Below are 72,089 nucleotides of genomic sequence, written 5' to 3' on the forward strand. Positions count from 1 at the left end.
TCTTAAAGGGACAGGACAGACTATTACAGTAGGCCTCTTAGGAATTGCCAAAGCAGGACTTTACTGCTTGCCATGGGAAAGGAGAACAATGATGAAACCCAGGGGAGAACAGTAGGTAGAATGTGAGAATCAAAAGCTAGACTTCATCAACCCTGGCAAGTCATTTAACCTCTCTATGCCTTAGTTTCCTTGTTGGAGAACAGATAATGCTATCATTGCCTATTTAAGCTTTGGTGAGACAAACAGCTAAACAGCATACCTAGGAAATGGCTTGGTCCACTGCAGGGATCCCCCAAGGGTCTTGAGTTCCCAGGGAACATCCTCTGTGATAGTACTGTTCTTGAGAAGCCCAAAGCCCTCCCAAACCTGCTCAGTTACAGCTCAGTTGCCTTCCTCCCCATGGTCCCATGGTGTCAGAGGTGTAAAAACACGACCACTACAAAGAGGGAGTGATGTCATGGAAGGAAGTAATCATGCAGGGTGTGCCCCCCTCACTTTCACAGCTTCTCCCCCAGGGATCATCTTTCCCCACCAGCAACAGCAGCAGGCCTGCGCCAGACCACAGAGAATAAAATAAAATGCAACAAAATGGTCCATAATTAGAATGGCAATAAAAGCTGGGGGGCAGAGGAAAGCAGTGAACTCTAGCAATAGTGCTAACAAACGTTACTGGATAATACCACTGTGTTCTGAACCTGCCTGTGGGAGGTGTTGCTTACGCTCATTTGCATATTAATTTGAAAGGAAAATGCTGGGTTCTTTCTGCCTGGATAAATCAATTCCAGTGGAAGTTCTCAGACGGGAAGCTGCTAATTCTTCTTCCCCTTTCTTCCCAGCAGGAAGACACCCATTTGCTGCTAGGAAAATATTTTTTAAGAGCCACCATGGTGTGAAAAAAACTAGGCCAGAAAACTACCAGCAAGTGCATACCTCACAGATGGCAAGAGCCATGCTATGAAGTGTAAGGAGCTGGGGGAACCAGATGGACCCCTAGCTTCTCAGAGCAAGAATGGTTGGAACACTCACTTTGAATCCTGGCATTTATTGATTAGTACTACCTGGTAATGGAGGAAGATCTGAAATCTAGGAGCAGACTCAGCCATGGGAGGCAATGCAGTCAGAGGTATGTATGCTACCCTGAAGATCTACAGTTCATAATCTGGAGCATGGATTTACAGGCTGTATGGAGAGAATACAGAATAGGAATGCGACCCAAGGGCAGTCAGTCAGGTTAAGAGACAAACCAAAGAATGTAGTAAAAGTGTACACTGGTACCTAGTCATATTTTTTGAGCATGTACTGTGCTTTGAATGCTGTCAGGTCTGAAGAACAGAGGAGACTGAGAAAAAGTGTTCTACTTCAAGAGCTCCATCTAATCACAGAGACAGGAGTGTAAATAAGGAGCCACTTATGCTGCTCAATCCAGCTCCACCACCCACAAACCCCCACTCCAGGCTCCTATTTCTCCAGCTGCTAAAGAGCTCTACTCCTCCTGTCCCCACCCCCATCCACCTTCCATCATGGTGCAGCCCAGGAGAAAATCTTCACACCTGGGATTCCTACTTCCTCCTTTGCACCAGTCTTCACTGTTAATCTCAAAGCACGGTTTTCCTCCCCACGTCATTCTCAGATGCACATCACGGACTCACCGCTAATACAACCCATAATCTAGAGGGAAAAACTGAGGTTCAGCAAGATTCAGTGACTTCACTAAAACCACACAGCTAGCAGGTGATAGAATTGACTGTTGTTCAAGAGTTTATGCCTTCAGATCCCAGGAAGCCATTCTCCTGACTAGTTGGCATTGCCCATAACTATTCCACGATGAGCTCCAGAAAGCCCTCTCTCAGGCAAGACTCCTGCAGACACACAAAGAATATTTGCTCCTCCCAGACATCAGAATCAAAGCCTATAAGCTTTGGTAGGGTGGAAGCTATCATGGTGGCTGATAGAATAAGTGGAGTGGGAAGTTCCACATGCAGAAAGGGTCAGGGTCTCTGTGACTTTATGTGAAGGTAGGCTCTTCTGAGTGGTGATTTGTACTGATGTGACATCACCTAGTCCATATGCCATAAAGTTAGCAAAGGCACCTTTCTTTCCCAGTGGACCAGACTGAAAACTTTCTGCACCCAAATAAGCCTCTCTGCTGATGCAATAATCTGTATCAGACCAAATTAAACTGAATTAGAAAAAGCCCAGGTTTAATGGATACAAACACTGCCAGATGGCTTTTCAGCCCCTCAGAAAGGAGATGGAAAAGGAAGACCAGAAAACCATGTGCTTGTTCTCTGTGGCTGGGGGGGGGGGCAATTTAAATACTCTGTGGGAGTGGTCTTGAGCATCTCTGGGGAGGAGTCATTGTTTGGTGGACTTTCTCAGGGGTGGAGTCTGCACTGAGGCAACTCCCATGGGAGAGGGCTTGGCATGGAACTTCCACCCAAACATTCCAGACTCTTTGGGTATATGGATGCCAGGGTTGGACTGAGACTTTAACCCAAACACAGATAATTAAAGATAGGTCATAGAGATAGGTCATAGAGGATTCCCTCCTTTCAGAACAGAAGGCAATCCTGGGAGAAGACAATATCTATCCCAGAAATTTGCAGGCAATAGCAGAGCTGGGTACAAATTCAGGGCTCTCAGAGTCCCAACCCCAGGTGTTTGCTTTAAAAGTCAACATTCTCTTGATAGCACAAATGAAAGGTAATTTGGGGTAGGCTTGATTAAAAATAGAAGAGGAAGAGATATTAACAAAAAAGAATTTGCCTTTTTAATAAATTGCCAGATATGGTGGCTGATGCCTGTAATCTAACACTTGGGAGACTAAGACAAGAGGACTGTTGCAAATTTGAGGTGCCTGAGCTACAAAGGCAATTCTAAGCTTGCCTGGGCTGCAGAGTTTAAGGACTTGCTCTTGAAGCTCAGTGCTGACATCCTGAATCCAATGCTCTGGAGAGAAAAAGGCAATGAATACTGGGTACCATGGACCACGGTCTCCAGAAAAGAAGCAGTACGGTGTAGTACCCACAAGAATCCCCACTCTGACTGCACTCCAGGTCCCCAGAAGCTGCCCCGTCTATGCCCTCAGTGTCCTTCCAGTACTTCCAATGTGTCATTAGCAAAGGCAATGGTTCTGTGTCCAAGTACCTCATAATCCAACTGCAACTGTTTCTTGGAGCAAATTTCCTCCTTGCTTTTCATTATATACCCTCATCCCTAACATGGAGAACAAAGTATTCTATCCCCCAACAAAGCAAAAATGAGGAATCAGATGATGTAAAGACAGAACACTAGCCAAGTGTGGCGGCTCACACTTTTAATCCCAGCTCTTGGGAGGCAGGGGCAGGGCAGATCTCTGTGAGTTCAACAGCAGCCTGGTCTACATAGTGAGTTCCAAGTCAGCACTACATATTGAAACCTGTATCCAGATAGATAGATAGATAGATAGATAGATAGATAGATAGATAGATAGATAGATAGATAGATAGATAGATAGATGAAGATGATAGATAGATAGATAGATGATAGATAGATAGATAGATAGATAGATAGATAGATAGATAGATAGATGATAGATAGATAGATAGATGATAGATAGATAGATAGATAGATAGATAGATAGATAGATAGATAGATAGATAGATAGATATCAACTTAGGACATTCCTCTCGGCACAGAAAAAAAGTCACACTATCCTATCTAATGCCTTCTATCATCCCTCTAACAAGGGAACTGTATTCATGTAGGGTTATTCTGTTCAATATATTTAGAACGTGTGTGTGTGTGTGTGTGTGTGTGTGTGTGTGTGTGTGTGTGTGTGTCCCAGCACAGACTACAGGTCAAGCCATAGAATATTTGATCAACATAAGCTATCTCAAGCACAAGACAAAGTCAAGGTAAAAAGAATTTGGAGGGTACGGAGAAGAGGCCACAAGAAAGAACATGAGCAGATTGTCATGATACAGAAATGCAGAGATCAGTGACCTGAAGATGTCAGATTTCAGAGCAGACGAGTCTGGAAGTGGCCCTTGGTGGTGCCCTTGTCAGGGACAGGTTGTGAGCAGGCTGACTCCCCACCTGAGAACATGAGGTCCCAGCCAGCAGGTGACCAATGGTTAAGCAGGACTGAAATCACAGCTGCCTTCATGGCTAGTCTGTAGGGATCAGTGGACACTGATGTCTGTCTCCACCATGGGCCTCCTGTGGCCACCTCTCTCAGCAAGGCCTTGTGTTTACTGGTCGGATGTCACCTCCACTCCTCAGCTGCAGAGGCAGCTGACACTCCTGGGGAGGGAAGTGATTAAGTTCTGCCTTTTGTTTTTACAATGCAAAATTTGTCAACTTGGCACAGTTGACAGGCTGTCTCTGTCACTACACTGGTTCCTTTAATTGCTCTCACTGCGTGTGAGCGTGTGTGTGAGAGAGAGAGTGAGAGAGCGAGAGAGGGAGAGGGAGAGAGAGAGAGAAAGAGAGAGAGAGAGAGAGGGAGGGAGGGAGGGAGGGAGGGAGAGAGAGAGAGAGAGAGAGAGAGAGAGAGAGAGAGAGAGAGAGTATGTGTGTGTTTAATCTGCTGGCTTTGACAGGAATGAAAGTGATTCTAGACTAAGATCCACAGCCTGGAATGGCTGCCCCTCATGCCAACCCCTGAGTGACAATGTGGGTGTGGGTGGGGAAGGCCACCCCTCTGAGGATGAGGAAATAGGAATTCTGGTCCACACTCTTCCCCTGGCATAAAATCAGCAGCAGCAAAGTGAATAACAGCAGCAAGCCAGCTGTGGAAAAAGGCTTTGTCCATTAATGTCAAAGTCACTGTGTAAAGGAACAATGTAATGTGACTGCTAGGCCGCTCTCCAGAACAGAGGCAGACAGGACTAAACGTTCATTCTTCAAGTGACTGTTCTTGTCTGACTGCCTATCAACTATTAAATGCGCGCCAGCCTCGGGAGCATTTAGATATTAGAGAGGTTACCCTTAATCAGGATGATAAAAGGGGGCTAATGATAGCTCCTTCCTTCCTTCTTCACACCCAGAAAGGTGGCCTTTTCTATATGGACTACATAGTGTTAATGCCATGTCATTCAGGCCTGGTGAATCCAATGGCAAGAGGCTGTGCCTAAGGGCCTCAGGCAGTGAGAAAAGGAGGGAGCTTCACTGTCAGGACCTAGCTATGCATGTGCCCAAGTAGAGAGACTGAGGCATGGTAACGTCATGAGAGGACAGACCGGCCATCAGATTTACGGTTGTAGATGAGGTCATAATTGTAATGGTCTGCCTTGTCCCTTTAAGAGACAAACCCCACCCACTCCCTCCCCCATCAACTGAGGTAAACAGATCTTCCTTCACTTCCACCCAAAGAGGCAGCTTCTGCAACAATGGGGCAAGAGGAAAACCAAAGTGGGGAGAGAAATCCCATCTCAGCCCTCCAGCTCCAGGACATTATCAATAAGGTACCACACTGTGCTCACTGCTCAAGGCATCTGAGTTTTCTGTTTTTTAAGAGGAAGCCAACATGAATGACTTTCCTATTGGTGTTCATTAACCCCTGAGGAGGAGAGATCTGAAGGACTCTGAGCTCAGTGTTGACCACAGACACTGGGATGTTTGCACTCTTGCACAAAAGATGCTGGGAACATAGAGCTGAGGCACAGGCAGGGTGAGGATGGAGGACAGTGACATTAGAGGTGTTAGGGAGTAAAATAGGAGCCCAAGCAAGCATTAGAATAAGGCAAGTGCGCTCTCTCTCTCTCTCTCTCTCTCTCTCTCTCTCTCTCTCAGTTTTCAAGACAGGGTTTCTCTGTAGCTTTTGAGCCTGTCCTGGAATTAGCTCTTGTAAAACAGGCTGACCTCAAACTCACAGATTCACCTGCTGCTTCCCCCTGTGTGCTGGGATTAAAGATGTGTGCCTCCACTGGCCAGCTAAGGCAAGTACTCTCAAGGACATTCTAGGGAATATTGTAGACCAGAGATGATATGTGACAACTAAATACAATATGGTTCCCGGATGGGGCCCGCAGCAGAAAGAGGCCATGAGTGGCAAGCTAAGGAACTGTTCATGAAGTCTACTAGTGTACCAAAGTCACCCTCTTACTACTGACTGCAGTACAGGCAGGGGGACGTGCGTGACTCCAATAACCCCAGCATCATGTAGAATTAAATTAGGGTCCTGTTAGGAAAGAAAAAACCATTGTCTTCTCTCTGTGACCTCACTAGGCTTCAGTCACTCAGTAGCATGATGAAGAAAACATAAAAGCAAGGAAAGGTACCCTCTCTACGCACCTGAAATTAGCCCTACAAGTCTTAACTCTAAAGCTGAACGAATATGACTCCATCATCACAAAACAGTCACCTTGGACATGGGGTAGCTAAAAAATAAGTTCATTTGATGGGCTCCCTTACCTTCTCCTCACCAAGCTATGATTGGCCCCGTCCTTCCCTCCAGAAGGACCACCTGTCCTGATGGCAAAAATTCTGACAGAAGAATCCAAAAATAAATGGGAGTAAGAGAGCACAGAAATGAAACTGGCCAACAATATCCCCTGTCCCATCTCATCTCTAGATTTGTCAGTCCCTAACCATGTCACCCTCACGTGTATCCTTCCATCTAGGGTTGGGCAGGGCCTTATTGAAAACCTACTCTTTTTAATAATTTATTTTATTTAAAAAAGAAAACAAATTATTTCTTTTATTTTACATACCAATCCCAGTTCCCACTCCCTTCCCTCCTCCCATTCCTTCCACTAACCTTCTCCATCCACCCCCATCCACTCCAAGCACCTACTCTTAGCTATTTGATAGTCTAAGATGGACCAGAACCAGCAGTAACAACAAAACCATATCTTACCAAGCTCCAGTTCCATGGACTCCTAGTGGTAAGTAAAGCCCAGATTCTGGAGGTGTGGCTCTCGAGTCTTCTCCCGCACTGATCCCCAAGTTTTGTAATATGTCCTGAGAGCATAAAGATATGGTTATTGCTGTGGTTAGATATGAACTGTCTCCTAAAGGCTCATGTGCTGATGTTATGGGCTCCCAGAAATGTTCAAAGATGGGCCTTTAGGGAAATGATTGGATTATAGGGGTGCTATCCTCATTGAATTGACCCACTGATGAATTCAAAGCTAAGCTGGCTATTAGGAGGTAAAGTTTAGTGGAGGAAGTCACTTGAAGGCTCGCCCCTGAGGTCTTGTCCCCCTTCGCCTGGCCCAATAGTTCCAGCCTCTTAATGGCTAATTCTCACATCTTGATTAGCCCATTTTTAATAATGTGTGTAGCACCACGAAGTGGTGTCTTACCGGGAAAGATGCAGCGTGTCTGACTTGCGTCCATCTTGGGCCAGAGCTTCATCACATCTGACCCAGAGAGGAGAGGCATGGCGATTGCCTCACTTCCTGCCAGCATTCTGTTCTGTCTACTCTACCCACCTAAGGGCAGGCCTATCAAATGGGACAAGGCAGTTTCTTTATTAACCAATGAAATCAACACAAACAGAAGACCCTTCCACATCATACCTTCTATGACCATCTGGATCTGTGAAGGGCATGACTAGGGGAAACATCACAATATTCAAGAGTAGTTTCAGGGAGGATTAGGTATTGATGGTATACCAAAAGTCAGAGACCTTGAACCAAACTGTAGCTAGAAGCTTTTCGTGTCTCACCAAGTCCCACCTGCTGGTCCCCACAACTGCTTATAAAATTCAGAACCTTAATATTAATTATACTTGCTCAGTATGCTTATTAATTATAGTAAGCTCAGGCTTATTACTGGCTACCTCTTACATTTAAATTAATCAATTTCTAATAATATGTGTATCTCCATGTGGCTTCATGGCATTACCTATTCTCTAGTATATTTTGCTGCTCCAGCGACTCACTAGTATCTCTCTCAAACCTGCCATTCTTCACCTGTATCTCTGTTGAAGAAGAAAGTCACTTGTTGGCTCCCAGTTGCTTAGCCCCAAAATCATCACACAGATACTGTATTAATTAAATCACTGCCTGGCCCATTATCTTTAGCTTATTATTGGCTAACACATATCTTAACTTAACCCATCTCCATTAATCTGTGCATTGCCATGAGGCTGTGGCTTACCAGCAGAGTTTGAGCTCCTCTGTCTCCGGCAGCTCCATGGCTACTCCCTGACTCTGCCCTTCTTTCTCCCAGCATTCAGTTTAATTTTCCCCACCTACCTCTATTCCCTGTGCAGGCCAAGACAGTTTATTTATTAGCCAATGGTATTTACAGAATACAAAGGGAATCCCACATCATATCTCTGCTTGAATTTCTCACCTAGTTTTATGGCCATGCCATAGGCCAAAGCAGCTTTATTCATGAACTAATAAAAGCAATACATATCTGCAGCATACAAATAAACATCCTACATTACCAGACCAAGAACTCATTACAATGAACAATTGCAAGTAAAACTGTACAACTCCCAACGCCACCAAGATAAACGAGGAAGTGATGGAAAGGTGCGAAAACAGAGGAGTGAAGGGCAGTTTTTTTTCTTAGTGTGGCTTTACTTTGTTTTTAATTAATAGTTTTTTTATTTTCTTCTTTGGGGATACTATAATGGTGAAAGACAGATCTGGAGGGAATAGACAATGAGTAGGATTAGGGTACATGATGTGAAATTCCAAAAATAAAAAATTATGTTTTAAAAAATAGGATACAGATCTAAACACTGAACACTCAATAGAGGAATCTCAAATGACTGGGAAATTCTTAAAGAAATGTTTAGCATCCTTAGCCATCAGAGAAATGCAAATAAAAACTAGTTTGAGATTCCATCTTATACTTGCCAGAATAGCTAAGATCAATAACACAAGTGACAGCTCACATTGATGAGGATGTAGAGCAAGGGGAACACTCCTGCATTGCTGGTGGGAGTGCAAACTAGTACAGCTGCTTTGGAAATCAATATGGCAGTTCCTCAGAAAACTGAGATTCAATCCACCTCAAGACCCAGCTATACCTCTCTTGGGCATGTACCAAAAGGATGCTCCATCCTACCACAAATACACTTGCTAAACTATATTCATAGTGGCTTCATTCATAATAGCCAGAAACTGGAAAAAAAACTAATTTGTTTCTGGAAATATCCCTCAACTGAAGAATGGATAAAGCAAGAGGGACACAGGAGTTATGGCTGCTACTTCTCAAAGCAAGTGCATGGGAATTTTGGATGTTAGGTTGAAAATAAAATGTGTCAAAATTCCTCTCTAGTTATAGTGCTTCACAGTCTTCATGCAGTGTTAGCCTTTTCCCACCTCTACCCCAGTAAGTGATGTAATTTGACTATGTTCCTTCCAAAACTCAAGTGTTGAAACCTACTGACCGAGGTAGGAAGAGATAAGCCTTCAAAGCTGGTCAGGTCAGACCATGGGGGCTCCTCTTTCATAAATGGGGTCAAGGCCCGTAGAGAAGAGGCTCCAAGCAATGTTAGCCATCCTGACCATGATTTTTCTGTCATGTGGAAGCATGATTCCTCCATTCACCACCAGACAACTTAACCTGCTGGCATCTTTATGCCACAGGCACATATCTGTGTGGCCAGAGCAGAATGGCCACCAACACCCTACTAGAGCACATCTAGGAATAGCATTGCCCTACTTTGTTAAATCCAGTGTCCAGAGAGCATCAGAGTTCCAGAAGGTTCTGACTCAGCAAGGGCTTAAGCTCACCTCTCCTAAGTTTCAGTGGCTTTCACAGCCACAATGATCAAATCCACCTGCCACTCAAGGGCCGTCCCTGTCTCCATCTTCTCTTTAACACAACCTCAGTGTGGATATCATGCCCTCAGCCTTCATGTGTGGTCTCGATATGAAGGCTGGGGTTCAGCATCTTGCAGCCCATGTCCAGCTGGGCCTGGCTCCTCAGAAATGTTTCCAAGGAGGGAGCATTTGGCCATGTCTTCTGTACACACACTCTAACCTTCCACACAACACTGCCAAGTTCCTGTTTGGTCGGGTGAAGCAGGCTGCAGCTTACTTCCAGGATGCCCTCAAGGAAACCCAGGCACATGCTTTTTCCAGGTCTTATAATGCACAGTGTTTACATGGACGCAGAAGAAAGTGCTGCCCAGCTGGACTCTGCCCAGCCATTGGGCAGTCAGGGTCCAGGACTTGTGTGGAACCATCCAGCCTGGGCTCTGACATCTCTGCTCCACAGAGTTATCCTGAGTATACTCGTATGCTCCCCATGTTTGTTCCAAGGTTCTGACCCCTTATGTATAGCATCTTAACCCACATATGTCCCGAGGCAGGATAGGAACAGAACAGTAACCATCAGTATCCTCTGCAGATTATCAGATGGTAGGAGACTGAGAGAAAGTAGATTCCATGGCCAGGTAAGATTGAGGGACCCTGGGTGAGACTGAGCCGTGCTGGCTTCTTTACCATCAGACATGTGGGAGCCTTGAGTGCGTCCACACATTCTAGACATCCATTGAGTTAGCACTGTTGGAACTGACGAACACATGGAACCTTGAGTGTGCCCACACAGTCTAGACACCCACATATCAAGAACAAGTAGTACATTTGCCATGAGTCATACATCAGTGAATAAAAGACACCAAAGGAAAGAATTGTTTGTTGATGACAGACACAAAACAGAAACATGAGAAAAAAGCCATATGGGACTGGAGAGATGACTCAGCTCTTAAAAGTACTGGCTTCTTTTCCAGAGGCCTAGGGTTCAACTCCCAGCACGCATGTTGGCTCACAATCATCCATGACTGTGGTCTCTGGAGATATGATGCTCTCTCCTAGACTCCATAGGCACCAGTCATGCATGTGATGCACAGACACACATTTATACAATAAATAAATCTTTTTAAAAGAAATAAATAATATGGTACTAGAGAGATGGCTTAGATGTTAAAAGCTCATATTGCTCTTATAGAGGACCCAACTTGGTTCCCAAGGGCCTACAGTGAGCAGCCCACAAACACTTGTAACTCCAGCCCCAGGGGGCCTGATTCCTTTTTATGACCTCCATTGCCACCTGCTCTTATGTGCACATACCCATACAGACACATACACAATTTAAAACAAATTAAATCTTTTAATGAATGAGAGAAAGAACATGTGGGAGATGTTAGAAAGTAGGACATTCTACTGATTTTTATTTTAAAGAGTTTTTTTTAGCCAAAAATAGTATAAGCACACCTGTATTCCCAGCACTTGAGAAGCTGAGGCAAATAGATCATACTTTTGTTATATGTAATTCTGCTATGTTAAAGTTAAAGCCTTCCCTTTTTTTTTTGTTTAAACAGAAAAAGGGGAAGTGATGTGGGAGTGTCATATCAATCTGTTGATTTCATTGGTTAAGCAATAAGGAAACTGCTTGGCTGGCCCTCATAGGTTAAAACATAGGTGGGAGGAGTAAGCAGAACAGAATGCTGGGAAGAAGAGGAAGTGAGCTCAGACTCGACAGCTCTCCTCTCGGGGGAAGACGCCTCAGAGGGACACCATGCTCCGCTCTCCCGGGCAGACGCGATTCAGCTCCTACCCAGGATGGACGTAGGCTAGAATCTTCCTGGTAAGCACACCTTGGGGTGCAACACAGATGATTAGAAATGGGCTAAATTAATATGTGAGAATTAGTCTAGAAGAGGCTAGATAGAAATGGGCCAAGCAGTGTTTAAAAGAATACAGTTTGTGTGTTGTTATTTCGGGCATAAGATAGCCAGGCAGCTGGGGTGCTGGGGACGCAGCCCGCTGCTCCTATTACTACACAAACAAAAACAAACAAAAAACCTTTTAAAAGCAAAGTAAGAAGAGGGATTGGATAAGCTCAGAAAAGGCATGGGATCGCAATTTCAAACAAGGTGGTATAAGGAGCCTTGTGGGGAGGCATTCGATGAAAGTGTGGCAGACTGTGCCAGATCCTGGCATCAGCCAGGGAAAATGCTGTGTCTCAGAGACCACAGAGGTGAGAGGAGGAAAGCAGGTAACAGGAGAGTGGCCAGGGATGAGGAGGAGAGGTGACTGGCTATGTCCAAGGTGTTCAGGTGGAAGCTCCACACCAAGCCCCCACCCCATCTCTCTCCAAACCCTGCTGCATCTCAGAAAACCCACCAAATGATGCCCCCCCCCTGCCCCAGAGACATGTGGCTTCCCGGTCTTTCTTTCCCGTCTCCTCTCTGGGGAGGCTAGAAAATCATCCAAGAGTGCTGTATCCATTAAACATGGGCTTTTTCTAATTCAATTTGATTTTGGTCTGATTTGAATTATTGCATTGGCAGAGAGGCTTATTGGGCTGGAGAAACATTTCCCAACTGTCTCCTGAGGTCTAAATCTCCTCACTGAGAAAAGAAGTTGCTCACTCAAGATCACTTCGATGCACATGGTTTCATACCATGTTAACTCAAATGCAGACACTGCCACAAACACAGGGTCTTGAAGTTCTGTGTGTAAGACTGGGCTGTACCAAAGTGTACTCCTATTCAGAAAGTAAGTATCCTCAGATCCTGTCTGAGCCCACCGACCAAACCTACTCATATTCGTCATATCTTTAGTCAAGAAGAGATCTCAGGACTACAGGACAGTAGACATTAAACAGACAGATTGAGCAGTAGCTGTGAAACTTAGCCAAACTCTCCCCAAGCGTCGGTGCTAATCTAGTCTGTTACCCTGGCTGTTGTAAGATTTCATTAGGAGACACTAGAGAATGCATCTCACAAAGAGCCTGGCGGAGTCACACAGTCTACATGTAGCTTTCCTTCTAGCTTAACCTTACCTCGGCTTTCTGTAACAAGCAGGGTGGCTTGCAGCTGCAAACCTGAGTTTCTCAGGCTCTGTAGGGTAGACAGAGAAGATCTGCTGTCCTAGGTGCCAGCCTCTGTCTTGTCCTGACCTAGCCTTTTCTATACATGTTCCTTTCTGTGTCCATGCCTCTTACAAGGTTGCCAGTCACAGGATTTAGGAATCTCCCTTGCCCTTCCAAGCTAGGCTATTAGGACGGCTTTCCTTTCATAGAGTCTGCCTGTTTCCCTTCTGCTAGCAAGCCATTCAGTACCTGGGCCCAAAGAGAATGACTTAGAGCAAAGGAAAGATGTTTGTTTCTCTGACATTTCCTATTCTGGATTATCCCAGGGCATCTCTAGAGCCTGAGAGTGTGTGGAGTGGCCATGCAGACAAAAGCAAAAGGTAGGTACCTAGCACCCAACTGGGTGACCCAGTTAAGAGCACAGTCCATCAAAGCTGAGGCCACAGTACCCCTCAGCCACCTGTCGAAGCCTATTCCACAGCTCCCTTGTGTTCCCACAGCTGAGCACAACAGAGGTGGCTGTAAATGAATTTAGCATCAGCACAGTTATTTTAATTGTTTTAATTAATCACAGATTGAGCAGTAAATGAACCACTAAGTGGAGAGAGAGTGCTTGGGAGCACACAAGAGAGGACAGGGGAGGAAAGCAGAGACTAGGTGATAGCTGGAAGCAGGGAGCGCTTCATGGACAGGAGGAGAAGGCTGCAGGCAGATGGCTGAGCTCTCCTGGCTCCAGGTTGGGCTCCTAGCACCAGCCCAGACAAGACTTGTGGAGGCAGCAGGTGTTCCCACCAAGTGGGGAGTACAGAGTTTGATGACTCAGGGATATCCTTTCCCCAGCATGAAAGAGCGTCAGCTCTAAGGAAAACAGCAAGCATGGAGGAAGGACAAACTTAGCATGAACTCATGCTTAGCCTGTTCACGCTCATTGCCCATAATTTCTTTTTCCTTTTTTTCTTTTCTTTCTGACAGAGTATCATCTATCCCAGGTGGCTCCCTGATGGAGGAAGGTCATTGGTTAATTATAATAAAGAAACTGCTTGGCCCTGATAGGTAGAAAATTAGGTAGGCGGAGTAAACAGAACAGAATGCTGGGAGGAAGAGGAAGTGAGGTAAGACGCCTCAGATAGAGGCTATGCTCCCCTCTCCTGGGCAGATGCCATGAAGCAAGCTGCCAGGTTAGATATGCTGAATCTTTCCCGGTAAGACTGATGCTACACAGATTATTAGAGATGGGTTGATCAGGACATAAGAAGTAGCCTGTAAGGGCTAGAGTTAATGGGCCAAGCACTGTTTAAAAGTATACAGTTTGTGTGTTGTTATTTCAGGGCATAAGCTAGCCAGGCGGCCGGGGTGCTGGGGACACAGCCCTGCCGCTCCTAGTACAACAGCTCCCAAACTCCCTATGTAGCCTAAGATGACCTTGAATTTCTGATTCTCCTGCCTCCAAACACAGAGTACTAAAACAACAGATAAACACCACCTTTTTTTATCCTGTGCTGGAGACTAAACCCAGGGCTTCCTGCATACTGAGCACACCCACTACCAACTGAACTACTTTCCTAGTTCTATCGATGCTTCATGTGTGGTCCCCTGGTAGTTGGTACTCCAATGGGCAGTCACAAAACCAAGGGCCTGTGGGCAGCCCAGGTTGTACTTGTTTGCTTGCTTCTTTGTTTTTATTTATTATGTACACAACATGTATGCTTGCATGCCAGAAGAGGGCACCAGATCTCATTATATATAGCTGTGAGCCACCATGTGGTTGCTGGGAATTGGACCTTTGGAAGAGCAGGCAGTGCTCTTAACCTCTGAGCCATCTCTCCAGCCCAGCTTCTTTGTTTTTAATGAAGGCACAAAGTTAAGCAAGTAAGGAAAAAATGGATATTGGAGGAGTAAGGGAGGGGTGAATATAATTGAAAAACACTGTATTACATTCGCAAATAATTAATGAAAATCCAATTAAAAGTCTAGTTGAAGCACCAAGCATCCTGCAACCAAGGCCAAGAGCTCATGGCCATCCCTTATTATTGTATTAGTATTGTCGAGTTACCTGTACCAGCTTCCTATCTGGAGTACCTGAGAGCCCTGGAGACGGGCAAAAGCTGTTGTTTCTTGGAGCCTCCCAGATGCAGAATTCTGTTTTCTCAGTAGAAGACATTTCCACAACTCTCTAGACATGACTTTGTAATTTGCAAAATAGGTTTCTCACATTGTACTGAATTTCACACAGGACCCAGCACACTGTAGCCCAAAGGCCTGTTTCTACACACAGCCACAGGCTAGGAATATTCTGCCACATTTCCAAACTGTCAGAAGAAGAAGAAGATTTCATGGCACTTGAAAATTATGAAATGCAAATTCCATAAATAAAATGTGATGGGAACGTAGCCAGACTCCTTTAAACATTGCCAATGGCTCTTTGAGGTTCAGGGCAGAACTCAGCGGCTGCAACAGACTGGGAGCCTACAAACCCTGAAATACTTGTTTTCTGACGTTGTGGAAGGTTTGCCTGCTCAGTTCCACATATCACATGTGAGGGACATGGGACGTTTATATGACACCACTAATGAACACTAACTCAACCACAATGCTCTTGTGTTACATAAAGGATTTGGCTTTTAATTTATTAAAAGCTACTCTAGGAGCTCAGAATATGACTCAATAGCAAGCATTAGGATCTGAGTTCAAATCCCCAGCATACATGTAAAAACCAAGTTTGGCTGAGTGTGCATGTTACCCCAGCACTGGGGGACAAAGACAGGCAAATCCCAAAACTAGAGAAAAGGGAGAATTTCTGGTACAGTAAGACAGCCTATGTAAGGAAATATGGTAGAGACTGATGGGAGAAGGCAACCAACATCCCTGATCTCTACGTGTATGAGCACAGGCTCGTACACCTGTACACTTATGTACAAACACCACACACACACCAAACATGATACCACAAGATGTGATAGTGAGTGCCTGTGTCCTCTCCAGCACAGGCTCTCACAGTTGCAATCACCTCCCGTACTCTACAGTCTGCTCCTGGAACTAAAGGAGCAGCCAGCAGCAGGAAAGTCTAATGCTTGGGCCTCTGGAGTTGGTTTTATTCTGGAAGCAGAGAGGACACACGGGAACATGCATAGAAATAGAATACAGGGCAGCATCAGTTCAAGCTAAGGAGTTTGGAGGAAACTAGAGAGGATGGTGGCACACGGCAGGGTGCGGCACTTTAAAGTGAGTGGAGTAGCACACAGGGCAGAGAATGGGCACTTTAATGAGGTACTCGGTGTGTCCCGGCAGCAAGATGTCTCTGTCATTTCTAGAGTTTTGAAAGTTGCTTACAATGTACTTCCTGTTTACTTAGGTAATATTATATTCTTCTGAAGTCTTTGATGGAGTTGAAGAATTTATAGTTATAGTTTTCTTAATTATGATAAAAGATTAAGTAGATATGAATATTATAACTATAATTCTTGTTTGACAACTGTTTTGTTGTATGAAATTTTACTATGTTAAAGCCTTCCTTTTTGTTTAAACAGAAAAAGGAAAATGATGTAGGAGGTTTTCTGTCTTTGTTGTTGCTTTCATTGGTTAATACAGAAACTGCTTTGGGCCCTTGATAGGTAGGCATGGAAAATTAAACAAAATGCTAGGAGGAAGAAAGCAGAGTCAGAGAGCCATAAATCCTCCACCCGAGATGGACACCACTGGTTAGAATCTTTCCCAGTAAGCCACTGCCACATGGCGATATACCCATTAATATAAATGGGTTAAATCAAGATATGAGAGTTAGCCAATAAGAGGCTAGAGCTATTGGGTCAAGCAGTGATTTAATTAATACAATTTCTGTGTGGTTATTTCAGATGTAAGCTAGCTGGGCAGCTGGGACAAACAAATAGGCCCTCACCCTGCAATAGGAGGAGGTCACATGACAACGGAGGCTGGAATGGGAGTGACACTCACAAGCCAAGGAGAATCAAGGCTTGTGCTGACAACATCAGAGTCTATGAGATGGGGCGGTAGCAGATGCTTCCTAGGGACCTGCTGTGCTTTGACCACCTGTGCCCAAATGCATTGAAATTTAGTTCCCTAGGGATCAGCATTGTGACCCTGGCTAGGAGATTAGCACTACTCTAGAAAGGACCTTTGGGAGTGAATTCATTCTCTCTTTTGTTCCTGTACCAGGCAAGAACTGTAAGGGATAAAGTTATGTTTAAGGTTTAATTACTGAGCTTAAAAGAGCTGTAAAACAAACAAACAAAAAGCCTCTAACCTATAAGCCCCACTTGTCCAAGGACAGATAACTTCCTGGAATGATGGGGGCTGTTGTTCATAGAAGAACAAACCACATGAGCCACATGCTTTCGCTGCTATAAAGGTTGGTTGCCCCAACTGCACAGGATGTGTTTGATCACACATAGGTGGGAAGTACATAGACAGGAAGTACACCAGGATGTAAACTTGCCCCCAATTGGACAAAAGCAGGAAGTGGGTTTTGCTTTGTGGGTTTTGCCTTTATAACCCTCTGACTAACAAAATTTGGTACCATTCTGTGAAAATTCAAGGTATGGACATGGTCTATCTTCTTGACAAGTATTTAATAAAGCTTGCTTCAAATTTGGCTCAGAAATTGTGATGGTAGTCTTTTTCTAGCCTGGTGGGATTAACAGGACCCAGAGTCTAATCAATTAAGTTTTCCACCATACATATTACAAGCACAGAAAAGGTCCTCACCAGATGCTGCCACCCTGATCTGGGTTTCCAGACTCCAGGACCGTGAGAAATGAATGTCTGTCCTATGTGGACTGCCCAGGCTGTGGTGTTCTATGCCAGTACCATGAAAAGACCAAGATGGGCCTCTGAAATAGTGCAGCCTTGAGGACACCTAGATTTTAGACTGCCAGCTGCCAAAACTGACAGAATTCGTTGCTGTGATTCAAGACAGAACTCTTGGTGGCTATCTGGCACGACAGCCTCTGGGAGTTAACAGTTGACAAAGAAGAGAGTCAGGCCACCCTGGGCAGGGGGTAACGTACTAATGGAACAAAGCTGCTAAGTTTTGGCTGGAGTTTGACCCAAAATGTGCTAATACATGTGCACTGTCACATCGCTGGGCCTCCCACAGTACTCACGGTTTAGATTTCCTACCTTACAGCACCATCAAGGTGTGACAAGACTGTTTCCCCACTTTACACAGGGACACAGAAGCTCAGAGCAAGGCCAGCTCTGCCTCAACAGCAGGAAATCTGAGGTCTGGGAACATCCACAATCTACAGAACGAAGTCACACAGCTCCTGAGAGGCAGCACCCTGGACAGTGCCTCCCTGGCCTCTGAAGTAGATCAAAGACTGATCAGCAGTCTTCAGAGCTCAGTGTTTCCACAGCCAGAGGGAAACACGAAGACCCCACACTCGAGGAAACTTGAGTCTCCAAGTTCCATAGATCTCTGCGGGCCGTCAGCTGTTACCTCAGAGGCAGAGTCAGACCAAGACTTGGGCCCTGTGACTTCAGACTAGTGCACTTGGACTGGTGCCTTTACACCTCAGCAATGAAGGCCCCTGAGCCTGCCACCCCCACCCCCAGATTGCCCTCCCCAACTGCCAGAAAAGCAATCCACAATAGCAGCATCTGAGCCAAGCTGGAGGGAGGAACTAGAATCACTCAGCATAGACCCTTCAGTTGAAATCTGAGTTCCCGAGACAGAGAGTGACTTAAGCAATACCACAGAACCTGAAAAGCCAGAGTCTCACTCCAGAGGATCTGATGGTCTTCCCTTGAAACCACAGCGGATGCTGTGGGTGTCTGGTCCTGTCAGAAGATTAAACTAGGAGGAGTTTAACACTGGGAATTGACAACTAACTAGCAGCAAGAAGAGGATTAACAACTAAGAATAAAGAAGAGAAGCACCGCTTCTATCAGTAGTGCTGAGGTTGAGAAGGATGGCATGCATTTCAAAGAAGCCCTATTCCACAGCAAAGCCAGAGGACAGGCCGGGTGATCTGTGCTGGGTACACAGAGGACAGGCCGGGTGATCTGTGCTGGGTACACAGAGGACAGGCCGGGTGATCTGTGCTGGGTACACAGAGGACAGGCCGGGTGATCTGTGCTGGGTACACAGAGGACAGGCCGGGTGATCTGTGCTGGGTACACAGAGGACAGGCCGGGTGATCTGTGCTGGGTACACAGAGGACAGGCCGGGTGATCTGTGCTGGGTACACAGAGGACAGGCCGGGTGATCTGTGCTGGGTACACAGAGGACAGGCCGGGTGATCTGTGCTGGGTACACAGAGGACAGGCCGGGTGATCTGTGCTGGGTACACAGAGGGCAGGCCGGGTGATCTGTGCTGGGTACACAGAGGGCAGGCCGGGTGATCTGTGCTCGGTACACAGAGGGCAGGCCGGGCGATCTGTGCTGGGTACACAGAGGACAGGCCGGGTGATCTGTGCTGGGTACACAGAGGACAGGCCGGGTGATCTGTGCTGGGTACACAGAGGACAGGCCGGGTGATCTGTGCTGGGTACACAGAGGACAGGCCGGGTGATCTGTGCTGGGTACACAGAAGACAGGCCGGGGGATCTGTGCTGGGTACACAGAGGGCAGGCCGGGTGATCTGTGCTGGGTACACAGAGGACAGGCCGGGGGATCTGTGCTGGGTACACAGAGGGCAGGCCGGGTGATCTGTGCTCGGTACACAGAGGACAGGCCGGGTGATCTGTGCTGGGTACACAGAGGACAGGCCGGGTGATCTGTGCTGGGTACACAGAGGACAGGCCGGGTGATCTGTGCTGGGTACACAGAGGACAGGCCGGGTGATCTGTGCTGGGTACACAGAGGACAGGCCGGGTGATCTGTGCTGGGTACACAGAAGACAGGCCGGGGGATCTGTGCTGGGTACACAGAGGGCAGGCCGGGTGATCTGTGCTGGGTACACAGAGGACAGGCCGGGGGATCTGTGCTGGGTACACAGAGGGCAGGCCGGGTGATCTGTGCTCGGTACACAGAGGACAGGCCGGGTGACTGACGCACATCGAGAGCCACAGTTCTGGAATCTGGGAAGTCCAAGATGAAGATGACATTGGGTTCAGTGTCTGAGTGCTGCCCTCTCTTCCTAAGAAGGCACCTTAACTGCTGGGCCCTGTGACCTGTTAGAATGCTTCTTGGAGTCTGTTAGAGGGACTGAAGGGATGACTCAGCAGTTAAGAGCATTGGCTGCTCTTTCAGAAGACCCACATGTGGTTGCCAGAAATCACACGGAGGCGCACAACTTTCTACACCTCTACCTCGTGTGGCCTCTGCAGGCACCAGGCATGCATGTAGTGCAGACATACAATATAAGCAAAACACTCTGTATAAAATCAATTTAAATTTAAAAAAAATGAAAGACACATGATTGTGCATTAGGGGAGGGATGGGAGAGCGGAGGGCCTACCTAGCTCCCTTGAGACCCATCACAAGCTTGCTGACCTTATAACATAATCTCCTCCAAATTATTATATTGTCAATTAAGTTTCAACACGAATATGGGGGACACGTTCAGATCTCAGTAGGAGGGAATACACTGACTAGTTGCTTCTCCCTGGAACACGAGTCTCCCCCACATCTCTAGCAGGGAAACACAGGCTAGTGTACAGGAGCCCCTGCTCACAGCCAGCCTGCCGAGAAGCAAGAAACCACAGCATTATCCCGGGAGAAACTCTTTTCCTACAGTGCCACCTTCAGGTCATATTTAGCATTGCATCCACTGGTGAAGAAATATTTACTGCCCTGAGCAGGGAAAGGATGAATGAATTCACACCCCTACCCTGATCAGAGAAAACAGAAGACTCCCAGCATGATAGTCAGAGCCATCCATTGCTCAGGTCCTATGTCCTCAGTAGGCCGTTCCATAAACACTGTAGAAGCTCCCAATGGGACAAGTCACTTGGAACTGCTTCTCACTCGTCTGTGCATAGAATTGTGTTCTTTCCTCATCTGAAGGCACAGTTTTGACTCCTGATCTGTTTTGTCTCTGTGCTTAGACCATGGCATGTGTTTATTTAACTAATCATGGACAGTGACCCAGCAGAGGAAGCACAAATATAATCATTTCACAGGTGTGGAGGCTGAGATTCCCAGGGCTGAGGCAATCCATGATCTCTGCCCTTTCCCTTTTGGAGACGTCATTCTGTGGCTAAACTCAGTATCCACAAGGTCAGGGAGGGTCATTCCATGTATGTCTGCCTACAAAATGCTGCCCGTGACCACTTTGCTCCAGTCTTTTGGTTTCCATGTACATCCATGATCCCAATTGCAATCTGCACACTTCTAGCTCCAGGGCAATGTGGCTCCAAGTAGGCATCTGGGAAACATCCTCTCTGAAGCCCCATTTGTATTTTAGAGTGTTTTAGGAAGGGGTTAAAAGACAAAATTTGAATCATTTACATCCTAAGATTTCCCAAAAAGACATTCCTACAGAGTTACATATCAAATAAAAAACTCAAAGTGAGCAAAGATGTGTGCTGCCTGCATTCTGACTGCACTGCTCCCTTCTGTAAGGCTGCCTGGGCATCTTTAGCTTGTTGGTTTTCTCTTCCTGGGTTCTGGAGGACACGGTGTTTCATTGAAAGCTGATAAGCATTTTCATATCCTCCAGAGTCCATTTGGACCCCATCACCATTTTCACAACCTCTGTGGGGTAGGATATAGGGAAGAGGGGACCAGAGAGAACAGGGAGGGCAAAGGGGACGCAGGCAGATCAGGAGTCTGAGAAGAGAGGACAGAAGTGAGACAAGGTAGGTGCCGTGCCAAGGCCTGTCCCCTGAGACCTGGCCATGTACTTGCCTCTGGGCTCTGTTCTGAGCCTAGAGGCCACTTGGTCGTTCCTGCTGCCTAGCAGCTCAGACCCATCTCCACATCTCTCGCTTGCCCAGCCTTTCTTCATCTGGTCAGTCTGACTTTTCTGGGCCTAGCAGGACAGAGACTTTGTTGGAACTCAATCAGGGGGTGACACAGTCTCAGGGTTTTGAAAGTAACATGGATGGAATCGCCTGAAGAATCAACCTTCTTTAGTCCCTGGGAAGCAATCTCTTTCTAAAAATAATGGTTTACAGGGTCCAAGCATTGGCTCGTGGGAAGATGGCTGGGAACATCCTGAAAACTTCCTCACCATGGGACCCATCTCACGCTCTTCCACCTGACTGTCTTCCCCTACAACCCTCCTACACCCGCACACTCTTGAGAGTGCATCTTCCCACCCTAGGGAGGAGGACCTGCAGGATAGCACAATGAGACCCACACACGAAATTCCATCTTGATCTGGCTGCCAAGGCTACCAAACTCCACACCATGCCTCAGCTTCTTTGTCTGAAAAAGGGACTTGCCAATGTCTTTCTCCCTGGTGTATGGCAGAAACTCCTTAATTCTCGCCCTAGAAACATGACCTAGGGTGGGTGTGGACTGGGGGCTAAACTGATGCCTTGGTATATCATTCTCTCAAATTCTTCTGGACTTCAACCCTGGCCCTGCCATGCCCAATCTGCAAGACTGACTTTCCATTCTGTCAAAAAAAGAACTCAGGCTACAAACTGGGCACTTAGCTCCCCAGCCAATTCTGAATCCTCCTGTCCCTGGAGGAGCTGTCAGGAAATGCTCTCCATTACTAACAAAGTTCCAAAGGGGCAGAACCCAGGGACACTCGCTTGGTATAGCACTTGTCTTGAAAACACAAAGACCCAGGTCCAAACCCTGAAATCTATTTAAAAAAAATAAGAATCAGTCATAGCTGCCATGCTATCAATGCCAGTGCTGGTAGGCAGAGACAGTGGACCCCTTGGGCTCCGTGACTGGCAGCATAGCCTACTCAGTGAACAAAAGTAGATGCCACCTGAGGATGACACCCAACATTGTCCTCTGGCCTTCACATGTGCCTAAACACACATACGTCACATGGAGGTGCCAGCTCACCCAGGTGTCCCAGACCCCAGTTAGCTCCACCTTCTGCGTGGCTTATGATGTCCCTGGATCACTTGCAAGTCAGATGCATTCACGGCGAAGCACAGAGCTCCCAGGATGCCATGCACGTGAAATGTAGGTGCAGGTGCTTATGACACATGTGGCAATAGAGGGCCTCAGTGCACAGATCTTTGCCACAGTAGGGACTGAGCAACCATCCTGTGATTCCAGGCCTGAACTTCAAAGCTTATGACACAAATACATAAATATTTTTGTGCCAGAGAGATTGCCCACACCATGGAAAGTTCATGCAACCTCTTCAGGTTTCATGTATGTGAGTGCGTGTGCCATAGGTTGTAGCCCTCAATCATTGTGCACTTTTTTTTAAGACAGGCTTTCTCACTAAACTTAGAATCAATCAGGCTGGGCTGACTGGCCAGCAAGACTCCAGGATCCTCCTGTCTCTGCCTCCTAGTACTGGGACTGCAGGTCCATGCCCACCACGCCTGGATTTTAAATAGGTTCTGGGACTCTATTTCATGGACCTATCTACACAGCCCAAATTCCTTTATTTGATGAGTAAGTATTTATTGGGAAGAACAATGGACTGAAGGTACAAGAACAAGTAAACAGACATAAAAAGAAAAAAATCCCTGACACTTATTGGCCCAAAGTCCAAATTGGGGAGAGAAGGCAAGGCACGAGTGTTAAGCCGCAGGCATGCTCAGTAAATAGGTGAGCGAGTCAGTGGGGAAGAAAACGGAGACATCTGGGTTCCAGAGCAGGACTGAGCCTGGATATCTGCCTGAGAAAGTGGAAGCGGGAAAAACTGGAAGGAATGAATCTTGAGAGTACATCAGGACACACATTCTGGGCAGATGGACCATCACGAGCAGAAAAGAACAGCCAAGAAGATATCGCAACAGGATCTTGCAGCTGCTTGAGGAGAGAGGGTTCCCAAAACCTGGCATGCTGTCGGTTAACATCCGGGCTCATGGCAGCAGGGTGGCTGGAGCAGAAGCAGTCAGTGTTGCCTGCTGGGAAGAACGGGTGGGGACCCAAGGACACTGGTATACAGGGTCCACTGTGGTGGAAGGGGGTGACGTCCGACAGGTTACCTGGCAGGATTTGTGTGATGTGTGCATATGACAAGAAAGGAAGCTGAGTTGTGGGATGTAATGAAAATCTCAGAACCAGCAAGTGACAGGATCAGAGAGAAAGCCGGAAGTGTCCCACGCGAAAGCAGGCGTCTTCCCTCTGTGTGTCTGTTCTATAGGGCTGGTGGCTGCAGTCTGTGTGGCAGAATCAAGGCTGAGAGACCCATTGCCACGAATCTCTGCCTTTCCACAGCTGATCTAGACATCGGGAAACTTCCTTGTGAGGCCGACTATTCCTGGATAGCTTAGAACAGCTCGCCAGATCATGTTACTCAAAACGCCTGTGAATGCTACCATTTCGAGAACTATTGTGGGATATTTGTTCCCTCTGTCCCCTGAAACTGGCAATAAACCGAACCTTTTTCAGATGATGGAGTCCACACTCAGCTGCCCAGAATAAAACAGTCTTTTGGCAAACTCAGAGAGGAACACAGGGAAAAGGGGGGAGGGGCTTAGGACTTTAGCTGGCCCTTTTGGATCTTGGAAAAACAGAGAGGAGGGTCATCTGGGCTTTTCTTCATCTCTTTGTAGATCTACCAGGTTCTTGCCCTACTATCTGACTCCCTAGTTTTTGTTAATAATAGAATAAATTAGGTAAACATTACAAAGAGCAGCACAGCAGGACTGGTGGTCCTTCCAGAGTCCATCCAGAGAAAGGTTGCACCGCCATCTATGAGAAGCCCTGCCAAGATGCTCTAAGTCTAGCCTGTGTCATGCAAGCTCCATCAACAGCTCATCTTATAAAAGAAGAAACAGAGATAGACCGCGTTTCCATGATTCCTCTCTTTGCTGTGTGGCTTTGGACAAGGCACTTACCCTCTCTGATCTTACAAAGTTATTCCTCTACCACTGTGTTCCTGTCACCAACTCTGAAAAGTAGAGGTCCTGGAGCCTACAAATACTCACAAACAGCCCAATATTTTGTTTTTTTTTTTAATTATCCTTACCTTTATCTTCACTGTGTATGCTATTTTGACATTTGTTCAAGGAGCTGTGAGATCTCATCACACATTTTTTTAAATGTGTGAAGAAAGGATTGTAGAAGGGATGAACAAATGAATGAACGAACATGTCAATCACCCAGGGAAAGGGCTGGCTGGAATGCAGAAGGGGGCAAAGGGGATGAACAATAGGTTTTGGGAACAGAGGGAGCTGGTGGGTACAATAGAAAAGATGTTCAGTCATCTTAGCCACAAAACCACCACTCAGCTGGCATTTCCCTCTTCTTCCAGGGCAAGAATCAGAGAACTGTTTCTATGCCACTGCCTGGTGATGCCGGTGGAAATGTCAATGAATCATAATTGGTCCATAAATGGACCCCACAGCACAAGTTATCCATCTCAAACTCCAGGGATGCTTTATAATCTTTTTAATTTGTGGCTCATTTAAGAACTTATCACAGATAACAAACCTAATAAACCGCAGATTAAAAGGACTCCAGACAGAAGTCATGCAGTCTCCCATGTGACGGGTGGCAGCCGCTGGACCTTTGAGACAATCATAGCAACTGTCACCAGGGAGACAGCTGCAGGAAGGTCCAGAGTCACTGTGGTGACAGTTGAACACAAACAGCCTTTCCCGACTCAGCTGGGCTGGAGGAGAAGCACATCCCGGGTCAAGTACCAGCTCTGCTGCTCACTGGCTCTGTGGGCACTGCATTTTGTCTCAGCTTACGTGAGACACAGCTGGGCAGTCACTGCCTTGAGGGCCATTCCATAGCTAAGATGACAAAGCCTCACGGAGATTCTACCTCCTGCTTTCTCCAGAGAGCCTGGGATTCAAACTTAGGGGCACCAGGTTCCACAAGCTTACTCCACAGAGCTGAGAGCTGAGATTCTGATGTATCCAGATGAGCAAGCGGGCAGTGCACACACTCACTAGCATGCACCACGGTGGCTGCCTGCCCGACTACAGTCCCTCGGTCTCATCAGCATCTGGAAATCACATAGAGAGAACTCTGTGGTCACACTCTAGTCAGAGAGTCTCTCTGTGACTTCCCCACAGCTAACTAGAATTATATGTCTACTTCATGCGAACATGAAGACTCCAGCCAGGCAGTCAGGAGGCCTGGCCTCCGCACTCCACACTCATGTTTAGCAAATAGATCACCAGGTTCTTTATACAGCGTCTACTCACAGCCCTGGAAAAGACTGGAGGATTTTGAACATATTCCACCAGCATAGCCGTGTAAAGCTAGGAACTGATAAATATCGGAGAATGAAGGAGTCAACATGCCAACACTCGGTTTACAGAGCCCAGGGGTTAACTTAGGTGTCTTCTTCTGCCTACAGCCATACCACCCTGGACATACCTGGTCTCCTCATATACCTTCTGTCACTCTCCACTTTGTTTTTGAGACAGAACTTCTCATTGAACCTGGACCTATCCATTCGGTCAAGAGTGCCTGGCCAGAAACCCCTAGGAATCCTCCTGTCCCTGTCAACCCAGCCCTGGGGTTACAGGCACATGTAGACACAGCCACCCTACTATGAACATATGTTGAGAGATATCTGTGAGAGTTTTCAAGAAATCTGTGGAAATGTATAATAGCCCATTTGGAAAGACCTGTGTGTGGTGCCTGTGAGAATACCATGGGAGCCCTGTCAGGATACCTGCAGGGGGTCTGTAGAAACCCTATGGGGAAGCCTGCTCAATAGCTGTGAGAATAGTTATTGGGAGTAGAGCTGAGGAAGTGACCCAGAGAGTAAAGTGTTTGTTAAATCACAAGCATGAGTTCGGATTTCCACCACCCATGTAGAGAGCCAGGCATGGTGGTACAAAACCCATGATCCTATACTGAGGAGGAAAGGCAGAAAGATTGCTGGGGCTTGCTGGCTCATGCCAGGGTCTGGGCACTCACTGTTCTCTTTAATTTGCTTTATAGCCCTAACACTTAGGTGTGATTGAGACTGCTTTTACAGCTGAGGAGACATGCCGGAGAGACGGAATAGAAGAAGCGAAGCTGCACAGCAGTTGAAAGTGCTGCCTTAAACCCTCGCACTTGGTTGTCATCCTCAGAGTCCATTGACTGCAACCCTCTCATTTAACGGTGGAGGAGACAAATCATTTACAAGAAAGTCACCAGACCTGGACCTCTGGCCTCCACACGCACACACATGCACATACACATGCACACACATATACATACACATGCATATATATGTGCGCGCACACACACATGCACATGATGTGCACACACATGCACATACACATGCACACACATATGCATACACATGCATATATATGCGCACACACACACATACACATGCACATGATGTACACACACATGCACATACACGTGCACATATATACATGTGAACACACATACACATGTACATACATATACATGTCACACATGAGTACACACAAAACAAGGGCCTTGTCTTTCTCTTTTGGCTTTGTTTCTTTGGTTTGTTTTTTGATTTTCAGGTTTTGAGAAAGACTTTCTATGTAGCCTTTCCTGCCTTGGAATTCACTAAGTAGACAAGGCAAAGCTCAAACTCACAGAGGTCTACCTGCCTCTGCCTTCCAAGTGCTGAAATTAAAGGTGTGCTCCACCAAATCTGACATGAAAAGGGTGTTTTATTAGCTTGTCCATGAGTCATGCTCACTCATAAGAAAGTCAAAATGAAAGGAACTAAGCCAACAGGTACAGCAACAATGACCACTTATCTCTCCTCCACCGTTAAATGAGAGGGTTGCAGCCGATGGACTCTGAGGATGACAACCAAGTGCGAGGGTTTAAGGCAGCACTTTCAACTGGTCAGCTGTGCAGCTTCGCTTCTTCTACTCCGTCTCTCCGGCATGTCTCCTCAGCTGTAAAAGCAGTCTCAATCACACCTAAGTGTTAGGGCTATAAAGTAAATTAAAGAGAACAGTGAGTGCCCAGACCCTGGCATGAGCCTGGGCCCAAAGAACATTCTCCTTGCCTCTCTCTCTTTATCTCTCAACTACTCATAAACTGGAAGTCCTCCTTTCACCTCTGACTACCTCTGGCTGGCAAGATGGCCTCCTTAGTAGGGACTTTCCTCTGTGGGACTCTGCCCTCGTGTTGTACTGTGTTGTGTTATATTGTACTGTTGTATTGTATTGCACTGTACTGTATTATGTTGTATTGTGTTTTATTGTACTATATTGTGTCGTATTGTGTTGTACTGTACTCTATTGTACTAAACTGTATTGCATTGTGTTGTATTGTACTGTTGTGTTGTATTTTATTGTACTATACTGTATTGCATTGTACTGTATTGTGTTTCATTGTATTGACTATCCTATATTGTATTGTGTTGTGTTGTGTCATACTGTATTGTGTCATGTTGTATTGTCCTGTATTGTGTTTTATTGTACTGTATTATGTTGTGTTGTATTGTATTGCACAATATTGCACTGTACTCTATTGTATTGTACTAAACTGTATTGTATTGTGTTGTATTATACTATTGTGTTGTATTATATTTTATTGTACTATACTGTATTGTATTGTACTGTATTGTGTCATGTTGTATTGTACTGTATTGTGTTGCATTGTATTGAACTATCCTGTATTGTGTTGTGTTGTGTCATACTGTATTGTGTTATGTTGTATTGTATTGTATTATACTCTATTGTGTTGTTTTGTACTGTCCTGTGCTGTGTTGTATTGAGAAGGAGAAACTACTGGACTATTGACTGAGAGTAAATTTAGAGACTGTTAAAATAAGCCTATGTTTCAATTTTGGGAATTGTTTTGTTCTGGATCAGTGTTTACTAGGCACTACATTGCTGTCATGGAAACAGACTTATTGCATTTGTTTGGATTTTTTGGTGTGTGTGTACATTCATGCGCACATCTTCTGCAAGTATGGGGGCACGCCGTATGTGGGTGCGCATAGATGTACATGTGGAAGCCCAAGGCTGATGGATTGTCCTCAGTGGCTCTCCCACCTTGTTAACTAAAGGGAATCTCACCATGTGTTCAGTCTTGCTTGTCTTGTCTCCTCCCTCCAAGGCTGGCATCACAAGCGGACAACCCCACTCATGCAGCATTTACATGAGTTCAGGGGATCTGAACACTTATCCTTACAGTGGGGTAGCAAATGCTCTAACCACTGAGCCACTCTCCCCATCCACTTAGCTCTTTTTTTAAAAGAACAGATTTTTTTTTTCCAAAAAGTTTTATTGGAAGTCTCATGTATTTGAAAAAGCCCACTTCACTTGAATGGAGCTTGTCCACCTTTATTAGTCTTCAAAGAACACCATCTGCTTCCAAAGTAAACCAGCATTCTGAACTTGCTTCTCTAGGTCTTTGTTCCCAGTTCCTGTAAGCATTCCCATCAGAATTTGAGGCGATTTTAAGGAAGCTGTTCCTTTATAAAATGCAGACACCACCAAATCTCTAAATCTACACACTCCTTGACATATTTGGTTTATTTCCACCTTTTCTAAAGTTTTAAATACCAAAAACTAAGTTGGTATAACTTTGTACAAAGTCAAAAACTATAAGATGCACTTCCTGTTTCTTTGCTGAAACATTTAAATGATTGGCTGCTTAGATCCAGGTTAAACAAAATACTACAAAATTTCTATTAGTACAAATTCATGGATTGTTCTGCGTACACATGCACTGACCAGTGGCGTCAAAGACATGCTTTAATTATGAAATAGAAGGAAAGGAAAGACTTCTTCAAACACGTTACAAACTCTTCTATCACAAATACAGTTTGATTTGTGTATTGTAGGGTGTCTATAATTTTGTACTGCATACAGACTTCCTTAAGACTTGTCTTTTACAGTGCATGTGGGTGCTTGTGTATGTGGGTGCAGTACTGACGGGCCAGAAAAGGGCATCTGATCTGGGGGAGTGGGCAGGTGTTGAAGTGGTGAGCCGCCACGTGGGCGCTGGGAACCAAACGTAGATCCTCTGCAAAGGCAGCAAGTGCGCCTAATGCTAGCCCTTCTCCATCTTGCCTGGGTTGTTTATTATTCACTTATTTACTTTTATGTGTCAGTTAAGTAGTTCTCTAAAATCATAGTTGCAAAAAAAAAAAGGTATCGTTTCCTTGAAACCAGAAGTGTTGAATTTGGAGGCAGCTTCTGGGTTTTAGTGGTGGCAATAACGCACTGAGCTCTGTAATAGGCAATAGCCTGGAGACACAGCCTGTGAGTGTTCCCAACACTTACCTATACAGTTCAGAATAAGACAATGGAAGTGTACATCACACTATACTTCTGTGGCTTAATTAGATTAAGATGCATAAATTTAACTTTCATGTGAGCAAATTGTCCATTTGTCTGATTACAGTTCATTAGCACATGGCTTCTACATATCCTTTACTTGAGCCGTGTGAAATATTAACCTAAAGTCAAGATGAGGAGAGAGAAGTGAAATGCCAATCAGGTTTCTGAGTTTTTCAAAATAGAAAAGAGCACTAGCCCATCTGCGTGAATGTTAGGAAAGCACCAGGATCCATTCAGAGAGCTAGTCACGTGACTCAGCAGGCCACCAGCAGGAGCAGACATTCCATAAACCACTTCTGACTCACTAACCTCTCCACTCTGCTCTCGCTCCTCCCTTAGATCAGAAGATGGTGGCTCCATTGTCAGAAAATCCCTGCTTCATCAGACTTCCAAAGGTGACCCAAGATCACTGCGGAACCTCATTTTTCCCAGCCATCCCAGAGATTCCAGCACACAGGACCACTTGGCCTGTTCCACAGCTCAGCCCGGCCCGCCCCACCTCCCTCTTCTAACCCTGAAATACACAGCTGGATGGCACCAGTCACTCTGTTCTAACAGCCTGAGGTATCCAGGGGAGTCCTCAAGTCCTTCCTCCCCCTCCCCTGTATCCCTTTGGTCTGAGCCTGAGTTTCTCCACATGCCCCACATGGGTTTTGGAATGTCGTCCATGCAAGGCAAGGAACACAAATCTGTGAGGGACAACACAGAGCTGACCCTTGCCACCGCACCCTGGCTCAGTCTCTAAGCCTCTGCAAATCCTATGAGCACTCCTAAGCCTGAGTGTATAAACGCATTTTACTGGGCCTGGCCATCCCCCCACCTTCTGCTTGTCTGTGCCACCTGGCCATTTCTCGGCACCACACCTCTGCGTGGCATCCTGTATCTATCCTCCAATCCTGGCTGCCTCTCACAGCTCTCTGCTCCAACACCTGAATGCCATCCCATCTCCTGGGGTGGGACTTATTCCCCTTATCAGCCAACCCTCCTCCTTTATTACACACAATCCTTTGAACGGAATTCCTGGCAAGATAGAGCAGTGACTGTCAGCTCCAAGCTGGGGTTTATCGGACAAAGACGCTTTGGGACTGTCTCAGAGACAGGTAAAGGGTGACCAAGCAAGAAAGAAGAAGAAAGAAGCCCAAACGAAAGAGAAGCAGGTGGCTAAAGAGTATAGTATGTGACTGGAGGTCAGGGAGAGAGTAGAAGGGAGCCAACAGCACCCCAGGCGGGGGGAGGTGTGCAGGAGGCAGTTAGAACACAGGCCTGAGGTCTCTGAAGAAAAACACCAGCCTGGCAGCACCACCCTTCCTGAAGATCTACAAAGGCACATGGGCCCTGGAAATTTCTTTCATTCTGGAGACTGGAAGCTGAATTGAGGAAGTCCCGAGGGCATTTGCAAAGGCCCCTCAAGTCCAGGGAGGCTCAGGGCTCACTTGTCCACATAGGGCCCATAGGTGGCACCATAGCCTCTCAGGGACTATCTGAGGTCAGCAGGAAGGGGACACAAGTCAGAAAAGAAGACAAAGGTGGACGTTCGCTCCAGGACCTCTCCCTACCAACTCTGCATCGTTTCTCTCTGTTTCTGTTACCCTTGAGTAGTGACTGCTGACTGGGAAAGCCATCACCTCCAAGACACTCTCTGGAGAACTGAAGCTCTGTCTGGTGACAACTGTGACCTGTGGACACAGGACGTCAGCTCTTCCGCTGGAAGCCACTCCTGGTCTTGTATGTGTACGAGGTCCATGGAAGTCCCTGTGTCCAAGGGATCGTGCTCGAGTCACCCAGGATCAGGATCCCTGAACACCACCTCTGTGTGCCCTCTGAATCCCCAGAAGCTCCAGGATGAAAGTACACCACCCTCTGCTGGCATCTTCCTGGGCACATACAGAGGGTCCCTCCCAGCTGGCTTCAGGGCAGGCCAAGGCAGGCCCTACGATCCATGGGGACATGGAGAAGGAGAGTTCAAGGTACAATGAGGCTCGGGAGAAGCTGGACCTGTCCTTCTCCATTGAGGCTATCCTGAGGAGGCCCTCAGAGAGAAGAAACACACCAAGACAGCAAAGCATAGGAGAAGAGGACTCCAGGCAGACAGCAACCCCAGGTTCAAAGCCAGAGAGGCCCCCACAGGATCAGTCCCGAGGTAAGTGACTTCTGGTCATTCGCTTTTGTCCCGAGGGCTCTGGGGAGGTTCTGACAGTTCTCATCAATAAAACAAGGAGCTGTGACATCCAAAGTGATAGTAGGTCTAGGCCAGATGCTTTTTAGGATTTTCAGTCTGAATCAGAACCGTGCTCTTCAAACCGCAGAAGCCCATTGGCTCGGCCGATTGAAAAATGCAGGGCCATAGCGCAGACTCTTGTTGACCAGGCTATGACCAGGAACTGTCAGTCACATCCACCCTGCACAGATGAAGTGGGAGGCACCGTCCTTTCATTTGGGTAGAAATTACGGCAACTGGGCTGATAAAGCGGTGGACAATGTCATCAAGTTACAAGACTAGAAGCCACAAGCTGAACTCATGCCCTGGTACACCCAAGACCTTGCTCCTAGCACACCCTCCCCACGAGCTGAGCTCAGTTTGCATCTGCTTGCATGGCTTCTAGTAGATCAAGCTTTGCCAGGCCCTGTCCTCATAGATTCCCCATACCAAGTCTGTAGTTTCCCAAGGACACACACCTACATAAATGACCAGATAGTTTTCAGCTTTTCTTCAAGCCAGCACTCACTCAGGGCAGTGGATACCAGTTGCTGTGGAATCTGGGATGGCAGAGGGTGTCTCCAACCTATCTTAGTCTGCTGTGTGACTTTAGGGAAGTTCCTGTTCTCTCTGATCTCAGCTTTGCTCTGTGAAGCAGCACAGGCAATCAGAGTGAGGGATGTTAGTGCTTATGAAGTCTCAAATGCCATTTGGTCAGGAGTCTGTGAGCCTGGAGTATCTCACACCATACCCTGGTCATTCCTATTTTCACCCCTTTCATCTAAGAAAATACTAGGCAGGAAGCTCAGGGGGTCCTTGATGGCATTGCCTCCCCACACAGAGTTCCGCCCCCAGCCAGTCTCCCACAGAGATTCCTTGCAGCAGCTGTGCTTAGCTGGGGGAGATGCTGCCACCACCAGCAGGGGAGCTGGCTGGTTTTCACATAGGAAAAGGGCTTGGGCTCAGCTTTCAGAAGTTCGCTGGTATTCCAGTCAATTAAGGATTCACAGAAGCCAGCTCACTGGGAGTTTAACCTGGGTCTCATCTGCTGCAGCTGTATAAATGAATGCCACCTTCCCCATCACAGAGAGAGAGGAGGGTGCCCCTGCTACTGATAGCTAAAAGAGACTGCTCTTTCTAAACCTCCATTGAAGATTCTAGTATGTTCCGTTTGTATGTTCCTGCTAAGCCCAGAGCAGACACCAGACAGTGCTGGCCAAAATAACAGCCACAGCACTGGAGGGTGCCCCGAGCTAGTATTATCTCCCTTGTTCTAGTTCATGCTCATATATGTGAGACCCACTTTAGAGAAGGCAAACATAAAAAAGGAGGGAAATCACCTACAAAAACTGCATAAGCAATTAGTACTAGCCCTGAGCCCTGGAGGCCTATGGCCATGCAAGGGAAGTTATTTATGGTCATAGTTTAAAGTTTTCCCAATCCTTGGAGCAGTTGCCTCTGGCAGTTCATGACTTTGGCTACTCACGGATGCAAAGCCACTATGTCAATAGTTCTGGAGTTACCGCTTGCTACCCTAGCTCCCTACGGTGTTGATAGTGCTGATAACTGGTAGTGGTCAGGACAGACGGATCTCTCTTCACATGTGTGCTTTTGAGCAAACACACAAAGTAAAGACGAAAAAGACTGAAGCAGACATAGGGCAAACGGGCAGCAATGTGGCAGCAAGTGCAAAGGTGGCTGCGGACGTCTGGGATGTGCTGGGTATGCAGGGCTGGGTGCACAGGAAAGGGACTCAGACGCGGTGTCGGTGAACAGGATGACTTTTAGCAAATCACTTCCTCATCTGGGCCTCAGTTTCCTCAAAGGTAACATGAAAGAGCAGAGAGAGATCTCGGTACAGTTCCTCCCAGCTCTGGCGTGCTGTTGGAAAGCCCCAAAGAAGGCCATGGGAGTCATTTTTTCCCTAGCAAAGACTTCCTCCATGCATTAAGTCCGGTAACAATGCCATGTAGGAAGGAGCAAGGTGGTTTGTAGGCAGACCCTGTCAACCACCCTTGTCCCTCCCCACCATCTGAGGAGCCCTGGGTACAACTCAGGATGTGGTGGCTGGCCATTGCCCTTAAGCTTCTCGTGTGCTATCCCTCCTCCGGGACAGAACCCCCCCCCCCCAGAAGGGCAGCATCCAAGGACAGCAGCAAAGCTTCAGGCCCCTTGCTGTTCCATTTTACATGTACAGGACTCCATGGAGTGGCGGGTAGACATAATCTCCAGTGATGGTTTGAATCTGAAACCTCCCCTACAGGTTCATGTTTTGAATGCTTGTGCCCCGCTAGTGACACTATTTTGAGAAACTATGGGACCTTTTGTAGAGAAGGCCTTCCCGAAAGAAGTATGACACTAAGTGGGTCTCTTGAAGATATATCTTGGCCCCAAGTTCCTCTTTCACTCTGTACCAAGCCTACAATGAAGTGACCAGCCCCTGATGTCACATACCCTGCCATGGTGCACTACAGACCTCTGAAACAATGAGCCAGATGGATTTTTGCTATCCAGTTTTATAGTCACAGCTCCATGCAAATAACCAACCCCACCCCTACTGCCACCATGTAAGAAGCCTGGATTAACTGTGCCATTTCAGATCCCATGTCTAAGATAGTGACACCAGCTCAAGGAGAGGCCACAAATCTGTACTCTAAAAGCTCCCCATGAATCTGGTGTCCAGGATATTTGAGGAGGCTGGGACTCCAAGAGGTAAAGTGGGCTGTTCAGATCTAAAGTTCATAAAGAGCCAGAACTGGACCTGTCACCCAGGCTCCCAGGCCAATCCAGGGTATTGCCCATGGCTTGAATTTCCTAGCATGGACTAAGGTCCATTGCCTTTGGGACCCTCACGATGAAGGGCTTGGACCCTCTCAGATCTCAAATCAGTAGATACCTGTGAAAGGATATTGGACTCAACCACCATTCACTCCTCTTGGGAGAAGCTATCCCTCTGAAACCCGGGGACCTTCCAAAGTCAAGGGAAAGGCAGTCAGGAAGAAACCTCTCTCAATACTGGAGACTCTGAGCCTGAAGAGGAAGGCGTCATCTCTGCCTAGTTCACTGGTGAACCTCTGAAACCCTAGCCCTAGGGGAAAAGGAGACCTGTGTGGACTACCCAGCCTCTGTGAAATCTTCTTACATCCCTTCCCCTGCTCATGGACTGTTTGTTGGCTTCCTTGGTGAAGAAGCACTAAGTGTGTTCCCTGGGCAGGAAGGCAACTAAGGAGGTAAACAGGAATAACACAACAGGCAGTGAATGCCCACATATAGCAAACTGTGGCCAGTCACAAAGATAGTTCCTGCCAGATTCACCGTGGAGCAGGGCCAACTTGTGCCTATCTTGTCTAATGGAGCTGACTAGGGCAGATACATTCTGGGTGTTTGAGGAATGTCCTACAGCAAAGGTCAGCAAGATTTTTTTTTTCCTGTAAAGGATAATACTGTAATTCTAAGCTTTAATGATGGTCTCTGTCACAATGACTCTACCATGGAGGTTGAAAACACCGAGAGACAATGTGAAAAGCATAGATATATTTGTGCTCTAATAAAACTTTATTTTCAAAAAGAAGGCAGTAGGTTCATTGGTCCTCATGCTCTGGCTGCTCAGTCTCTGCCCCTGCCTCGTTACTGGGCTATTCAAAGTCCTACATACACCTGACCTGCTTGTGTCTGCATTCATCTCCATCACTCGTTCAGACCTTCTCCTCTATGCAAAGATATGTATTTCTGAACCTTTCCTCCCTTCAGATGCCTTGCACCTTCAGACTTTGTAAACCATGACTCCTCCCCATGTTCCTTTCTCCTCCTCCCCTTCCTCTGGTTAGTTCCCTGACCTCTCCTGTCTGTGAGTGCTTCTGACAGCCTCCATAGTCACAGGAGTCCTTCCTTCCTCCCACTTGTGTGTGTGTGTGTGTGTGTTTACACATGTGTGCATGTGTGCATGTGCGTGTGTTTATGCATGTGTTTATGCATGTGTGTGCAAGTGTTTATGCATGTGTACATGTGTGTTTGTGTTTATACATGTGTGCATGTGTGTGTGTGCATTGCATGTGTTTATGCATGTGTGTTTGTGTGTGTGCTTATGCATGTATGAGGGGATAGACAGAGACAGAGAGTCCCTCCTTCTCTTCTGAAGGACACCAGTCATTGGATTCGTGTCTACCCTATCTCCAGAGCGATCATATCTTGAGTCTTAATTATATCTACAGACTATTTCTAAATAAAACCCCATGCATTGTTAAGAGGAGTTTGAATTTGGACATATCTTTGGGAGCAGAATCACACCTCTCACAGGTCTCTCACTGCCTACCCCTTTATCTTACACTCTTTCCTTTTTCTCTTCCTGTTGCCAGAGGCTGCTCATTCATTTCCCAGCCACCCAGACCAGAAATAATCACACAGAAACTGTATTATTACAACACTGCTTGACCTATTACCTCACACTTCTCATCGACTACCTCTTATATCTATCTTAAATTAACCCATTTCTATTAATCTGTGTGTCACTACATGGTTGTGGCCTACTGGTAAGGTTCCATCTGGCATTTGACATCTGTCTTTTACAGCAGCTACATGGCTTCTCCCTGACTCTGCCTTCTATCTCCTTCTCTATCTGCTTGAAATTCCTGCCTTGCCCTATTCTGCGCTGCAATAGGCCACCCCATAGCAGATTCTTTATTAACCAATGGTATTCACAGCATACAGAGGGGAATCCCACATCACCTCCCCTTTTCTGTCTAAATAAAAAGGAAGGTTTTAACCTCAACATAGTAAAATTACGTATAACAAAACAGGTAACAAGCAAGAATTACATATACAATATTTATAACTATTTTATCTTTTATTATAACTAAGGAAAACTATAATTATAACTAGCTATTCTTCAACTCTAGAAGAATATAATATTACCTAAGTTAACAGGAAGTACATTGTAAGCAACTTCCAAAACTCTAGAATTGACAGAAACATCTCGCTTCCTAAACAGTCACCCAAAGTTTTCTGTAACGCTGGAGCATCCATCTTCAGCCTACAAGCCCAAGTATCTGGCAAACATTTTCATGAAGCAGGAAATTTCAAAGACAGTTCCACCTATATTGGCAGTTTGTCAGTCACTTTCTTCTGTGTCCAGGATAATGTCCAGACTCTCTTTGTATATTCCATCTTTATGTGGCTTATTTTTCTTTACTCCTTTAATCTAATCTATGACTGTCTTTATCTGTCTCCTTAATGACTTATTTTAAAAAAAAATTACTTCCTTTTATAGCTAACTATATTCTTTTTCTTCTCTCCCTTAAGCCTACATATATTTATCCAATGTAGAGATCTTTCTCATCTAAATCTGTCTTTGTCATATATCTGTAATCCTTTTCTGACAGGACTAAGGCTGCTTTGCCTTTTGGATCCGCCAAGTCCAACATGGCAGAGGCCCATTCAGTGCCAGCTATGTGAGTCATGCTCATAGCCTCATTTCCAGACGCACAGCAGGTCTGTGCTGCTTTAAGCAAGTTGTAGCAATCTGCTCACAAACCCCATTTAAGAGCTTAGCGTCCTGAAAAAGCCAGAACTGTTTGTGCAATTAGCACAAACCAGGAAGCCACCATTTTGAAACCGCATGAGGCTTTTTTGCTGCTAATGCTGAATCAAGAAGAACTCTCTTAAAAAAGCCACCATCAAACAGAGCCCACCCAGGCAGAAAAAATTCAGCTACCAAAAAGCTGCAGTAAATTCTGTTTTATGTTTGTTTGTTTTTGTCCAGAATTTCTTTTCAAACTCTCTCAGATTTTATGTGGGCATAGTCAGCCCCATGTTGGCATACCAAGCTGTTGGTGGGGGCTGCTCATTCATTTCCTGGCCACTCAGACCCAAAATAATCACACAGAAACTGTATTATTACAACAATGCTGGACTTATTACCATATGCTTCTTATTGGCTAGCTCTTATACCCTAATTAGCCCATTTCCATTCATCTGAGTATCACCACATGGTTGTAGCCTACTGGTAAGGTTCTGTCCAGTGTCTGTCTCCTGCCACTGCTACATGGTTTCTCCTTGACTCTACCTGCTCTCTCCTTCTCTATCTGCTTGAAATTCCTGCCTTTCCCTATTCTGCACTGCAATAGGCCCAATGCAGCTTCGTTATTAACCAATGGTATTCACAGCATACAGAGGGGAACCCCACATCATCTTCCCTTCCTTTTCCTCTCTTCTCTCTTCTCTGTCACATTCATGTCACCCACCCATACACCCCCCACCTTTAACTGCATGGCCAGGGCCGATTAGCAAACCCTAATGGCCTAATCACCTGCATAAATTGTGTATTTATTATGATCAATGTATTAAACGACTCAGTTTTAATTAAGTTCTGCTAACTCATTCTCTTTGAAGACTCAGTGAAGTGTGATTCACACCTCCCAGAATTAAAAATGGCCAGAAAGAGCAACATGAAAGAGGTAGCTGTCCTGGCTGTCTTCATCCACATCTCCCTGCCCCAGGTGTTTTGTACATCTCAAAAATGAAGTTTCTGGGATGAGCTGGAGCCGTGGGCTTCCTGATATTGGATATCCTGCACAGAGGTCAAAAATATGTTGTCCAAAATAGCAACTGCTATATCAAAGTGGCCAGGAACCCTAGGATTGTTTTACTCTCCATCAGTGACCCTTCTTGCTTGTAAAATTGGGGATTGATGATTCCTAATCCTCTCAGAGCAGAGATCCAGAATGCCAGTGTTCTTGCATCTATGAAGGGCTCCATCCTAGGCCTGGAACAGCTTCCCTGGTGGACTCAGATTTTCAATGCTTTGATGAAGAAATCTCGGAAGATCCAAAGGTGTATAGGCTGCATCATGTTCCAGTCTCTCCTCCATCCATAATCTGCTTACACTACTCTTCTTCTGGTACCTGCTCCTGTCTCCTGTGACCGATTATGATCAGTCGCCTGGCAACAAACTTCCTGGCCTCTGGCAACCTCTACCAGCACACAATGGGAAAGCTAAAGCATTGACCTTCATCCATACTGCACTTGCCTCTCCCTCCCTGCAGTCCTGTAGTCCTTGGTGAGGTTGACTCTGAGTAAACCCCCAGAGAATCTCGACACAATCTCTACTGCTGACAGCCCCCTCCTTCCCAGACACAGGTAGAGAGGCAAGTATGGCAAAGTCTATACTTCAGATTCTTCTGAGGCCATCAAATTTGGCACCACACCAATCTCATATGTCCTTTTTTGGAGATTAGTGGCAAATAAATGATATTGTGATGGAGAAAAAAACACAAACCTTGGCCTAGAACACAATTTTTTTATAATCCTTTAGATAGTCCAATGAGAAAGAGCAGCCAAACAGAACATTCCACAGTGATGGTTGTCTTGTACAGCTACAATCCAACATGGTAGCCCCTCACCACACTGTGCTGTCCTGCTACGGATAACATGGCTGAGCAGCTGAATTTTCTATTTTTCTTATTTCAATGGCAACTTTGATCTACCAGCTGCTATTTTGGACCACACATTTTTGACCTTTCTGCATGATGTCCAGCCTCTGGTCCTAAATTATTTTCCTGACTCAAGGGTTCAAGTCTATCTGTCTCTCCCAAATGGACTTGACCTTAGTTGGGAACCCAACCACTGGGAGTGAGTGACCTCAGCTCTGGAGTTTTCTCACTACTACTTATGTCTCTCTGGTTTGAGGTTGTTCCCCAAAACGGAAGTAAAATAAAAATCAGCATCAGAAGGGTAAAGAATATAATCAAAATATATTATTTGTAAAAAAAAAAAAGCTATACGAAAAATCAAAATAAATATAAGGACAAAGAAATAGTCATATTATAAAAAGAAAATAATCATCATTGAGTACTGAAATCTCAAGAACCACAAACAAGTCTTGAAAAAGGGCTTCGGCATCTTGAGCTAAGCAGGTCCATTTGGAACTCAGCCTCCATGTCCCCATGCATGTGAATTTTAGGTACGATCTTTCTTCTAGGAAGGATCACTACAGTGACTGAACATTCCTATCACCATCATATTATCATCCCTCAGGAAAAAAAATCAATCAGAGCACATGTAGCTCAAGGCCAATGGCATACAATATTTTTCTAGCCTACATATTAAATTTGAAGCCAGACTTGGCTACATAAGAACTTGTCTCAATAATAAATTTGTTATTGTTATTATTATTGTTACTTAAAAGCAGGGTAGACTTAGAAAGGTAGGAAGCAGATGGTAGAGGTTTGATTTCTACCAGAGACGGCACACAACTGCTAAAAGGAAGGGTGTAAAGGCACTTGTCGTCAACCCTGATGACTGAGTATAATCTTCGAGAAAGCCGCTCCACCACAAGTTGTCCTCCGACCTCGATATCTTCTCCGTAGCAAATGTCCATACACACACACACACACACACACACACACACACACACACACATACACACACACATACACACACATACACACACATACACACACACACATACACACACACATACACACACATACACACACACATACACACACACATACACACACACACACATACACACACACATACACACACACATACACACACATACACACACACACACATACACACACATACACACATACACACACACACACATACACACACACATACACACACACATACACACATACACACACATACACACACATACACACACACATACACACACACATACACACACACATACACACACATACACACACACACATACACACACACACATACACACACACACATACACACACACATACACACACACATACACACACACATACACACACACATACTCACACATACACACACACATACACACACACACACATACACACACACACAAATAAGTAGATGCAATAAGAAGCAGCACAAAAGCTATTGGGAGATGATACTTTAGTCACAAAAAACTTGTGAAGTCAGCAAAAGGGAGTAAAAAGCCAAATTGAGGAGATTTTAAAAGTGGATTAACAATAAAAGTTGGTATATGATGGGTGCATGAGACTATGCAATCTCATTCCTACAACATAGGAAACAACATGGTTGATTCTGAAAAAGAGAAGTACACACCCAACTCCACTCACACACACACCCCAGAGTGCACACATGCACATGCCATTTTTCTCCTCAACTAAAGGTCCCCAGGCAAGCATCCCTGAGGAGAAGGATTGCAGAATCTGGTCAGGGTGGATTTGTATTTGGTCATCTATCATTCAACACCTCTGCTACCTCACCCTATGAACAGCAAGTACAAGTACAGAGTAAATTAAATGTTCTCAAGTTGTGAAGGTTAACAGAATGAGCTCAGGTCTTGTGGTGTGGTTTCTACCATCCTGTGACAAGCATCATTCCCTGCAAAAGAAGAAAGGAATGTTAGTGGATCTTTTCAGCTATTAAACTGCCGGCATTTCCCAGTTCTTCCTCCCCTTTTAAAGCACGTCCGCTCTCATCAGTCATCTTCGTGGCACAGGACACCAGTGCTCTACAAAATTTCAGGTGTATTTTACAAAACTGTGTCTTCTGTCCTCGGGGCTATTCATCTGGAGCAAATATTGGTGAAGCTCTCTCTGGGCATTGGTTGCTTGGCTAATCTGAGAGCCTCCTGCCTTCCAGGGGTACACTGTCCAGAAAGGAGGCTGCAGGCAGATAGGAGCTGCCTCTCCAGTGTTTGAGTCCTCCAAGCATGAGTGCTGAGTCTTCCCTGGTACTGGACTCTGTCCTCATCTGAAAGTGAAGACAATTTGGGCTGAGAGTTTGTGTGTTTTGTCTACACTTCTGTAATTGGTCCAATTAAGACTACTGCAGCTTTATCTTCAGATGCCTTGGCCAGAAAACAAACCGCAGAGTTTCGTCACTCCACCAGCATCCACTGTTGCCTGGCTCTCTGGGGGGCTAAAGTATAAAGGCGGCTGAATCTCCCGATTCTGAAAGATCTCCCTGAGAGAAGCAAGTCTATATAGTACTTTTTTTTTGTATGACTGGTGTCCATATGTAGTCATATTTTTCTTTGGGCCACCAGCTCACAAATAATGACATGGAAATTTATTAATTATGAAAGCTTGTTGTATCTGTTTGTTCCTTTGGTATATGTCCATCATTGTGAGAATAGTGAATCATAGATGCTAATAGTACCACTTCATTTCTCTAGGTACAAACCCTTTCTAATTGCTTGTCTTTTCAAACATTTGCTTAGATATTATCACTGGTGTATTCTATCATCTAAAAGATGGACAGTTTGTACATGGACTATAGACCATACGTACTAATTATTATGAAATTGTTAATAACTTCTAACTTTTTATTTGTCACTAGGAAATATTATTTCTATCATATTTACTTTGAGCCTTTTCTGTGTTGAGGCCATCAGTTGATGTCTATCCTTGGACCCTATATACCCAAAGTCAAGTAAAGATCAAAGAATAAAATATATAAATATTTTTAAGATTGAATTTATGTCCCAAAGAGCCTGTATAAATTAGAATTATGTCTGTCCCTGAAATTATCATCTGTCACAGGAAATCACCTATGGGATATGCTACAAAGCCAGGCGGTTCAGCAATCTGAATGAGTCTGGGTACAAAGGTTGGTATAGTGAAGGCAGTAGAGCTGGCTATACCAGTATGAGTGCCCACCGAGGTTCCACAGAGTACTGCGCCTAGAGGGAGGTCCCACAGGTAGAGGTGAATACAGAGGGTCACTCTCTTGAACGCCTTAGCAATTTTAGGTTAGAATTTGTTTTAGAAGGAGCCCAGTGAGGCATCAAGCAAAGGCTAGGATATCAGAACATGGATCCATCAATGCACTCTTCCCATTCCTGCCGCCCTAGGATGGGCTCTTGCCCCCCATCCTCTGCCCCACCTACTTCCACCTTGGAAAGGGGCTGGCTGAGTTATAACTTCCAGGATATTCAAAGTCAGGTGCCAAGTTGCAGGATGGGGTCCAATCTCTCAAAACTTTGGGGTAACTCCCAGGTCCCTGGAAAGACTAGCATACCCCATGAATGTTCTCGTTCAATCTGTCTCCGTCAAAATTAAATAGTAAATTAAAAGCCACCATGAGGATTGAGGATATGACTCCGGAGGTAAGAGCATGAGAACCTGAGTTCAAATCCCCAGCGCACATGTAGAAAAACGGGATGTGTCTACATGCACAGCTGTAACCCGCTTGGGAACAGAGACGGGAGAATCATTGGAGCTTTCTGGCTCCAAGTTCAGTGGGAGACCCTGTCTCAAGGGGATGTGACAGAGAATGACAGAACAGAGCACTCTGTCCTCCTGCACATACGCCACACATAGGCATGCGCACATAAATACTTACACATAAACAAACAAATAAATACCATGACAGACAGAGAGTGACAATCTAGGTAATAAGGGAAAAGACTTTGGACTCTTCTGAACAGGAGCCCTCACATTTTCATTTTGTGCTGAGCCCCATAAATGGCAGAGCCAAAACTGAATGGAACTGAGGCTAGTCAGGTGGGGTGGATATAAGTTGGCAGGGCTCTGCTGCCACCATGCTTGACCTGCACTTCGAAAGACAATGTTGGCATACTTTTTCTGTAAAGGGCCCGATGGTAATTATTTCAGTCTTTATAGCCATATGCTCTCAGATGCAATGAGTCAGTGCCACCATTATAATGCAAAACTGGGAAGAAATAATACAAAATGCAATACATACAGATATGTTTCAATAAAACTATATTTTAAAATACAAAAGGATGGGTTTGGTCTGCTTGCCATCTCTTATGATAGACAAAAGGGGTGTGCCCTAAAGACATTTAAACAGAAGAAAGGCACAGAATCAGAAAATTTTCTAGAAGGTTTACTTGACTTCACTGGGGAGAAGAGGATTAGCCTAGAGGGAGTTCTAGAAGTCAACGCTGGTAACCTCCAATTCCAAGGTGTAGCATCTGTCTGTGCTGTGTGTATTACAGTACTAAGTACAAAACTGCTAACCTCCAATTCCAAGGTGTAGCGTCTGTCTGTCTGTGTGTACTACAGTACTATGTAGTGTAGCGTCTGTCTGTGCTGTGTGTACTACAGTACTATGTGGTGTAGCGTCTGTCTGTGCTGTGTGTACTACAGTACTATGTAGTGTAGCGTCTGTCTGTGCTGTGTGTACTACAGTACTATGTAGTGTAGCGTCTCTCGGTGCTGTGTGTACTACAGTACTATGTAGTGTAGCGTCTGTCTGTGCTGTGTGTACTACAGTACTATGTAGTGTAGCGTCTGTCTGTGCTGTGTGTACTACCGTACTATGTAGTGTAGCGTCTGTCTGTGCTGTGTGTACTACAGTACTGTGTAGTGTAGCGTCTGTGCTGTGTGTACTACAGTACTATGTAGTGTAGCGTCTGTCTGTGCTGTGTGTACTACAGTACTGTGTAGTGTAGCGTCTGTCTGTGCTGTGTGTACTACAGTACTATGTAGTGTAGCGTCTGTCTGTGTGTACTACAGTACTATGTAGTGTAGCGTCTGTCTGTGCTGTCTGTACTACAGTACTATGTAGTGTAGCGTCTGTCTGTGTGTACTACAGTACTATGTAGTGTAGCGTCTGTCTGTGTGTACTACAGTACTATGTAGTGTAGCATCTGTCTGTGCTGTGTTTACTACAGTGCTATGTAGTGTAGCGTCTGTCTGTGCTGAGTGTACTACAGTACTATGTAGTGTAGCGTCTGTCTGTGCTGTGTTTACTACAGTGCTATGTAGTGTAGCGTCTGTCTGTGCTGAGTGTACTACAGTACTATGTAGTGTAGCGTCTGTCTGTGCTGTGTGTACTACAGTACTATGTAGTGTAGCGTCTGTCTGTGCTGTGTGTATTACAGTACTATGTAGTGTAGCTTCTGTCTGTGCTGTGTGTACTACAGTACTATGTAGTGTAGCGTCTGTCTGTGCTGTGGGTACTACAGTACTATGTAGTGTAGTGTCTGTGCTGTGTGTACTACAGTACTATGTAGTGTAGCGTCTGTCTGTGTGTACTACAGTACTATGTAGTGTAGCGTCTGTCTGTGCTGTGTGTACTACAGTACTATGTAGTGTAGCGTCTGTCTGTGCTGTGTGTACTACAGTACTATGTAGTGTAGTGTCTGTGCTGTGTCTACTACAGTACTATGTAGTGTAGCGTCTGTCTGTGCTGTGTGTAATACAGTACTATGTAGTGTAGTGTCTGTGCTGTGTGTACTACAGTACTATGTAGTGTAGCGTCTGTCTGTGCTGTGTGTACTACAGTATTATGTAGTGTAGCGTCTGTCTGTGCTGTGTGTACTACAGTACTATGTAGTGTAGTGTCTGTGCTGTGTGTACTACAGTACTATGTAGTGTAGTGTCTGTGCTGTGTGTACTACAGTACTATGTAGTGTAGCGTCTGTCTGTGCTGTGTGTACTACAGTACTATGTAGTGTAGCGTCTGTCTGTGCTGTGGGTACTACAGTACTATGTAGTGTAGTGTCTGTGCTGTGTGTACTACAGTACTATGTAGTGTAGCGTCTGTCTGTGCTGTGTGTAATACAGTACTATGTAGTGTACTGTCTGTGCTGTGTGTACTACAGTACTATGTAGTGTAGCGTCTGTCTGTGCTGTGTGTACTACAGTACTATGTAGTGTAGTGTCTGTGCTGTGTGTACTACAGTACTATGTAGTGTAGCGTCTGTCTGTGCTGTGTGTAATACAGTACTATGTAGTGTAGCGTCTGTCTGTGCTGTGTGTACTACAGTACTGTGTAGTGTAGCGTCTGTCTGTGCTTTGTGTACTACAGTACTATGTAGTGTAGCGTCTGTCTGTGCTGTGTGTACTACAGTACTATGTAGTGTAGCGTCTGTCTGTGCTGTGTGTAATACAGTACTATGTAGTGTAGCGTCTGTCTGTGCTGTGTGTACTACAGTACTGTGTAGTGTAGCGTCTGTCTGTGCTGTGTGTACTACAGTACTGTGTAGTGTAGCGTCTGTCTGTGTGTACTACAGTACTATGTAGTGTAGCGTCTGTCTGTGCTGTGTGTACTACAGTACTATGTAGTGTAGCTTCTGTCTGAGCTGTGTGTACTACAGTACTATGTAGTGTAGCGTCTGTCTGTGCTGTGTGTACTACAGTACTATGTAGTGTAGCGTCTGTCTGTGCTGTGAGTACTACAGTACTGTGTAGTGTAGCGTCTGTCTGTGCTGTGTGTACTACAGTACTATGTAGTGTAGCGTCTGTGCTGTGTGTACTACAGTACTATGTAGTGTAGCGTCTGTCTGTGCTGTGTGTACTACAGTACTATGTAGTGTAGCATCTGTCTGTGCTGTGTGTACTACAGTACTATGTAGTGTAGCTTCTGTCTGTGCTGTGTGTACTACAGTACTATGTAGTGTAGCGTCTGTCTGTGCTGTGTGTACTACAGTACTATGTAGTGTAGCTTCTGTCTGTGCTGTGTGTACTACAGTACTATGTAGTGTAGCGTCTGTCTGTGCTGTGTGTACTACAGTACTATGTAGTGTAGCGTCTGTCTGTGCTGTGTGTACTACAGTACTATGTAGTGTAGCGTCTGTCTGTGCTGTGTGTACTACAGTACTATGTAGTGTAGCGTCTGTCTGTGCTGTGTGTACTACAGTACTATGTAGTGTAGCGTCTGTCTGTGCTGTGTGTACTACAGTACTATGTAGTGTAGCGTCTGTCTGTGCTGTGTGTACTACAGTACTATGTAGTGTAGCTTCTGTCTGTGCTGTGTGTACTACAGTACTATGTAGTGTAGCGTCTGTCTGTGCTGTGTATACTACAGTACTATGTAGTGTAGCGTCTGTCTGTGTGTACTACAGTACTATGTAGTGTAGCGTCTGTCTGTGTGTACTACAGTACTATGTAGTGTAGCGTCTGTCTGTGTGTACTACAGTACTATGTAGTGTAGCGTCTGTCTGTGTGTACTAGTACTATGTAGTGTAGCGTCTGTCTGTGCTGTGTGTACTACAGTACTATGTAGTGTAGCTTCTGTCTGTGCTGTGTGTACTACAGTACTATGTAGTGTAGCGTCTGTCTGTGCTGTGTGTACTACAGTACTATGTAGTGTAGCTTCTGTCTGTGCTGTGTGTACTACAGTACTATGTAGTGTAGCGTCTGTCTGTGCTGTGTGTACTACAGTACTATGTAGTGTAGCGTCTGTCTGTGCTGTGTGTACTACAGTACTATGTAGTGTAGCGTCTGTCTGTGTACTACAGTACTATGTAGTGTAGCGTCTGTCTGTGCATAAAGTACTATGTAGTGTAGCGTCTGTCTGTGTGTACTACAGTACTATGTAGTGTAGCTTCTGTCTGTGCTGTGTGTACTACAGTTCTGTGTAGTGTAGCTTCTGTCTGTGCTGTGTGTACTACAGTACTATGTAGTGTAGCGTCTGTCTGTGCTGTGTGTACTACAGTACTATGTAGTGTAGCGTCTGTCTGTGCTGTGTGTACTACAGTACTATAGTGTAGCTTCTGTCTATGCTGTGTGTACTACAATACTGTGTAGTGTAGCGTCTGTCTGTGCTGTGTGTACTACAATACTGTGTAGTGTAGCTTCTGTCTGTGCTGTGTGTACTACAGTACTGTGTAGTGTAGCGTCTGTCTGTGCTGTGTGTACTACAATACTGTGTAAGGTAGCTTGTGTCTGTGCTGTGTGTACTACAGTACTGTGTAGTGTAGCGTCTGTCTGTGCTGTGTGTACTACAATACTGTGTAATGTAGCTTCTGTCTGTGCTCTGTGTACTACAGTACTATGTAGTGTAGCGTCTGTCTGTGCTGTGTGTACTACAATACTGTGTAGTGTAGCGTCTGTCTGTGCTGTGTGTACTACAGTACTATGTAGTGTAGCGTCTGTCTGTGTGTACTACAGTACTATGTAGTGTAGCGTCTGTCTGTGCTGTGTGTAATACAGTACTATGTAGTGTAGCGTCTGTCTGTGCTGTGTGTACTACAGTACTATGTAGTGTAGCATCTGTCTGTGCTGTGTGTACTATTGTACTATGAAGTGTAGCGTCTGTCTGTGCTGTGTGTACTACAGTACTATGTAGTGTAGCGTCTGTCTGTGCTGTGTGTACTACAGTACTATGTAGTGTAGCGTCTGTCTGTGCTCTGTGTACTACAGTACTATGTAGTGTAGCGTCTGTCTGTGCTGTGTGTACTACAGTACTATGTAGTGTAGCTTCTGTCTGTGCTGTGTGTACTACAGTACTATGTAGTGTAGCGTCTGTCTGTGTGTACTACAGTACTATGTAGTGTAGCTTCTGTCTGTGCTGTGTGTACTACAGTACTATGTAGTGTAGCGTCTGTCTGTGCTGTGTGTACTACAGTACTATGTAGTGTAGCGTCTGTCTGTGCTGTGTGTACTACAGTACTATGTAGTGTAGCGTCTGTCTGTGCTGTGTGTACTACAGTACTATGTAGTGTAGCGTCTGTCTGTGCTGTGTGTAATACAGTACTATGTAGTGTAGCGTCTGTCTGTGCTGTGTGTACTACAGTACTATGTAGTGTAGCGTCTGTCTGTGTGTACTACAGTACTATGTAGTGTAGCTTCTGTCTGTGCTGTGTGTACTACAGTACTATGTAGTGTAGCGTCTGTCTGTGCTGTGTGTACTACAGTACTATGTAGTGTAGCGTCTGTCTGTGCTGTGTGTACTACAGTACTATGTAGTGTAGCTTCTCTCTGTGCTGTGTGTACTATAATACTATGTAGTGTAGTGTCTGTCTGTGCTGTGTGTACTACAGTACTATGTAGTGTAGCGTCTGTCTGTGCTGTGTGTACTACAGTACTATGTAGTGTTGCTTCTGTCTGTGCTGTGTGTACTACAGTGCTATGTAGTGTAGCGTCTGTCTGTGCTGAGTGTACTACAGTACTATGTAGTGTAGTGTCTGTCTGTGCTGTGTGTACTACAGTACTATGTAGTGTAGCGTCTGTCTGTGCTGTGTGTACTACAGTACTATGTAGTGTAGCGTCTGTCTGTGCTGTGTGTACTACAGTACTATGTAGTGTAGCTTCTGTCTGTGCTGTGTGTACTACAGTACTATGTAGTGTAGCGTCTGTCTGTGCTGTGTGTACTACAGTACTATGTAGTGTAGCGTCTGTCTGTGCTGTGTGTACTACAGTACTATGTAGTGTAGCGTCTGTCTGTGTGTACTACAGTACTATGTAGTGTAGCGTCTGTGCTGTGTGTACTACAGTACTATGTAGTGTAGCATCTGTCTGTGCTGTGTGTACTACAGTACTATGTAGTGTAGCATCTGTCTGTGCTGTGTGTACTACAGTGCTATGCAGTGTAGCTTCTGTCTGTGCTGTGTGTACTACAGTACTATGTAGTGTAGCGTCTGTCTGTGCTGTGTGTACTACAGTACTATGTAGTGTAGCGTCTGTCTGTGTGTACTACAGTACTATGTAGTATAGCGTCTGTGCTGTGTGTACTACAGTACTATGTAGTGTAGCGTCTGTCTGTGCTGTGTGTACTACAGTACTATGTAGTGTAGCGTCTGTCTGTGCTGTGTGTACTACAGTACTATGTAGTGTAGCGTCTGTCTGTGCTGTGTGTACTACAGTACTATGTAGTGTAGCGTCTGTGCTGTGTGTACTACAGTACTATGTAGTGTAGCGTCTGTCTGTCTGTGTGTACTACAGTACTGTGTAGTGTAGCGTCTGTCTGTGCTGTGTGTACTACAGTACTATGTAGTGTAGCGTCTGTCTGTGCTGTGTGTACTACAGTACTGTGTAGTGTAGCGTCTGTCTTTGCTGTGTGTACTACAGTGCTATGCAGTGTAGCTTCTGTCTGTGCTGTGTGTACTACAGTACTATGTAGTGTAGCGTCTGTCTGTGTGTACTACAGTACTATGTAGTGTAGCGTCTGTCTGTGCTGTGTGTACTACAGTACTATGTAGTGTAGCGTCTGTCTGTGCTGTGTGTACTACAGTACTATGTAGTGTAGCGTCTCTCTGTGTGTAGTACAGTACTATGTAGTGTAGCGTCTGTCTGTGTGTACTACAGTACTATGTAGTGTAGTGTCTGTGCTGTGTGTACTACAGTACTATATAGTGTAACGTCTGTCTGTGCTGTGTGTACTACAGTACTATGTAGTGTAGCGTCTCTCTGTGTGTACTACAGTACTATGTAGTATAGCGTCTGTGCTGTGTGTACTACAGTACTATGTAGTGTAGCGTCTGTCTGTGCTGTGTGTACTACAGTACTATGTGTGTAGCGTCTGTCTGTGTGTACTACAGTACTATGTAGTGTAGCTTCTGTCTGTGCTGTGTGTACTACAGTTCTGTGTAGTGTAGCTTCTGTCTGTGCTGTGTGTACTACAGTACTATGTAGTGTAGCGTCTGTCTGTGCTGTGTGTACTACAGTACTATGTGTGTAGCGTCTGTCTGTGTGTACTACAGTACTATGTAGTGTAGCTTCTGTCTGTGCTGTGTGTACTACAGTTCTGTGTAGTGTAGCTTCTGTCTGTGCTGTGTGTACTACAGTACTATGTAGTGTAGCGTCTGTCTGTGCTGTGTGTACTACAGTACTATGTAGTGTAGCGTCTGTCTGTGCTGTGTGTACTACAGTACTATGTAGTGTAGCGTCTGTCTGTGCTGTGTGTACTACAGTACTATGTAGTGTAGCGTCTGTCTGTGCTGTGTGTACTACAGTACTATGTAGTGTAGCGTCTGTCTGTGCTGTGTGTACTACAGTACTATGAAGTGTAGCGTCTGTCTGTGCTGTGTGTACTACAGTACTATGAAGTGTAGCGTCTGTCTGTGCTGTGTGTACTACAGTGCTATGCAGTGTAGCTTCTGTCTGTGCTGTGTGTACTACAGTACTATGTAGTGTAGCGTCTGTCTGTGTGTACTACAGTACTATGTAGTGTAGCGTCTGTCTGTGCTGTGTGTACTACAGTACTATGTAGTGTAGCGTCTGTCTGTGCTGTGTGTACTACAGTACTATGTAGTGTAGTGTCTGTGCTGTGTGTACTACAGTACTATGTAATGTAGTGTCTGTCTGTGCTGTGTGTACTACAGTACTATGTAGTGTAGCGTCTGTCTGTGCTGTGTGTACTACAGTACTATGTAGTGTAGCGTCTGTCTGTGCTGTGTGTACTACAGTACTATGTAGTGTAGCGTCTGTCTGTGCTGTGTGTACTACAGTACTATGTAGTGTAGCTTCTGTCTGTGCTGTGTGTACTACAGTACTATGTAGTGTAGTGTCTGAGCTGTGTGTACTACAGTACTATGTAGTGTAGCGTCTGTCTGTGTGTACTACAGTACTATGTAGTGTAGCTTCTGTCTGTGCTGTGTGTACTACAGTACTATGTAGTGTAGTGTCTGAGCTGTGTGTACTACAGTACTATGTAGTGTAGTGTCTGTGCTGTGCTCTGTGTACTACAGTACTATGTAGTGTAGCGTCTGTCTGTGCTGTGTGTAATACAGTACTATGTAGTGTAGCGTCTGTCTGTGTGTACTACAGTACTATGTAGTGTAGCGTCTGTCTGTGTGTACTACAGTACTATGTAGTGTAGCGTCTGTCTGTGTGTACTACAGTACTATGTAGTGTAGCTTCTGTCTGTGCTGTGTGTACTACAGTACTGTGTAGTGTAGCTTCTGTCTGTGCTGTGTGTACTACAGTACTATGTAGTGTAGCGTCTGTCTGTGCTGTGTGTACTACAGTACTATGTAGTGTAGCGTCTGTCTGTGCTGTGTGTACTACAGTACTATGTAGTGTAGCTTCTGTCTGTGCTGTGTGTACTACAGTACTATGTAGTGTAGTGTCTGTGCTGTGTGTACTACAGTACTATGTAGTGTAGCGTCTGTCTGTGCTGTGTGTACTACAGTACTATGTAGTGTAGCGTCTGTCTGTGCTGTGTGTACTACAGTACTATGTAGTGTAGCGTCTGTCTGTGCTGTGTGTAATACAGTACTATGTAGTGTAGCGTCTGTCTGTGTGTACTACAGTACTATGTAGTGTAGCGTCTGTCTGTGCTGTGTGTACTACAGTACTATGTAGTGTAGCGTCTGTCTGTGCTGTGTGTACTACAGTACTATGTAGTGTAGCTTCTGTCTGTGCTGTGTGTACTACAGTACTATGTAGTGTAGCGTCTGTCTGTGCTGTGTGTACTACAGTAGTATGTAGTGTAGCGTCTGTCTGTGCTGTGTGTACTACAGTACTATGTAGTGTAGCGTCTGTCTGTGCTGTGTGTACTACAGTACTATGTAGTGTAGTGTCTGTGCTGTGTGTACTACAGTACTATGTAGTGTAGCGTCTGTCTGTGTGTACTACAGTACTATGTAGTGTAGCGTCTGTCTGTGCTGTGTGTACTACAGTACTATGTAGTGTAGCTTCTGTCTGTGCTGTGTGTACTACAGTACTATGTAGTGTAGTGTCTGTGCTGTGTGTACTACAGTACTATGTAGTGTAGCGTCTGTCTGTGTGTACTACAGTACTATGTAGTGTAGCGTCTGTCTGTGTGTACTACAGTACTATGTAGTGTAGCGTCTGTCTGTGCTGTGTGTACTACAGTACTATGTAGTGTAGCTTCTGTCTGTGCTGTGTGTACTACAGTACTATGTAGTGTAGTGTTGTGCTGTGCTGTGTGTACTACAGTACTATGTAGTGTAGCGTCTGTCTGTGCTGTGTGTACTACAGAACTATGTAGTGTAGCGTCTGTCTGTGCTGTGTGTACTACAGTACTGTGTAGTGTAGCTTCTGTCTGTGCTGTGTGTACTACAGTACTATGTAGTGTAGCGTCTTTCTGTGCTGTGTGTACTACAGTACTATGTAGTGTAGCGTCTGTCTGTGCTGTGTGTAATACAGTACTATGTAGTGTAGCGTCTGTCTGTGCTGTGTTTACTACAGTGCTATGCAGTGTAGCGTCTGTCTGTGTGTACTACAGTACTATGTAGTGTAGCTTCTGTCTGTGCTGTGTGTACTACAGTACTATGTAGTGTAGCGTCTGTCTGTGCTGTGTTTACTACAGTACTATGTAGTGTAGCGTCTGTCTGTGTGTACTACAGTACTATGTAGTGTAGCGTCTGTCTGTGCTGTGTTTACTACAGTGCTATGTAGTGTAGCGTCTGTCTGTGCTGTGTTTACTACAGTGCTATGCAGTGTAGCTTCTGTCTGTGCTGTGTGTACTACAGTACTGTGTAGTGTAGTGTCTGTGCTGTGCTGTGTGTACTACAGTACTATGTAGTGTAGCGTCTGTCTGTGCTGTGTGTACTACAATACTATGTAGTGTAGCTTCTGTCTGTGCTGTGTGTACTACAGTACTATGTAGTGTAGTGTCTGTGCTGTGCTGTGTGTACTACAGTACTATGTAGTGTAGCGTCTGTCTGTGCTGTGTGTACTACAGTACTGTGTAGTGTAGCGTCTGTCTGTGTGTACTACAGTACTATGTAGTGTAGCGTCTGTCTGTGCTGTGTGTACTACAGTACTATGTAGTGTAGCGTCTGTCTGTGCTGTGTGTACTACAGTACTATGTAGTGTAGCGTCTGTCTGTGCTGTGTGTACTACAGTACTATGTAGTGTAGCGTCTGTCTGTGCTGTGTGTACTACAGTACTATGTAGTGTAGCGTCTCTCTGTGCTGTGTGTACTACAGTACTATGTAGTGTAGCGTCTGTCTGTGTGTACTACAGTACTATGTAGTGTAGCGTCTGTCTGTGCTGTGTTTACTACAGTGCTATGCAGTGTAGCGTCTGTCTGTGCTGTGTGTACTACAGTACTATGTAGTGTAGCGTCTGTCTGTGCTGTGTGTACTACAATACTATGTAGTGTAGCTTCTGTCTGTGTGTAATACAGTACTATGTAGTGTAGCGTCTGTCTGTGTGTACTACAGTACTATGTAGTGTAGCGTCTGTCTGTGCTGTGTGTACTACAGTACTATGTAGTGTAGCGTCTCTCTGTGCTGTGTGTACTACAGTACTATGTAGTGTAGCGTCTGTCTGTGTGTACTACAGTACTATGTAGTGTAGCGTCTGTCTGTGCTGTGTGTACTACAGTACTATGTAGTGTAGCGTCTGTCTGTGTGTACAACAGTACTATGTAGTGTAGCGTCTGTCTGTGTGTACTACAGTACTATGTAGTGTAGCGTCTGTCTGTGCTGTGTGTACTACAGTACTATGCTCGTAATGCAGCACCTGCACGAGATGGGTCATCCCTGAAACAAGAACGCCAACTTTATTGTGTTCAGGGGCAGCTTATATAGTGCTCTGGTCACACCCCAGCTCTCCGGATCTTTCAGCTGCAGCCACCAGAACCCACTCCCCTGTCTCATGCTCAGACCAGCTAAAACACAGGGAAACAAGTTGTTTCACTCCAGCAGGCAAAGGGTCTGAGGCAGGCAAAGAAAGTCAATGAGGCCAGGGGTCTGCATCCCCCAATACCAAGGAGCCAGGGACCAAGGCTCAGCAGTGGCCATGGGGTTGGAGAAGGAAGCAACATGAACATCTCCCCAACAGACTAACAGCCAGGTTGCTGAACCAACTTGCATCCTTATCCCACAGAAGAAAAAAAGAGCAAGCGGAGAGTTCGCACCACCTTCACGATGGAGCAGCTACAGGAACTGGAGAAGCTCTTCCGCTTCACCCACTACCCCGACATTCATGTCCGGACCAAGCTGGCTTCCAGGATCAACCTGCCTGAAGCTCGAGTACAGGTACAGTGACCACCCAGTTCCTTGCTGGGCCCTCAGCCCTGCAGAGATGCCCCAGCTGAACCATCTCCTGGGTTCCAGGAAGTGAGACTACCCTCGTCTAATAAAGAATCTCTAGTGGGTAAACACTGGTGCTCTCCACCCATCTCTGTCCCATGCCCCCTCTCAGCAGCTCATTCATGCTTCTAAGGGTTACCCATGCTATCAGGTATAGCAGCTGAGGACTGGGGTCAGCCAACATTTTTACTAAGAGGAATCACCTTGGGTTTGGCTAGACATACAGTCACTGTCAGGGAGGGCCAGTGTCCCTGCCATGGTGGCCTGAAAGCAGCCAGAGCCAAGGAAGAAACAGGTGACCATGGTGGCATTCCAACACCATTATATTTACAAGTGTGAAAATCTGATTTTTGTACAGGCTGCCAGTGTCAGAAAATACTATTCCTTTTGTTTCTTTTCTCAATGGTTTAAAACTGTGCAAATCCCTCTCAGCTGGAGGGCCACTCCGACATTTGGGATGGCAGGCCTGGCTGACCAGGGCACTGTTGGCCAGCCTGGTAGAGAACACCTCCATCTCCTTGGTGGAAGCAGAGCAGCAGACAGACCAAGGATTCACGGTCAGAGACAGGGTTTCTATACTAACAGCCAAATCTAACATCTGCCATCTTGTCACCACCACATTCTGTTAGAAAAGTCTCAGGCTGGCATGAGGCCGGCACTGTCTCTGAACACAGAGACTTCGACATCGTTCTTAAAAAACAAAACCCTGCAGTTTATTTGCTCTCACTCAGAATCAAAATAGAGGTCCAGCCCAATGCATGTTCCATTCAACCCCCTTCCTCTGGCTAGAGCCCAGCCCAGTCTTAGTCCGGCTAAATTCCTCCTACTTGGAACTGTGTTTAACACCTGCATCTGCCATCAAGTCCTGAAACCAACACCTGCTTCCCCAGAATCACCAAGGACAAGTGGCTGCATGTCAGAGACCATCAGGGTGCCTAGGAATGCAGAGATTGGCCAATGTTCAACCTATAGATGACAAGTGGCCCACAGGGGTTGCAAACTGGTGGCCTCCTGATGGAAGACAGCCCACAAATGGCTTTTATTTGGCCTGCACGGCATTTAAAAACTCAAAAGCATTCACATAAAAAAAAGAAAAGGAAGGGAGGAAGGAAGGGGGGAGGGAGAGAGGGAGGGAGGGAGGGAGGGAGGGAGGGAGGGAGGGAGGAAGGAAGGAAGGAAGGAAGGAAGGAAGGAAGGAAGGAAGGAAGGGAAAGATAAAGAAAGGAAGGAAGAAAGGAAGGAAGGAAGGAAGGAAGGAAGGAAGGAAGGAAGGAAGAAAGAAAGAAACAAAGAAAGAAAGAAACAAACAAAGAAAGAAAGAAAGAAAGAAAGAAAGAAAGAAAGAAAGAAAGAAAGAAAGAAAAGATCATCAAGATTCTTCCCGCTGGAGGCTGGAGGCTGGAGACTGATGAATCTGACACGCCAGCTCCTGTTTCCAGGTGGCAGCTGTTAGGACCTCAGATCTTCAAGCTCTGTTCACCACAGACCCACCTAAACCTTCTTAGTTCTCACTCATGCATGTCCCCACTCCTGTTACACTGGTCTCTTCCCTGAAGTCTCCAGACTCGACATGCAATGAACTCCCCCTCCCAAGGTGTGATTTTATAAACTGTGAAGTGCTCATTCTTGGGGGGATGCTAATGTTCTGGAGTTGGGGGAAGATACCAAATGGGGGTGGGGCGAGTAGTTGGATGTATTTCCTTTACACATGTCCATTTTCTTTCCCTGATCGCAGATCTGGTTTCAGAATCAGAGAGCCAAGCGGAGGAAGCAGGAAAAGATTGGAAGCGTCAGTGCATCGCAGCAGCCTGGTGAGGCCAGCTTGACCCTGCCCTCAAACATGGACATGGTTGTGAGTGGCTCAGTCGTCTGGGTTCATCTCACCCCAGCCCTGCTGTGAAGGAGCCCAGGGGAAGGTGCCTACAGTAGTGAGCACCATGTGAATCCTTCCAGAAATAGGAAGGCCAAGGAGGTGCCTAAAAGAGGGGATCTGGAACAAGTGTCTTGCTAGCTGGCTCTCCCCTTGAGTGACAGAGTGGTATTGTCACCTGTACAAAACTTCACAGTTCACAAAACAGAGTCACGGGGTAAAGCATAGAACATAGGGGTTGGGCAGTCAGCTCTAAAGTAGACTGCCCAGTGTCAAACCTCAGTTCAAATCCCACATCACAGTGTGCCATAGAAAAGTCATCTTGCTCCTTAGAGGTCAGTACTAAAGTTTTGACCAGGATGCAGTGACTAAGACCTGGAATCTTCTATTCATGGTCTGCTACTGAAGAAGTGACTCTCTGAGGAGTGAGGTGACATCCTAGACACATGGCTGATATCCATGCTGTGAGATTAGGTCCAGGTAGGTATGCTGAAAGCCCCAGAAGGGCAGGACCAGCTGCCACACTACCCACCACCAGCTCCTTGAATCATGGAGGCCCCTGGGAAGCAGCAAGAACAGTTCTTGGTCAAGGTTAGGACTCATCGGTCCCCTCTGATCTTTCCTGACAGGGTCCTGTGCTGACACCTGCTGCTCTGCCCACAGTGGTGCCTCCCACGGGTTGCTACCCATGCTCTCAGACTCAGCTCACTTCAGCCTGGTTCCCTGCCCAGATCACCCTTGTCCCATGGCACCCATGGGATCTGCAACCCTTGCCTGGCTATCTTACCCAACAGCCTTGTGTTCCTACCCTCATCCTGCCACCTCCATACCCCAAGTGGGGCAGCATCTGTGTCACTTCAACATAGGGACTGGTTGCTCTTTTCCCAAGCAAGATACTCTACTTTCTCAGTGATAGCAGACAACTCTGGACCTCAGAGAAAATCCTCCCCAATCCATCAATGGCCCACAGTCCGGGAAGCAACCCAGAGCTTGCTATTGGAGACTGCATTGGCATGGCAGCAAAAGACAACACACCAGCCCAAGTCATTCTCCTAGTGCAGAAGCCTGGCTGCCTGAGGGCTGGGGATGAACTCCAGAATAAGACACTCTCCATTCACGCCTGTGCTTCCTCTAATGGCTGTCCACCTCCAGCTGGTCAGTCTCAATACCCCCTATATTGAGTACCCCCTGGACCTCATCTGTAGCAGATTCCTTCTGAGAACCCTTTTCTCCCTTACTTTGGGGGAGATGAGCCCTGGGAAACACAAGATGTGGGGAGGCCCAGGAGGGGCTTCCCATCCATGCACCCATCCATGACATCTGTACTGACCACTGAGCATTGTACACTTGGAAACAGATGTGGAGCTGAACAGATTGGACTCTGCCCGGGTCAGCTGAAAGGTGACGCTGACCTCTGCCTGCATCAGATGGCGGTGACCTTGCACTTGGCTCCTGTCCAGCACATTACTATTGACGTTGGTATGAAAAATCTCAGAATGAGAGAAAAATAGAAAAAAAAATGTTTTTAATTTAAAACAGAATTTCGTGTCTATCATTTGCTGGTCTGGGAAGCATGACCTGTCCGCACTGGAATTACTGAGGAAGAAGACAGCAAAGCTCTCTGTGCACACAGGGCCCAGCTAGCCTGCCTGGCTCTATGCTGAAAAGCCCTTGGCACAGCTCTTGGTTTCTTTGTAGGGATGCTAGACCATGGTTCTCAACCTGTGGGTAGCGACCCCTTTGGCAAACCTCTATCTCCAAAAATATTTACAGTAGCAAAATTATAGCTTTGCAGTAGCAAATAAAATAGATTTATGGTTGGAGACCCCCTACAACATGAGGAATTGTATGAAAGGGTCACAGTGCTGGAAAAGACAAACCACATGTTCTGCCTGAGTCTAGTTTTTCTTGTCTCTAGGAGAAAGGCAGTGGCTCCCACCTGGCCTGTGATACACAGCATCCAGGAGACATTGGGAGGAGGGCACTGCACCTTAAAAGCCTGAAAGTTGGGCAGACACTGGAATGATGTTAGCATATCATTCCTGGGCAGGCCATGGCTTGGGTCCCCATCCCAAGAGGTTTCTAGTTCCAGGGAGACCTCCTGCTGGGCTTGCTTTCTGCCCAGAAGTCTCAGAGGCTTGTGGCTGCTGCTCCCCTCAGGTAGGCAGTTGTGGTTGAACTCTGTGTATAGCTCCAGGGTAAGTTCTAGAAAATTTATTCTGAATCAAAAAACACCTGAAATCTTCATGAGCCCTGACCTACCACAGAGTTAGGCCAAGAGTTGGGAAGACTAGGTCTGTATGTCCCCTGATTAGTCTCTGCCTTGGTTTCCACATCTATAAGTTAGAGATAGCAGCACCAGCTCTGCCCTGGGGAAACCAGTACACCAGAAGTCCAGAAGTACAGAGCACAGTTCCTCTACTGAGAGGTAGTCAGCCACTCTGAGCCCTTCAGACCCGAACCTGACATACAGGAGAAGGTTGGGGGCAGATCGAGAAACACAAAAGAAAAGTTAACTCAAAGGCTCACGATTAGGCAGCCTTCTGTGCTGTGTGCCTGTATCAAAATGCCTGAGATAGACTGTTTAAAAGGAGAAAAGGTTTCAGGGATTGAAGATCAGAGTTCTCTGACCATGTGGCCTTGGGCCTATGGTGGCAGAGTACCACTCAGAAGAGGGTGTGGCAGCGGCCCATTCACTGCGTGAGTAGCCACCAGGAAGCAAAGGAGGCAGAAAGGGGTCAGCGTCCCAGCATCCCCTTTAAAAGGCACACCTTCAGCAACCCAGCTTCCCCAACCTCCCATGAGCACTCGGATCAGAAACCAAGCCTTTAACACATCAGCCTTTGGAGACATTTAGGCGCAAACCATGGTGCTGGTGTCCATTCCGTGGCCAGAAGTCCATTATACAGATGTAGCTCCCGCCATTTCTCTAACATTGTGCTTACTGTCTGCATTAGAAGCAAGAATTTATTCTAGTAGCTTCTAGATTGCTTTTCAGTAACTCAGATACTCCCAATGTAGTGTGCCAAGTCACTCAGGGATTGAATTCAGGTCATAAGCCTTCCCAGCAAGGGCTCTTACCTTCTGAGCCGTCTTTCCAGCCTTGGAGACACAAATTGCTTCAATACAAGAAGCTCAGCTTCAGCACTCTAGGAAAGGCTGAGTCGGAGACACCTCTTCCTCCCTGGGGATTCTTCTCCCCGAAGAACTTTGTAATTGCTTACCTATACCCCTGGGACTTCCAAACCCTTATCAACTGTGTAACCTCAGGTAGCAAAGGACATGTCCTTCCACCTACTTCTTCATGGAATAACAAGTGTCTTGTGTCTGTGGGAGACATTGACAATTACATCAGAGCCTCTGGCGCATGGCAATAACTCAACATGTATGGGGAGGATCATTTTCCCAAACAGTCTTTCAACCCCTCTGCTGCCTGGAGCAGCGTTCTCTGACCCCAGGCACTCTCTCTCCCAGTAGTTCTGGATTCCATTCCTGGGATGCCAAGGAACTCTCCAAAGACATCAAAATCATGTGTTTCCTCTTCTCTGGAAAAAGTGCCCCTCCTTTTCCTAGCCTCTCTGAGGCCCAGGAATCCTGACAGACAGGGCAAATTACATTCTGACAGGAGCTGACTTTAAAGACCAGCGAGAGAATACAAGGGTCACTAATTTCTCTCTTTTTAAAGAATTTTTATCATTGTATATGCAACATATATATGTTCGTGCATGTTTATGTACATGAACAGAAGTGTGCATGTACATGTGGAAGCCAGACAACAACCTCACATGTCAGTTCTCTATGGCCTCCAGGACAATGCCATCACCAGTATGGAAAGAAAAGTAACAGGCTTAAGTGAAACCCCAAGAACTAACAGAGAAGCTTCCCAAAGGCCCATTCAGCCCCCACCTCTCCAGGCCTCTTCCAGAGGTGCCCTTCAGAGCCCTGCACTGGGAATATGTCATCACTGAGGCCCCTGGACTGGACTGCGGACGTTCTCTATCTCTGCCCTTTGCCCTGCTCATCCTCCAGCCAGGAATGTCTACCCTTCTGTGTGGGGATGCCTTTCCACTCGTGTGTCACATCTCCATCAGAGGACATCCCCACGGCCCCTCTTCGCCCCTCTGAAATTAGGCAATCTTTTACATAATCCAATGAAAGAATGTCTAATAGCTACTAGATACATGTGATTCTGTAGCTTGGAAAAAGTTATCTTTATAGATAAAAATTATAGATAAGTTCTGCCTTATCTTTTATGCTGTCTCTTCCTTCTCACTCCCATAGCACTGTGAACCTTCTTTGTGACGATATGACCCCAATTCTGAAGTCCTACCCTGTGCCAAGCACTGATCCTCACACCAGTCCAATGACACGGGTTCACATTGTCCCACAGGCAATGGGACTTGCACATCACACAGCAAATGTCTGTATTTAGAATTCATTTCTGTTTGATGCCAAAACTTGGAACCACTACATACACAAAATTATAATGATATAGTTAATGTGTGTGTGTGTGTATATATATATATATATATATGGTTTATAATTAACGCAAACATGTAAACTGTGCACAACATCTGTAATCATATAAATCCATAATGCTGGGCTATGTATTTCCTGCATATGTGTAGCCTCCCCATATTTACTCCATCTATTCTCCTTTCTAGCACCGTGTTAGGTGAACGGCTGAATTCTGTTCTGTGATTAGACATCTTTCTCTCCCACATTCAGTTGTCTCTCTCACTCCCACTGTTATGATTTTCTACACAGGTAGAAGAAAGAAATTGAGCCAAACCCCGGTACTCTTTATGGGAAAGATCAGAACTTGAAAACAGACTGGCAGAGGCTTGTCATGGCCTCCAGAAGCTGATGGAATGGTAGAGGGAAGTTGGAACACCACACAGGTGCCACTGTACTTGCCTCTGCCAGATGAGCCTGTTCTAAGGACTCACTAGGAGGGCCCTGACCGCTCGGTGACCCCTGGGTGGGGAGGAAGGTTACAGCCCTCTTATCAACAGAAGGTAATAAAGTCATTTCATGGCAATTAGTATCCTAACCAATTTAAATCATTTATAGCTCCAAACAATTACACAGGGATCCTTATCCCCAAGAACAACACAATGTTCTTTGAAGTGGAACATAATGGCCTCAGGTAGGAGTAGACAGGAGGAAAAGATGGGAGCCAGAGCCTGGGAAGGAGATTTCTTCCCTTCAGTTTTCGTCATATTTAATAAACATGCATAGTAACTTGTTCTCTTGTGACATTTTCATGCCCAATTTTGGTTGATTTCTCCACTCTCAAGTCTCCCAGTCTCCATGTCTCCACCAGAATTTGTACCTTTCTGACAGCAGTATTCCCCCTCCACATTCAAACCACAATGAGATGGATTACCAGTGGAACCTCACTCCCGGCCTCGTAGCTCTGTCTAGTTCCCATCCTTACACACATCCCCACATGAATGTACATATAGGAATCTTAGAAACTAGGATCTTCATGTGAGAGAGAATGTGATATTTGCCTTTCTGGATTTTAGTCATCCTACTCAATGCCATATTTTCAAGTTCTATCTTCCTTAAGTATCTGGCTCAATCCATCAGATGCAGGCTACTTGTAATATCTGTAGGTATTTTATGAAGGGTACCCAAAGGAACATAGATGGGGGGATTGTGACCTGGGCCTCCCTCCTAGAGAAAGAAACCTATTGTGTGACCCAGGTTCTATGAAGGTCAGCAGAACAAAAAGCAGGCTCCTCGGGAGAGCTTAACTCAGTGACAGCCAGGTATCTCTGACTGTGACCACTGAACCTATCTTCCCACCAAGCAGTACATGAACACACAGCAAAGCTGGGGAAGTGTAGATCTGGTCATCACACTGTCTTCTTGGGCTAAGACTGGCCTGAACGGGAACCTGTTCCAAAGCCCTCTGTGATCTTAGGGTAGGGACTTTCCCTAGCAAAGATCAGTCATCTAGCTACGGTCACCTCTGAAAGACAGGTGGGAAGACTTCACTTGAGAGGACCTGGAGAAATAGGAAATAAAGGACGAAAAACATCTATAACAAGTCACCAACTGAAGGACCTTCCTTCCAAAGGTGACAGGAAAAGAATTCTTTGAAGGTATCAAAGGGGAAAATTGATTGTATAAAGAAGTTCAGCAGACACCCCAGGAAGCAGAGACCTGCCCAACAAGAGGAGAAGAGCCCTCTGAATGGTCGGTTAGCAAATACTGGCACCGCTGTACATTTCAAGCATCATCTAAGCCAGATAAAGTGAAAGGTGAGTAGGTATGCCACTGTGATGCCCGTATCCTTATGGGTAGAAAACACTGGAAGATCAGAAGAGACTCCTCCCTCCAGAGAACTATGACAGTTTGACATGGGTGATGAGTTATTGTGTTAGTTACTCTTCTCATTGTTATGAAAAATATGAGCAGTAACTTTAGGGAGGAAGGCTCACAGACTGAGGGGATAGTCCACCATACAGAGGTAGGTGTTGCAGGAGCAGAAGACACCAATTCACGTGGTGTCCACAGTCAGGAAGCATAGAGTAAACAGGAACTTGGCTGGGCTCTAAAACCTGGTGACTCACTTCCTCTCCTGGGACTCCATCTCCTAAAGTTTCCACTACCTTCCCAAATAGCATCACCAGTTAGGGACCAAGTGTCCAAATATGTGAGCTCATGGGAGATACTTCACACCAAACACAACAGCTAGTGATAGGAGATGGTCCAAGGAGACCAGCCGTACCGGAAGAGCACCTGCAGAGTCCTAGAAACCATCCCTGAGGAGAATGAGGTGTCTTGGCATGACACCTCAGCAGTACAAAGGCTCTGACATGGGAATATGCAACAGGTTCAAAGAACACCCACTTGTTATGACTTTAACAGCTCCATGATGGAGCTGAATAGGTAGCCACTGTTCTTGAAAGTTCAGCCTCAGTTTCCACACCTAACAACTCCAAGATAGGCCTACTTTCAAAGATGCTGTAAGGATGAGTGAGCAATTCATGAAAAGCAATGGAACCCCTTCCTGCTGCAGGAAGGAGGGGTATTCTCAGAGTACTGGCAGGAAGCTAGGGACAGAGCCACCTGGCATTTCTGATATCTGGTAAGTGCGAGTTGTTGCCATAGTTACTGTGCTTAGATGAATGTGTTCTAGGGAGGTGTCTGTTGTGATCTCTGTTCATTGTCCCATGAACTTCAGAGCTCCCCATCCAAAATATGTGCCTCTTATTGCTGATACACTTGTGGACCTGATGAGTGGGCTAATTGAGGAGCTGCTTTGGGGTTCTATTGTTGTCATGTTGAAACACAACACGTAGCACACAGGCTGAGCATCTCCTACAATAGCTGTGAACCCACGCCAACATGGGGATTCACACACTCTGAATGTGAGTGACAATTGTGTGGCTGGGGCAGATGGCAGTGAGACCAGGATTTATCCCTACTTCTTCTGGCTTTTTGGAACCATTCTCTCAGAAGGGATACATTACTCAGCCTAGATGTAGGGGGAAGAGTCTTGATCCTGCCCCAAAGCAATGTGCTATACTTTGTTGACTCCCCACGGGAAGACTTACCCTCTCTGAGGAGTGGGTGGGGGGTGGGATGGAGGGTGGGAGTAGGGGAAAGGAGGAGGAAGCAGGAGGAAGGGAGGGGGTGGGAAATGGATTCGGCATGTAAAATGAGAAAAGATAGTTTTTTTAAAAAGTAAATTTTAAAAAATGTCAAAAGATTGAATATCCCAGTTGAGGCATTCATAGCAGAAGTCTACACTCAGAATGACTTTCTCCCTATCCTACAATACTACCATTCTCTGTAACATGAGAAAGTGGAGAGGGAGGGGACAGGCTGCTAATCTTCAAATCACCATTTTGTACTGCTGTTTCTTAGAGCTGAATTAGAATCATTAGGGGAAAAAGTCATCTTTAATCCAAAACAAGGGCACTATTTAGTACCTTTTGTAATTTTAAAAATGAATCCCATCCTCAAGGCTTATTTCATGTGTGCTTGTTTATCTATGTAACTGTGGGTGTGAGCATGTCCACAACACATCTCTGGAGGTCAAAGGACACCCTTGGGTCTAGTCCTCACCTTCCATCATGTTTGAGACTCATTCCCAAGGCTCATTTAGCTCCACTCATGGGGACCACAAAGCTGGAAGCCCTGTAAGAAAGGATGAGGATGACAAAAGAAAACCACTAAGCTGCTTTTTTCTGTGCCAGACAGAGTTCAGTTTCAGAAGGACTATCTTCTCCATGAATGGGGATAAGAACTTAGAGAGGCAGAGGGCCTTGTCCAAGGTCTGACTGTCAGTGAGGATGAGGACAAAAACCTAGGTCTATTGTCCCTACAGGACAGAAAACTCCGGTGATTTTTTTTATTTTATTTATTACCATTGGGCATGTATAAAGTGTGTGTGAGAGAGAGCAGGTGCATGCATGTGAGCCTGTGGTGTGCACATGGAGGTCAGAGGACAACCTTCAGGAGCCAATTCCCCCCATTTGCACTGGTATCCAGTGAACAAACTCAGTCTGTCAAGTTTGTATGTCAAGTACGTTAACCCATGGAGCCATCTACATCACCCCTTAGATGATTCTGTAATCACGCCCTACTTTTCTCTTCATATATCCAAACAGACAGGGCCAGACACCCTCCTATCCTCCTAGCATTGAGACAGGGCCTTTTATCGGGTGCTTTCCAACCCAGCTCTGTTTAGGGGTACCACTTGAGCCCACAGAGGTTCATCAGGTCCCGCTGAATGTATCCACAGCTGCCACTTGCAACCTTAGAGAGCCTACAGGGCTCGGTACCTGCACATCTCATCACTGAGAAGGATGTCAGCCACTCAGGAAATGCCTAGAGGTCTTGAACTTTTGAACTTCTGCCTCACCTCTGCCTGAACCCAATGATATAGCCTTTGCTGATATTACTTTATAGTCGAGATTGTAAATTCTTCCCTGGTCCCACTTTATGGCTGCCAGATAAAAACATCTGCCAGGAATGAGGCTCTGGAGGAAGGCTGTCTGTATAAGGTAGCATTGTCACAGTGTGGAGGAGGCAAGCTGACCAGACCCTGTGAGCACACAAGGAAGACGTCACACTGAGAAGCCCTGAGCACAGCAGCCTTCAAACCCTTCTAGTGCCCCCTGAACCATCCCAGCCACCTGTTATTTCCCAACCCCAAACCTTGGCTTGATACAGCATTCATTTGGATCCTATGACCATGTTTATTTCACAGACTATAAACAAGGCACAGAGGGCCAGGTGTCCACAGCCAGACACATAACCCAGCCAAGGTGAGAATACTGATCTTGAGCACTACCCACTCTATCCCAATAAACTCTCACAAAAACAGTCATGGCCTAGTATAATTCTGGGCAGCCCTGGAAAAGACACCCACGTGCGCACACATGCGTGCGCGCGCGCGCGCGCACACACACACACACTTAGCACAGGTTAGAAATGGTTCCATCCTCGCCCTCAGGACCTTGTTAGGCCCTGAGCCCCAATGGAAAAAAAGAAGAAAAGCTGATGTCTTCAGAGCCACTCTTCTCTCAGAAGCTATACTCTCTGGGGCGTAGTTCCATTCCTCCATGAATGCAGGGAAGGACAGAGAGCTAAGACTGCCCAGGCCCGCCCTCCAGAAGACTCTCAGACAACTTGCATGCAAACCTAAGCCCCATTCTCACTGTCCAGTTCTATCCATGCAAATTAACCATTGTTCTTTGAACCTGTGTGTCCTTGCCCATGGTCATGGCGAATGCTGGTCCAGGGTCCAATAAGAGTGAGCACCTCCCTGCCATCCCATGATGACCCATAATTGTCATTTGTATGCTTCCTCTGTCTTAACTTGAGCAAGTCCTCAATCAGTATAGTTGGTTTCATGCTGCCTTCTTCCCTCTAGCCTAGGATCCTGAACGACAAGAATTCCAGGGCCTCCCAAGACACCCCGCTACGACTCTCCTCACTTCCCCAGTGCCTGGGAATAAAGTCATTGTAAAGCCAAGGACTGCAGTCTGATGTGTGGACAGAAGTGCCTCTGCGTGGAGCTGTTTTAATCTTTCCCTGCAAATCAATAACTGCTTACTTTGGGGCAATTTTAATTAGTGAAGCCCTGCTGAGTGTTCCATTGATAAAGTGGCCTGCTATTCATGCTAAGTTCGTTGGGCGCCTGCCAACTTTATTGCTGCTGCTGTTGAGATGAAATCCTCCTCCCGGACCACACAGCAGGGTTCTCTGACAGAGATCTTCTGCTCAGCCATTGTTGCCTGAAAGCTGGGGAAGGAGGCCTTCTGAGCAACTGGGCTTCTCTCTGGTGACAAAACCCTTCAAACAGCCTATGGACAAAGGGGCTTTCTCCAGGGCCAGAAAGAAACCTTCCAAGGAAGGGCGGTGCCCCTGCCCTAGGCTTTTCAGATTGCTAAATGAGCCACTAGTGTGGAAAGCATGAGATTTACTAAGGTCCTTCTGTGTTCTTACGGTAGATTCCTCTAGTCTCCAGAGACATCCACATCAACCCTGTTTCCTCAGTGAAGTCTCAGTGCAGAGGCCAGAGCACTCCCCAGGGTCAGACAAAATTCACAAATGCTCATCTCAATGCTCTGCCTGCATCACACTTTGGTGAAATCTGGGGCTTTTTCCAGCCTAGGTCAGTTATCTCCCTAAGTTTCCTGGCTTTGCTTTGCGTTGCTCACACTCCACCCCACCCTACGCCACTGCCACCATCCACCCACCCCGCCCCTGCCTGCTTGCCTGGTTATCTCATTCCCTTTCAAGATGCCCTCATCCACTGTGCTCCTTAGGATCTGCTTGGCTAGTGTTGAAGAACTGGAGCATGAGGCATGATCACTCCAAGCCAAAGGCCACTCTACCAACCTCGGCAGTCAATGCACGTGCAGATAAACAAAAACAACTCCCTACTGGAGGAAGAAACAGTATCTGGAACCAGCAAATGTATCAAAACACTCCAGGAACTGAAGGAGCAAAGACCTGAGTTCAAATCTCATACATGCTTGCAATTCCAGCTACCAGTCCATCACTGAGAGAAGTCACAGAGGCAGGAGCCATGGAGGACTGCTACTCACTGGCTTGCTCTCCAGTTCACTCATGATCAGCTGCTTTTCTCCAACAGCCCAGACCTCCCTGCAAAGGGATAGTGGTGGCCACAGTGGCACAGGCCAACCCGATCAAGGCAACCCTTCAGTTGAGGTTCCTCTTCCTAGCTGACTCCAGGCTGCTTCAAGTTGTCAGTAAAAGCTCACTTGCTCGCCATATGTCATGTGTCACTCTGGAATTATCTTGATTTCTCTCTTTCCTTACCTAGACATTCATTTGCTTTGGAGAATCCTTACATTGCCCTCATTCACAGAGAGCAAACCTGAGCCGAGAAATATGCCTTGACTAACTTCCTTGAGATCTTTTGCTACTCACATTGTTCTGAGATAAATAAAATGCCACCTTAATGTCATATGGAGGCCAGGGATGTAGCTCAGTTCAGAGTGCTTGCCTAGCGTGCATGAAGCCCAAGGTTCTATCTCCAGCACTACATAATACAATAGCACAGTGTTGCAGCGGATAAGAAAGCTTGAGACAAAACATGAGAACCTACATGAGAGCCAGGCAGAGTCACATGTCCCCGTAATGCCAGCGTTGTGGTCTGACACAGGTAAATCCCCAGAACATACTGACCAGCATACCAAATCAAAACTGTGAGCTTCAGTTTTAGTGAGAAATCTTGCTTCACGGTGGAGAGTGATAGAGGAACTCACCCAATGTCCTCATCTGATCTCGACATGTGCAGCACACACACATCCTCACATATGTGCATACACAAATTCACTACACACAGTCACACACAAAATAACAATAATAATTTAAAAAACAATTTGGACAACCTCCTTTGTCCATCCACATACACAAATTCACACAAAAACACAATAAGAATTTTTAAAAGCCTATCTGGAGAACTTCCTATGTCCAGTCCTTTAAGCGGGTCCTCAGCAAGGGATCATCCCTGTCCTTTACATGAGAGGAGTAGACTTTCTCCTTCAGTCCAAAAGCAGATTACACTGGGCATGGGAATCTAAGTGGCATTTCCCAGGAAGCTGGAGACTATATCATTCCCCTGATCCCAGAGCATGGGAATCTAGGTGGCATTTCCCAGGAAGCTGGAGACTATATCATTCCCCTGATCCCAGAGCATGGGAATCTAGGTGGCATTTCCCAGGAAGCTGGAGACTATATCATCCCCCTGATCCCAGAGCCCCTCCCTAGTCTGCCTTCCGTGTGCATCTCATACTTACATGTTTATTTCATCTTTAGTACTCATCATGTTCCATTGTAGTCATCAGGAAACAAAGGAAGGCATTTCTATTTCATCCACCTGGAAGCAAATGTCCTACAAATTTTCATAAGGGAGAGTCTGGATTCTACCTGGGCAGTGGAGGCCCCAGAGCACATGGCCAGAGCCAGTAGCCTTGACCCCCAAAGTAGGAGGTAATCCCCAGAGAAGTACACTGGAATGTACCTTGATGTTCCATTACTGTGAAGTCTTCAAAGGCTGGAGGTCAAAATCTCTTCTTAAGAAAGACTCTTAAGAGTCCTGTTAGTCCAGCTTAAACCTTTGTAGACTGTGACAAGAAACCACAGAGGCCTCACAATCCCATTCCATTAGTATGTGAGCTAAACTATTTAAATAAGCATGAGACCCACTTCTGGAAGGCCAGTTCTGTTCTTTCCTTTCATTTATTCCTTATTTATTGAATGCAGCTAACTGGGGATAACACACTCATAACTACCTTTTAAACTGTGTTCTTATTTTGTACCAGGAAAAGTGTATCAGACACCATTTTAGATCTTATAAGCCTTGAATCTCTTCTAGCCACAGCTGTGAGAGCAAAACTTGAATGAACAGAAATCCATAAATGAACAGTATTCAGAAAGTGAGAGACTTTGGAGCACTCACTCCTAAATGGGATATATTCATAAGACCCTTCCCCTTATGGTTCAGAGGTCTTTGTGGAAGAGGATGTGGAAAGATTGTAAAGGGCAGAAAAGGTAGATATCTCCAAGGAAACCATGTCTTCCAGGCTCAACAGGAGTGATACATGTGTGAATTCACAGAGACTGTGACAACTTGCACAAGAACCGCAGAGTCTCAAGCCAACAGGGTCCCAGGACTGAAAGGGGAAGTGGACACAGGGTTGCACTCCTAACTAAGAAGCAATCTTCAACTGACACCCTCTGGAAGAAAAAAATCAGTTTTCACCAATGTAGTCTCAGTTGGGTTTCTGATCACACTCCAGGGTAGGCCCATGTCCAGGAGTAGTTGACCAACACAGAATAAACTTAATAGTATCTTTGTGGACTTTTTGTTTAGTTTTGGCTTTTTTAAAATCTTACTGGTCTATCTTAGGGTTTCTATTACTGTGAAGAGACACTATGACCACAGTAACTCTTATAAAGGAAAACATTTAGTTGTGGTGGCTTACAGTTTCAGAGGTTTAGTCCATTCTTATCTAGTGTTACATGATGGTGGGCAGGCAGACATGGTGATGGAGAATGAGCTGAGAGTTCTATATCTTGATCCACAGGCAACAGGAAGTGAATTGTATCACTTGGCATAGCTTGAGCATAAGAGACCTCAAAGCCCACCCCCACAGTGACATACTTCCTCTAACAAGGACCTACCCACTTCAACAAAGCCACACCTCCTAATTGTGCTACTCTCTATGGGGCCATTTTCTTTTTAACCACTACATGGTCTTTCCTTGTTTGTTTTGATTTTTGTTTTCGTTGAGAGTTTTGTATTTCTTGTTTTTATTTCTTGTTTATTTGTCAAAAAAGAAAGAGAGAAAAAGAACATAAAGTTGGGTGGATAGGGAGATTGGGAGAATGAGGAAGTTTAAAAAGGGGAAAAACAGGGGGCTGGAGAGATGGCTCAGTGGTTAAGAGCATTGCCTGCTCTTCCAAAGGTCCTGAGTTCAATTCCCAGCAACCACATGGTGGCTCACAACCATCTGGAATGAGGTCTGGTGCCCTCTTATGGCCTGCAGACATACACACAGACAGAACGTTGTATACATAATAAATAAATAAATATTAAAAAAGGGGGAAAAACAAAATCAAAATATATGAAGATGATTTTTTAACAATTAAAATAAGACAAAATTAAACTTTTTTTAAAATTTCAAAAGAAAAAAGTTACTTCAGCTTTACCTGGTTTTGTGAATGTGCAATCCAGGGCCCTAGGGACAGGAAGTAAGAGGTTCATAGTAGGGTCTTAAATAAGGTTCCATTAAAGATCCCATTCAGCACTCATTAACATGCAAACTGGAAGCTAGCAGATAGCTACTTCCTCTTTCTGTTCTTATGAAGATGACTCTGAAATATAATCTAGAAGGTTTCTATAAGGTTCCTGAGGATTAAATAACCAGGCTTGCTAGAGACAGTCAAGCACTCAGGGGAAGGATAACACACTATTGTGAGGCTTCCCATCCTACCTGTGATGATTCTCATTAACCCCCACTCTGCCTCTCTGGAATGACATTCTCAAGTAAACAAATAAGCCTTTGGGAGACTTCAGACTAGGAGACCAGTTACCACAAGTGGCACAACAAAGCAATCCTGAAGTATGACATTACAGAACTACAATCCCTGCAATTCAGTAACAATCTCACGGCTAACCATGATAGAATATAGACAGTGAGCATTAGAATGTGAGTAGTGATGCCATTGGATTAATCCAGAGAAAAATTATAGAGACTGTGGGTAAACTGGCTTAGCACTTGAGAAACCATGAAACCATCAAATTTGTATGCCTAGAGCCAACTACCAGCTCACAGCAGAGACATGGTCCACTTGTGTTTATTTGAAGTTGCTCTCACTGTTTGTAGCAGAACATGCTGAAAATAAGGTCTTGGATCTAATGGTAGTCATCAAAATATTACAGAGGACACTGAACACATAGTCTGTCTTTTCTGATTATCAGATACCTCAGAGAAAAATCAGTGAAACCATAAGACCCCAAAAAGGGACACTTACATAAAGTAGCCTGAGAATATTGAACCCCATATTCCTCTGAGTGCATCAGTCTGAGGGTATTCCCTTCCCCTTGTAGAAGAGAGGGGCATCCCTTCACAAAGAGACCTGCAAAGAGCTTTCCTAAGGCTGGTATCTTACTCACTGATACTTATGTCTGCTCTGAGCTGTCCCATTGACTTCAGGGTAATAAACATACAGCAAGACAGTGAAATACAAGTAGTACCCCCAAGGAAGGAGTTGCAAAAAAC

General features: G+C 45.7%; 1 protein-coding gene across 4 annotated transcripts; it reads left to right on the plus strand.

Moving 5' to 3' along the window:
* Positions 1–31,046: 31,046 nt before the first annotated feature.
* Positions 31,047–58,364, plus strand: Isx (intestine specific homeobox). Of its 4 annotated transcripts, none has more exons than XM_075977875.1 (5): positions 31,047–31,163; positions 31,663–32,203; positions 54,730–54,881; positions 56,671–56,746; positions 57,435–58,362. In XM_075977875.1, the coding sequence occupies exons 2-5, from the start codon at positions 31,906–31,908 to the stop codon at positions 57,716–57,718; spliced, it is 810 nt and encodes a 269-aa protein (XP_075833990.1). In that variant the 5' UTR covers positions 31,047–31,163; positions 31,663–31,905; the 3' UTR covers positions 57,719–58,362. The 4 variants fall into 4 exon arrangements, with proteins under 4 accessions (XP_075833990.1, XP_075833992.1, XP_075833989.1 ...); XM_075977876.1 differs by having other exon boundaries at positions 31,074–31,220; XM_075977877.1 differs by having other exon boundaries at positions 31,059–32,203; positions 56,671–56,787; positions 57,435–58,364.
* The last annotated feature ends 13,725 nt before the right edge of the window (positions 58,365–72,089 follow it).

Source organism: Microtus pennsylvanicus, chromosome 6, assembly GCF_037038515.1.
Source record: "Microtus pennsylvanicus isolate mMicPen1 chromosome 6, mMicPen1.hap1, whole genome shotgun sequence".
NCBI lineage: Eukaryota > Metazoa > Chordata > Mammalia > Rodentia > Cricetidae > Microtus > Microtus pennsylvanicus.

Coding starts and splice junctions, on each gene's coding strand:
- Isx (XM_075977875.1), top strand. CDS start 31,906: ATGAAAGTACACCACCCTCTGCTGGCATCTTCCTGGGCACATACAGAG. Junction 32,204..54,729: donor CCCACAGGATCAGTCCCGAG/GTAAGTGACTTC, acceptor CTTATCCCACAG/AAGAAAAAAAGAGCAAGCGG. Junction 56,747..57,434: donor CAGTGCATCGCAGCAGCCTG/GTGAGGCCAGCT, acceptor CTTTCCTGACAG/GGTCCTGTGCTGACACCTGC.